This window comes from Pygocentrus nattereri, chromosome 19 (genome assembly GCF_015220715.1).
Source record: "Pygocentrus nattereri isolate fPygNat1 chromosome 19, fPygNat1.pri, whole genome shotgun sequence".
NCBI lineage: Eukaryota > Metazoa > Chordata > Actinopteri > Characiformes > Serrasalmidae > Pygocentrus > Pygocentrus nattereri.
In genome coordinates this window covers 17,412,104-17,467,867 of record NC_051229.1, presented here as the reverse complement: position 1 = coordinate 17,467,867, position 55,764 = coordinate 17,412,104, and the positions used below count along the sequence as shown (strand labels likewise).

General features: G+C 39.9%; 1 protein-coding gene across 3 annotated transcripts; it reads left to right on the top strand.

Annotated features, from left to right (window-relative positions):
• Positions 1-15,791: 15,791 nt before the first annotated feature.
• LOC108427111 (transmembrane protein 200C) lies at positions 15,792-47,887 on the top strand. Of its 3 annotated transcripts, none has more exons than XM_017697055.2 (2): positions 15,792-15,909; positions 45,331-47,887. In XM_017697055.2, exon 2 carries the CDS (start codon positions 45,364-45,366, stop codon positions 46,822-46,824), a length of 1,461 nt encoding a protein of 486 aa, XP_017552544.1. In that variant the 5' UTR covers positions 15,792-15,909; positions 45,331-45,363; the 3' UTR covers positions 46,825-47,887. The 3 variants fall into 3 exon arrangements, with proteins under 3 accessions (XP_017552544.1, XP_037386730.1, XP_017552543.1); XM_037530833.1 differs by lacking the exon at positions 15,792-15,909 and adding an exon at positions 16,936-17,099; XM_017697054.2 differs by lacking the exon at positions 15,792-15,909 and adding an exon at positions 29,321-29,446.
• The last annotated feature ends 7,877 nt before the right edge of the window (positions 47,888-55,764 follow it).

Sequence of the window (55,764 nt, the reverse complement as noted above, 5' to 3'; positions counted from 1 at the left end):
TAAAATATTTTCCATGTTTTCTCAAAAACTTGTAACAGACAATAACATACATTTTACCTTACAAATGACTGAAATTAATTAGCTACCACTCGTATGACATATCTCAAACTACCAGAAGGCCTAGGCTCAACTCCATTTCACCCCTTGCTCCTACAACTCGGCCCTTAGCCCTCAGTTTCTGACAATAAGTCCCAACTTTAATAGAGATGGAGGGATAGGGTAAAGTGTTAGGGTTACATGGCCCTCCAAACAGAGGTTTTCCAGAGGTACACTCTAAATGGAGTGTTATGAGAAATAAAGAAAAACTGGCAAGATGGCTGCACGAGCAACCAAAGACGCCTTTAAATATTACTTAAATAAATTTGAATGAAAGCCGGTGAGAACAGCTGACTTTAACTGAATTTAACTGAAGCCCAGCACCGAGGTTGCTGAACTTCACCCTCCTCTGGTGTCACTGCAGACTGGCAGGGTCTGCAACAGAGCACCTCTAGAAGCCTTTTAATGAAGTGATGTTCTTTGTATTTGAGGGTCCCATTTTAATAATAATAATTTTATTTATATAGCACTTTTCATGCCAGTGGCAGTTTAAAGTGCTTTACATAGTTATAGAAGAGATAATTAATATTTAATTAGAGTCAGAAGAAAATGAAGAAGATTAAATTACAAGATAAACACCATGAGACATTCAGTTTTAGTTAAATGCTAATTTAAGAGATCTTAAAAGTGAGCACTGAGCTTGACTGTATAATAAAAGGTGTAATTGAATTCTACAGTATAGAAGCATAATAACTGAAAGAGGCCTCTCCATGTTTTCTGTATTTTACAGAAGGTATTTGTAAAAGGCCACTATAGATTACGTGCCGGAACATAAACAGACAGACACTCTGTGATCTAATCTATCCTGAATGATACAGGCAGCCAGTGCAGTTCCTTCAAAATGGGAGTGATGTGATCTCTCTTTTATGTTTTTGTTAGGATGCGCACTGCTGCATTTTGTACAAGTTGTATAGTTTTCTCAGGAAGTCCAGTAAGAAGAGCATTACAGTAGTCAAGTCTGCTTGTAACAAATGGATGAACAAGTTTCTCTGTGTCGCTCTGAGATAGAAAAGGCCGAAGTTTAGCAATATTTCTTAAGTGACAAAAAGCTACTTTAGTGACCGTGTTTACATGCGAGGCAAAACAGAGGTCAGAGTCTAAGATCACACCCAGATTTCGTACTTCAGGTTTGGCATAAGAAGCTAAAGAACCAAGTTTCTCAAAAATAATTTTTCTCCGAGTTGCTGTACCAATAATCAATATTTCAGTTATTTAATGATTTAATTGTAGAACATTTTGTGTCATCCTGAGAAATATCTGACACACAGTCTGTCTCCAATCTTGATCTTCAGAAGGAATAGAAATGTTTAGCTGGGTGTCAAAATTGATGCTATGTTTCCTAATAACATTACCTAGAATGTACACAGAGAAAAGCAAAGACCCTAAGACTAAACCTTGGGGGACTCCACAAGAAACCTTTTGATGAATGATTTCCAAGTGAAACCATGCACTGCCTATTACTTAAGTATGATTTAAACCATTTTAAAACTGTGCCTGAGAGGCCAACCCAACATTCAAGATGCTGGAGTAAAATCTTGTGGTCAACGGTATCAAATGTTGCACTAAGATTTAAAATCTAAAGATCTAAAACCAAAATAGAAGGATTTTGTGCTTTAGCACTGAGCCTCATTCATAATGCAAATCAATGCTGTCTCTGTACTATGGTTGGAATGAAAACCTGACTGAAATTTCTCATATAATTTGTTTGATATTAGATACATATTTAGTCGTTCGAAAAGACTTTACTTAGAAAAGGTAGGATTGAAATTGGTCTAAAATGATCTAGTATGGAAGGATCCATGCATATCTTTTTCGGCAGAGGCTTCACTAGGGCAGTTTTAAAAGCATCTGGAAAAACATCTGTTGACAGAGAACAACTTACAATAGTTAAAACATCATTGTGCACACAATCAAAAACCATCTTAAGGAATGACGTAGGAACAGGGTCAAGATCACACGTGGATGAACTTAGTTTGTTTAAAATAGTTGTGAGCTCCTCATAGTTGATAACAGAGAAAGATGTCATTACTGATGTAGGTGGCTTATCAGGAACATTCTAGGATCTTGTTTGAGTCTGCTGAGCTACACCCTGTCATATCAGATCTCTTTTATTTTGGAAATGAATTGCGAACTCTTCACAGATTCTAGAAAATATATCATCATTGAACACACTAGCAGACAAGTTAGGGTTAATTAATTTTTCTTTGGTGGAAAAAAGGATTTTGGTATTATTTTTGTGTCTATTGATTGCACTGGAGAGAAATGACTGTCTGGATATTTTCATAGCACTATTATAGACAGATCTGCTCTTTGAGAATATCATAGAATATCATAGTGAACCTGCAGTTTAGTTTTCCTCCATAAGCACTCTGATTTATGACAATTTCTCTTAAGCTGGCGTATTTCCACATTTATCCATGGATTTTTAAGAGTGCGCAAGCTTTTCTTCCTTTTTATTGGGATGAGAAGGTCAAGGCTTTCCCATGATCTAGCACTTAGATTGGAGACATTACAGGATGGAGTCGTATCTGTATCCGCTGAACTATTATAAACAGTTTTAAACTTCTCAACTGTTTCTGAGTCAATGTAATTTTTTTTAAAGTAACTTTCAGGTACTTTCTTCTTTACTTCTAAACTGATTTGAAAAAACTACAGAAGTGATCTGATATGAAAACATCTGAGATTTGAAACACCTTTGTGTTTAAACCTTTAGTGATGACCAGATCCAGGATGTGACCTAGCTTGTGGGAAGAGCTGCCCACATACTGCTTCAAATCAAATGTCTCTAGAAGTCTATGAATTCTAATGAATTACTATCTGAAGGACTATTGATATGTAAGTTAAAGTCCCCAGATGGAAGAATCGTATCGTAGATTGTGGACGCTACTGATAATAATTCTGCAATTTCTGACATAAATTTACTATTTTGCTTTGGAGGTCTGTATATTACAATTATTAATACAGGTATATCATTAAAAAAATTTAATTGCAACCTACTCAAAAGACATGAATCTACCAATAGACATACTTTTGCTGATAAAGGTATTATTATAAATGCAGACCACTCCTCCTCTTTGTCTGCCCTGTCTTACTGTATGAGTAAATCTGTACGAGCAGCTTCAAGTAGAGTTGCTGTGCCATTATCACTAAGCCATGTTTCTGACAGAAACATCAGATCTAGCTTATACTCCATAATAAGAACTCTAATCAGTAGGGTTTTGTTATTTAGTGACCTTACATTGAGTAGAGCAAGGTTTAATTTTCTGTTAGTTATACTATGTGTTTGGGGGGACTGGTCTTTTTAAGGTCTGCACTAATTAAATTATCAGGGTTTTGACTGCACATGTTTTTCTTTTATTTTTTAATTACATGGGGTTTAATGACTCTAATGGAGTTTTGGAGCAAAGTCTCCCTACACAACTAGCTTTAGTGTTAAGAGAGCAGAAATAGAGAGGAAATGTAGCAATTAAGGGGACATTGTCTATATCATTAAAGGCACTTACCTGTCTGCTGATGCTACTGCTTAACCATCTGTTGTCTACTACAGTTAAGTCCAGTCAGGCCTGGTGTAGTACATTTGCGATATTCCCGGATAAGATAACAGATCTGCGACAGCTCATATGTAGTCCGCCCCTGCGGTAGAATGCCGGTCGCTCCCAGAAAACACTCCAGTTGCTTTGTAGGTAAGGATTTCAGCCACTAAGCCTTGTAACTCAGTTCAAAGGGGCAAGGTAACACTTGAAAGCAAGGGGTAGGGGTAAAACTAAAAAATAGGATTGGGCCCTAGAATGACCTTTTTTTCCAACCCATTATTAATCAAAAAGTGATTGGCTGATTCCCCTATTAGTTCCTAATTATGCTGGCAGTTAATCTGATGCATTAGACATTCAGTTCAGCTCCTAAAGTTCTATCCAATTGAGTGCATCTACCCAGATACTATTGAGAAAAAAAATAGTTTCCTTTGACTGTTTTAAGCATTTAACCCTTTGTTTTCAAGTTTCCAAACAAAATGTAAACACAACAACCATGCTGATTCTATTAAATAAAAATAAACTAATACACATTTCACAGAGATAATTACGCCTTCTTCGTCACACAAAAATACAAATTTTTGGGGTGTTATAAATATTTAAGATGTGTACAATCGTGAGGTTATACAATATGTGCAGTTATAGATGGGATTGTGTACATTTGTATTATCAGTGCTTTTTGCATGTGTGCACCTGATCAAGCACATATCCACGCGAACAGGAGCATGCCATAATAACTTATAATGCTTACTTAAGTATTGTAATAAGATATAAGGCAGAATATGGATTATAATGACATGCAGCAGAACAGAGCACAATATCATTATCACATGGAAACAAAGGCACTGTGTGCATTAACTACACTGGATGAGTATAGCAGCTCTGGCCTTTTTTCCTAGCCATGCTATTGTGGAATCAATGCTTTAGAGTTATCTTCAACGGCAGAAGGTACAACCCCAATTCCAATGAAGTTGGGACGTTGTGTAAAACATAAATAAAAACTTAATATGATGATTTGCAAATCCTTTTCAATGTGTATTCAATTGAATAAACTACAAAGACAAGATATTTAATGTTCAAATGGATAAACTTTATTGTTTTTTGCAAATATTCACTCATTTTGAAATTGATGCCTGCAACACGTTTACCACTGTGTTACATCACCTTTCCTTTTAACAACACTCAGTAAGCGTTTGGGAACCGAGGACACTAATTGTTGACGTTTTGTAGGTGGAATTCTTTCCCATTCTTGCTTGATGTACGACTTCAGTTGCTCAACAGTCGCATTTTGTGCTTCATAATGCACCACACATTTTCAATGGGAGACGGGTCTGGACTGCAGGCAGGCCAGTCTTTTACTACGAAGCCACGCTGTTTTAACACGTGCAGAATGTGGCTTGCCATTGTTTTGTTGAAATAAGCAGGGATGTCCCTAAAAAGACGTTGCTTGGATGGCAGCATATGTTACTCCACCTTTCAGCATTAATGCTGCCTTCACAGATGTGCATGTTACCCATGCCATGGGCACTAACACTTTTCTGAAGTGTTCCTGAGCCCATGTGGTATCCGTTACAGAATGATGTCGGTTTTTAATGCAGTGCCGCCTGAGGGATCAAAGGTCACGGGCATTCAGTGTTGGTTTTCTGCTTTGCTGCTTACTTGCAGAGATTTCTCCAGATTCTCTGAATCTTTTGATGATATTATCGACTGTAGATGATGAAATCCCTAAATTCCTTGTAATTGCACACTGAGAAACGTTCTTATACTGTTGGACTATTTGCTCACACAGTTGTTCACAAAGTCGTGAACCTCACCTCGTCCTTGCTTGTGAATGACTGAGCCTTTCAGGGATGCTCCCTTTATACCCAATCATGTCACTCACCTGTTTCCAATTAATCTGTTCACCTGTTCCAAACAGGTGTTTTTTGAGCATTCCTCAACTTTCCCAGTCTTTTGTTGCCCCTGTCCCAACTTCTTTGGAACATTTTGCAGGCATCAAATTCAAAATGAGTGAATATTTCCAAAAAACAATAAAGTTTATCCATTTGAACATTAAATATCTTGCTGTTGTAGTGTATTCAATTGAATATAGGTTGAAAAGGATTTGTAAATCATCATATTGTTTTTTTTATTTATGTTTTACACAATGTCCCAACTTCATTAGAATTGGGGTTGTACATAAGGAACTACATACAGTTTTTTAAGTTGCCATGCAAATACAGGCATATGATTGCTGTGGATAAAAGACATTGACCACAAGAAGAGAGGCCTGCTTTCTCTTGCTATTCACAATGTAACACTCCAAATGCATGGGAGGTGATACAGTGGCTTTGACAGCCTTTTCACAGTTACTGATTTGCTGAGAGATGGGATAACTGAGTGTTAGAACTCAGAAACGGGTGTAAACAAGCACTGAGCTGAATGATAAGTACAGCAGGCCCCACTCGGGACCACAGAAATAGAAAACGTTAAAAAATACAGTCTTATTCAAATTAGCACTATGGAATGGGTCAGTTGGCGGGCATTTTAAGTGAGACATGGAAAAAAATGATCTGAGTAAACATTGTTTAGGCTTGAGTAAACAATGTTGACAAAAAGCAGTTAAAGGGATTATTTAAGGCTTCTTTCCAGAAGTAATGTTTATCCAGTATTGTGCACAAGTCAGAGACCACCATGTCATTTATTGAGTCAAAACAGCCATTAAGTGCAAATTTTTCTTCATCAGAAAATTACACAAACCCTCAATAATTTAGTATTTACTGAGTCTCTTTTCAGGACACAGAGAAATCTGCAGGGATATTTTTCCACACCTCCAAAGTTGAGTCTTAGAAGTTGGTTGCACTTTATACTTCTTACAACCCAAGTAATCCAAGCTTGATTTTCTCCAAAAGATGAAAGATATAAGTGCTGTTCATCTGATGGTGGCAGTTTTGGTGGTCTACCAGGTCTTGCAATTTTCTGTTTTTTAATTTTTTTTAAACTCCAATTTTCGTGTTTTGCTATTATTTTTCTTTGACTTTCCTCTTCCTTATGCAAGCAGATTATCTTAATATCTAACCTCCTCAGAAATATCTCTTTTAGGCATTTTGGATGCACATGAGAAAGAAATGGCAGCTGAGTTTGGGTAGCTACTTGTGTAAACATTAGTTTTTCTTTCAAGCAGAACATAATATCAGTGAGAGCTTTGGTAACAGCTTTTGTTGGGAGGACACAGCTGGAACTAGTTGGTTTTATTTTTGGTAGAATAAAGTGTTAAAGTGGCTGTGAAGTGCACAAAAGTAAAGAGTGGACAGGTGAAATACTGATATTTGATAAGTAACAGAATGTTTGGAAGCTTTGGTGTACATTTCTGTTAAACATCTGTTTTTCTGACACTGATAAATGAATGACTTGATTTAATAGGCTTTTTGACTGGAAATGAAATAAATGAAAGGGCGGTGTCTGACTTTTGCCCAGTGCTGCATGTAGTACAGTAATGAAGAAATATCCGAATGCCTAAGTGACTCTTTGTAGTTCAGAAAATGATTAACACTTGCCATTCTAACTACGCTACAGATTCACTATTTATAATGGTCAGTGAACATAATGATGATCACCTAACATAAAAAAAGGTTGACCTTTTTGTCCAAACCATTTTGTTTAACTTAACCCGTTTTGAGTAAACTTAAATAATTCATCAACTGTAACTTTGTCAGCACTAAATTGTTGTGATACATGTTAACAGATGCTAAGTTTTGCATCACATGTATGCAAAAGTTTGAACACACCTGGTCAAATGGCATGTTTTGTTAAGTGATACTTTTTTGATCCCACAACCGGGGAAATTCCACCTCTGCATTTAACTCATCCGTGAAGTGAAACACCACATACACACTAGTGAACACACACACTAGGGTGCAGTGAGCACACTTGCCCGGAGCAGTGGGCAGCCCTATCCACGGCGCCCAGGGAGCAATCAGGGGTTAGGTGTCTTGCTCAAGGACACCTCAGTCATGGACTGTCGGCCCTGGGGATCGAACCGGCAACCTTCCGGTCACAGGGCCAGATCCCTAACCTCCAGCCCATGACTGCCCAACACAGTTAACACATTCTACACAGGAAACTTCTATTTGGCATTTATGCATACTGTATTATTTAACATATGTTAAATCCAGAAAATAAACAAATTCTGCATTAAAATGCTCAAAAAAGGCTGTTTTTTTAAGAGCATAAGCAATCAGTTCTATACACACAGATGTATGGTTGGCACATCAGCTGCATTATCTGTCACCATGGAAACATTCTGGTATCATAGCAATTAACCCTTAACATTCTGCAGAGGCCATCTCTGATGTAGCGTCCTGAACCACCTCTGTAAAATGGGTTGGAGCGCTTCTGTTCACTCTCATTCAATGTTCAAGGCCAGAAACAAGGTGAGAGCACATTGTGTGGATGATATGAGGACATAAAGAGCATGTTTATCTCTGCCTTTCTCCCTTGTGATTTTCCCTTTGTTAAGAGTATAGGGGAAAAACACTGAACTAGCAAAATCAGAGGCCAATCTAGAGCCAAACCAGTGGTTATTCGATTCCAATGAAGTGAAGACAGGGCCGTATACAACTCGGAGACACCAGCATGGCAGGAATCCAACACTGCTTGCACTGTGGAATGAAGCTCTGGCCGTCTGCAGAGGCCACATTAACTGTAAATTTCTCCAGACGCCAAAAAGCAGGTGAACTCAGTGAGCAAGCTACTAGCACTCTTAATGTCTCTCTAAGCGCATGTAAACACACACACAAACACACACATTTTCAAAGCCGCTTCTCCCTCAGGGTCGCAGGGGGGTGCTGGAGCCTACCTCAGCGGTCATTGGGCGAGAGGCAGGATACACCATGGACAGGTCACCAGCCCATCGCAGGGTGGACAGACAGACTTACACATTCACACACACACACATTCACACCTAGGGGCAATTTAGCATGTCCAATTAGCCTGACTGCATGTTTGGACTGTGGGAGGAAACCCTCGCAGACACGAGGAGAACATGCAAACTCCACACAGAAAGGACCCCGGTCCATGGAAACACCCATCTCGTAATTAGATAGTAGATCTAACAGCGCTGTGAGAGTGAAATCACTCACAAGTCTAAATATCCAGTTTGCTCATGACATTTGCATCATTTGCACTAGTATGAAAGCATGAAATTTAAGTACACTTTTATACCACTGTAGGCTATGTCATGCAAGGTTATAGTTGAATTCTGCCTTTTGTCTGTTTGTAATGCTAACAAAGCTAGGAAAGGTTGACTAGCAACAACTTGACTGTCCACAGAGGACACACAGTCAGAGATCACCATTTCCTTTAGTTCATTTCCACACTATACAAAATGATCCACTGTTTAAACTTATAAACGTAAGAAAAATTTGGGGTTCATTAAAGTTGAAATAATAAGTTAACAGAATGTAAAAGACAGAGTGCTGTTCTGTTAAATTACCATTAGAAGTTCAACGAACTTGGTAACTTGGCAAGTTAAATTGAGTCGATATCTAATATTTCTCATTTTGATATTGTTGGAACTCGTATTAATAGCCTTTTACATGTCTGTAATTCCCACTAATAATGATCTGCAAGTCCATTAACATTCCTGTCCCAAAGAAACCTCAGCCCTCCAATCACCCAGTAGCCCTGACCTCAGTTGTGATGAAATGCTTTGAAAGACTGGTCAGTCTGAAAGAGTTCATGACCTCTGCTTGACGTTCTAGACTGATAGCAGTTTGCGCATCACCTCAACCGCTCAAGAGATGATGACATCACACACCTGTTGCACATAGCTTTGACCCATCTGGACACTAAGAGGGGGGATTATATTAAAATGCTATACTCATTGTACATTTATGCCTGTGTGGACTACTTTCACTCTACCACCATTGTCATCACCAAGTTTGCTGATGACACTGTTGAGGTGGGCCTGATCTCTGAGAATGATGAGAAGGCCTACCTGGAGGAGATCATGCACCTGTAGAACTGGCGCAAGAAGAACGTCCACTTCCTGAATGCTAGCATGACAAAGGACCTAAAAGACCAATTTTTGTGTTTATTATTAGGATTATCTAACTTTTAAGAACACTTTTCCTGGGAGTCAGTAAAGTCTTTTTAAAGTCTATTTTAAAGTTATAAAGTGGTTATAAAGTCATCTGTGGTTTGGACACTGACTTCTAGGCACATAAGGTATCACAGACATTTTAAAGGGGTCAAAGAAAAAACATTTCTATCATATGTGTTTAAACAAAGAATTCAATGGATGTTTTTTCACCCCATATTTGCAGTGATACTCTCTTTTATGGATGAAGGAATCTTCATTTGTGATTACGTTAATAATATTTAGACTTTATTTCCATAACGACTTGCTTATCTAAGACTGAAGTGGATTATCTGTGAACACACACAAAAAAATCTGTGGATTAAGGTATACTTTTATTAAACCAGTTAAATAAGAACAGCGCAGCTCGGAGAACCCAGCCTGTCCTCAAATAAGTGAAGGTTAATTTGTTTAGCAAGTGCCTTGCTGATAAGGCAAATGAGTTTGGGAGTTCAGTGGCCTGGTTCATTTCCACACACTGATTAACACATTTGCATGTGAATAGTGTAATCATTTTGAGGACATTTTAGATGAGACTGGTCCAGAAATGGATGATGCCCATGACAAAGGCGACTGAGGCTGTACTGAGATGTCATTCTGTGATGGAGCACAACTATTCGGAAAGTCATTTAGGTGGCGCAAGAACACAAATAATCTCCATAAACACTTGAAAATGGAAAATATTCTATTTATTTACTCCAAAAAGGAATATGTACATATGTGTGCCCTGTATTGTATTAAAACTACAATATTTCTCTTATGCTATTGAGCCACAGTAATTTGCAGTAATTTTAACAGAGTAATTTGCCTTTGCGTTGTTAGAACACCATAACCCATTTATACCTGCATGTATTTAACTATTTTCCTTTTTTAACTACACTAGACTTGCAATGCCTCTAGAAAAACGACACAGCTCACCCAGACTGTGCCAGTTGTGTCTCATAGTGTAGTAGATGAATTAATCAGAACATACTGACCTTATTGAACAACCGTGGAGAGAAACCACAGGTGCTTGTTACTTGTTGTTCATGTGTGTCTAGACTGCTTTAGATAAACTAGCCTCTTGGAGGCTCCTAGATTCAAGACATGGTTTGAAGTGGATAAAAATATCTGTTATTCTTAGAAATCCACGTTCAGACCACTAGTGAGTGAGCTGAGGGTAACACTGGCAGGAAAACTCCCTAACAGGATGATGAAAAAACACTGACAGGAACCAATATTTAAAATGAAAAACTTCCTAAAAGCAAGGGGGAGAAACACTAAGTGGAACCAAGACTCAAAAGGGAAAAAACTCTCTAAGAGCATGATAAAGAACCAATCAGAGGAGCCAGGACTCAAAATGCAAACTTCTCTAAGGGTATGAGGAACAAACAATGAGAGGAAACAAGACTCAGAAAGGGCAAACTCTGTAAGAGCTTGAGGGAGAGCCATGGAGGAACCAAGACTCAACAGGAAAAACTCTCTAAGAACATGAAGAAGAACCACAAAGGAACCAAAGCTCAAAAGGAAAAGCTTTCTAAGAGCATGAGGAAGAACCACAGAGGAACCAATACTCAAAAGGAAAAAGCTATAAAAGCATAAAGAAGAACCACAGAAGAACCAAGACTCAAAAAGAAAAAAAGAAAAAAAGCATGAAGAAGAACCACAGAGGAACCAAGAATCAAAAGAAAAAGTTCTCTAAGAAAATGAAGAAGAACCACAGAGGAACCAATACTCAAAAGAAGAAGTTCTCTAAGAACATGAAGAAGAACCACAGAGGAACCAATACTCAAAAGAAAAAGTTCTCTAAGAACATGAAGAAGAACAACAGAGGAACCAATACTCAAAAGGAAAAGCTCTGTAAGAGCCTGAGGAAGAACCACAGAGGACCCAATAAAAAGGAAAAACCTATAAAAGCATAAAGACGGACCACAGAGGAAAAAAGCTTGAGGAAGAACCACAGAAGAACCAAGATTCAAAAGGAAAAGATCTCAAAGAGCGTGAAGAAGAACCACAGAGGAACCAAGACTCAAAAAGGAACCCACCCCCTCCGAGCTGCACTGGATAGTCTGATGAGGACAAGTTTACAAGCTAATTTTGCACTCAGATCATATACAGAAGAAAGATTAATGAAATAAACCAGCAATATTAAAACTGTCACAACCAATTTTGTCAGACATTATGTATCTAACTATGTAATTAATTAACTAATGTAATAACTCTAGTGTCCAAGGAATAACATGAATAATGAGGTTTAAAGACAAGCTTTTGCTTTTGAATTTCTCTGCTTACAGTCTTATGGTATGTATGTGCTATTGATTTTAATATAACAGCTCACTGATCTTTACTGAGAGTATGAGCTATGTCACTGCAGCACACAAGTTCAGATTGAGCCAAGAGCTAATTAGCAATTATTAAGTCTACCTGTACCAAAAAAAGCAGCACAAGACATCAGGGAGTGGGCAACACAATCATGTACCAACAAGCCTGCCACTGCATCTATTCTAGCTGATCCCTGATGCTGTGCAGTAATTCAGTGTAAAGTAATGCATGCCAAATTGCGAATAGGGTGGCTCCCATTCCTCCTAACCACATTTTCGCATCCATCTCAAACGCCTGTCAGGATTTTAATAGCCTCATGACTGCCAAAGCCCGCAGTAATTCTTAAATAGTTTCTTGAAGTTGTAATCCTGTCTTGCGTTTAAGCATCTAACTTATCAATTTCCATTTCATTTCACTGGAGGCTTAAAGTATCTCAGAAGCTCTAATTTTTTCATAAACATTTATGAATTTGTCTCATATTGTCCTTTCAGAGGACAGTATGAATGTCCACCGCTGTGTAACAGCTGTGTTCTTCATGCCGGAAGCCCCCTGCAGGACTCTGAGGTCACTGCAGCTGCTGCTTTACATGCATGGCTTACTTGCACAGGTAATGCCACCTGACTGCAGCTGCAGAGACCCCGGCTGCCTGTCAGGCACAAGGAGGAAGCCTCGCCTGGCAGATTTTCATGCACCGTGGTAAGCACTGTCAGGGCCTGGAGGGCTGCCTGACATCCATATTATACCTTGTTCCCTGGTCTCAGGGTACTTCTTCCTGCACACCATCCGCCACATTCTTACAAGCATGAGTGCTTGTCTTATATCAGGTCTGTTCATTAGCACTAGAATCAGAATCTGAAGCTTGTATTATATATGTATGTATATGTACAGTACCTCACAAAGGTGAGGACAGCCCTCACATTTCTGCAAATATTTTACTATATCTTTCCATGGGACATGAAATGAAACTTGGATATAGCTTAAAGTAGTCAGTGTACAGCTTGTATAGCAATTTAGATTTACTGTCCTCTGAAAATAACTCAACACACAACCATTAATGTCTAAATAGCTGGCAACACAAGTGAGTACACCTCACAGTGAACATGTCCAAATTATGCTCAAAGTGTCAATATTTTGTGGAAAACCACTGTATGACCTTGGCCACCGTGCTGTAGCTCAGTTTCAGGGTGTTAGCAGTCTTCTTATAGCCTAGGCCATCTTTGTGGAGAGCAACAATTCTATTTCTCACATCCTCAGAGAGTTCTTTGCCATGAGGTGCCATGTTGAATATCCAGTGGCCAATATGAGAGAATTGTACCCAAACCACCAAATTTAACAGCCCTGCTCCCCATTCACACCTGAACCCTTGTTACTCTGATGAGTCACATGACATGAGGGATTACATCTCCAAGTTGGCCTGGGAGTGGCTTGGGGTCCCCAGGAATGAGCTGGAGGAAGTTGCTGGGGACAGGGTCGTCTGGGATTCACTGCTCTCCCACCTGCTACTGCGTCCCTATCTGGACTAAGCGGTTAACAATGATGATGATGATCTTAGATCAGCAGTCTGGTCTGAGTCCAGTTGGCCCACAGGACCACCATGATGGAGAGAAAGAACACGTATTGAAGACAGGTGTGGAGTTGAGTAACGTATAGGATGTTAATGGGAATCAATCCAAGTTCAGACTCTCACTGGCATGGTTGTGAGCACTTTGTGTTCTTTGTGTAGAAAGATCATATCCTTAAAAACATCTGAGAGCTAAGTGTTTGCATAAAATCTGGTCAGATTTAGTAACTACCATGAATAGGAGAGTATATGGCAAATAAAACTGATTCTGATAATATGATCATCTGATTTTAGATCAGCTTCTTTAAAGCCGTGTTGTTGCGCAAATTCACATTGTTGACAAAGTGCTTTGTCTGTGTTGACCTTCGTATAGAAGTACTACCCTGGCAGTGTCTACGCACTTCATTTTTGTTCCCAAACTGATAAATAAAATTAGCCTTAAAAATTGGCTACTTGGCTTGTTAGCTAGCTTGCTAGCAACCAACTAGGACAGTTTTTTCATCAGTCAGTGGCAAATTGCTAACCAGACCAAACAGCAAACTGGCCAGGTTTCCAGTTTTGCTTATTTCACAACAAGACATGAATTATCATTGTGTAGTGTGACTGCGGATTAAAACTTTTTTGGATTCCAGGTGACGTCTAGTTGGCTGTGTCCTTACTTTTGCAATATGGTGTGGTGTTTGGGGCTACCATGATGGAGATGATGAGCAAGTATGGAAGACAGATGTGGAAGCAGTTGTGTGAGCTGAGTAAGCTATAGGATGTTGATGTCAGAGAGGAATCAGGCCAAGTTGTGACACCCACTGGCATGGTGAGCATATAGTCTTATTAGTGTGGAGGAATGTCTTCTGAAAAATACCAGATCTGGTAACTACTACAGATAGCAGGGTATATGGCGCATAAAACAGATTGTGATCATCTGGTCATCTGATTTTAGATCAGCTTCTTTAATGTCCAGTTTCAAAAGCAATTTAATAATTTTGGTGGAAATCCCTGTGATCAAGAGTTTTGCAATGAATATACATATTTTGTGCTTTTACCAAGTTCAAATTGGTGTGCAAATTGTTGAAAAAGGCCTTCATTGACCTTCGTATAACAGCACTGAAGATCTAAAATAGAGAAAGAGGTAATCTCAGTTGTGTCTATCATTCTATTTCATTGTCCCTTTTCGCAAACTGACAAATTGAGCTAAAGCATTAAAGAGAGGCAGCATGTGAGCTGGATTAGAGGGTATAGCTATCTTAACTTTGTGCTTTTGCTTTGAGTTTATGGTTGGCAAGTTAACTTATTAGAAAACTTAGGCAGTTTCCTTGATTCCTGAAGCAAGTGTTAAATTACTAAATGCACCAAAATGGACATGGACAGTTTTCTGTTTCTGTTTCACAACATAACATGAATTATGAAGGTGTAGTATGAACCCAAAAGTATTTTTTTTTTTGGAGTTCAGGTTGGCTGCATCCTTGGTTTTGACCCAGTAGAGATATGGTGTGGTCCACGATGGAGAGGATGAACGTGTATTGAAGACAAATTTTAAAGCAATAGCTTGAGTTAAGTAAGATGTAGTACGTTGATGTTAGATGGGAATCAATCCAAGTTCTGACTCCCACTGGCATGGTTTATAATCTCATAAGCACTTTGTGTTATTTCATTCCTTTTCATGTCCTTCATGGCAAATTAATGCGGTTTGATTTCATTCCGCTGGAGAGGGCCTGGCTCCATGAATTAATTACACATTGCAAGTGATAATAAGCAATGAATGCTTTTGGAACAGGCGTTATTGCAGAGGAAAACAGCTTCTCTCTCTCTCTCTCTCTCTCTCTCTTTTTTTTTTCTTGCATGTGTGCCTATTTTTGATTGGCACAAACCAAACACTGACAGCACTTCTAGCTTTTATGACCGCTAGGAGCGCTTGAAATTAAACAGCCGCATTCGCCTGTGCTTATGGCTTCAAATGTTTGTATTGGTATTGATTTGAGGGTGGCCTACATTATTGAAAATGTGGATTCTATCCAGCTGGGATGGAAAGGAAGCTGTCAGTGAATCAGAGTTTTCATTTTGATATTATCATCTCTCTCTCGCTTGGTCTCTCTCGCTCTGTCTCAAAAAAAAAAAAAAAGAAAAAAGAAAAAAGGGAGATGCGCCTGATGAAAACCTGCATGAAGGTGTTTCAGGATGCATTATGAAACCGTTGCCATGGCTACAACCTCGTCGGAGCAGGCGGCATGCATTCTGAACCAAATCTGAAACGACAGGGCTCGATCTCTCTCTCTCCTCAGAACCCTCCAGCTCCTCTGACCTGACATGTAAGTTTTCATTTGACTTTTACGCAGATCTAATCCACTCTCAGAATGGCTCATGGCTGTCTTTACTCTGGAATGGTAAGAGCAGAGTATGGAACACAGTTTGGATTCTCATTTCTTGGCTTCACTGATGCCAAATCGTGCTGGTTCTTCTCCTCCTTGCTGGCTATACCTAAAATGATCAAGCTTGTCTGATAAAAGTGATGTGTCTTCAAACATTAATATTATAATCTCAGAGTTCTGAAATCAGTCAGAGAGAGAGAGAGAGAGAGAGCATGGGAAGAGAAAGAAAGAGGGAGAGAAACAGAAAGCAATGAAAGAGAGAGAAGAGAAATAGAAGAGTGAGAGAAAGAAACTGGGAGAAGGGTGAGGGACAGGGAGAGTGCTATAGTAAGGGAAGAGAGAAAAAGAGATAATTGAGAGAGCAGAAGAAGAGAACACAAGAACTGGGAGAGAGAAAAAGAAAGCAGATGAAGAAAGAAAAGAGAAAGAAAGAATGAGAGGAGGGAGAGAAAGAGAGCAGGGAGAGAGAAGGAAAGAAAGAGATAAAGAGAGAGAGAAAAGAGAAAAGGGGGGAGGAAAAAGACAACCAGAGCAGTAGGAGAGAGAAAGAGAGAAAAGAGACAGAGAGAGAAAACAGAGGAAAAGAGAAGAGAGAGACAGAAAGGAAGAGAGGAAGGAGAGAGAAGGACCAAAGAGAAAGGCAAGAGGAGAGAGGAAGGGAGAGAAAGAGAAAGAGAAAACATATGGAAAGAGAAAACGAGAGAGACAGAGAGAGAGGGGGAGAGGGAGAGACAGAAAAAGAGAGGAAGGAAAAAGAAAAAGATAAGGGTGAGATAAAGAAGAGAATAAGAGGGAGAAGAGAGAGCATGATAAAAGATTGAGAGGGGAGGGAGAAAGAGAGAGAGGAAGAAGAGAGGAAAAGAGAGAGATAAAGATTGACAGGAGAGAGACAGAGAGAGAGAGAGAGAGAGAGAGAGAGAGAGACTGAATTTTAACAAGCCTTTATTGCTCACTCATGCAAAAAGCTTGATTGACAGGACAAGAACAGAAAAAACGCATCAGTGAGGGTGGGGAAGAGAGAAGAGAGGGAGACGTAAAGAGAGAGAGAGAGACAAGGAGAGAGAAGAAGACTGAAAGAAAGTTCACGTGTGGCACTCGCCCAGGAGCTCGAGTGTGGATTAAAGTTAAAGGTAAATATAAAGATCTTACAGTGGGACTGAAAACACTCCACTGTGTCAAACTAAAGGCTTCTGTGACCTACAGACTGAAAGACAAATTATTTGAGATCTGCGTTCTGCCATATCTGAGCGGCTGGATGGAGCTACAGTAAGGACACAATGATTTATACATTGTCCATACATAATGCAGTCTGTTCAACTGACTTCAAAGCTTGAAGCTTGGGTCTGTAAGCCTTCAGATCACAATGGTGCTCTTGTCCAAGTGACTACAAACACAAGCATGTTTTCATGCCTTATTTAGACTTCAACAAGAGGAGCACGGATGAAACACCACCTGTATTCCATCTATGAAGGACGCAGCCGTGTGCTAGTACATCAGCAGTACTACAACTTTTAAGCAAAAGAGGTTTACAGATATCAAGATACCTCAGCTCATCAGTAACTGTTCTTTTAAACTGAACTGTTATTTGACTTTCTAGGTTTTTTTTTTTTATTTTAAACTTAATTTAGTAATTACTTGAGCAACATTGCCATTGGACAGCTTGGCGGAGAATGCTAACTACTGGAGGCCCACGTTGGCTAACATCCTAGTAAGGGTTGAGGGGAGAAGAATGGCCATCCTGCCCACCCAGAGAAGAGTGTGGCAAATGATGCTCTCGTGGACTCCATGTGGCATTGCCAGAATCAAATTTGTGATTAGCTTGCTAGTTAATGGAATGCCTGCAAGCAACACAGAAGCTAGCACAGACACATTAGCCTTTTTTTACTGTTGTTGTTTAGCTGAGATAGTGAGAGTATGGGAGCAGTTTTTTTTTTAATTCTAGGCATTTACAGTCTGTCCACTTCCGATTAGCTACAAAAACATAGTCGCCTCAGTAGCACAGTATTTTAAACAGGAAACTCAACATTATGTAGCAACTTTAAGCAAAAGTAGTAGTCCAAGTTTCCATTGTGCACTACATGTTCCCTTATAGGTGAACAGGATTTTGACCAGGGGTCTGTAAAGCAAAGCCAGCCTTGTAAATGTTGCTACAAATTAATACAATTGTGGACGGACCATGAATAGACACATCAAACTCCAGCTGTCCAGCTTTTTAAAAGCCTTCTAGACTGAGATCTGAGAAGAAGCATGGAAATTAAAGGAGAGAAAAGTTATGAGATGTAAGCATTGGCTTTCACTCCCCTGTGATGTTACAGCCATCTGTGCCTGGGACCTGCGGAATCCGCCACAGTATTTTGCGGCGCGGGACTAATTTTTAGTGTTGCGTGCAAGAAACCATCCCACTGCAGGCGGGAGCAGGCTGAAGCACACAGGAAGAACTTTACATTACAGAACATTACAGAGCTTGCAGAGACTGCAGAGCCTTCAGTCTGATGGCCACAGCTGTCGAGCCCAGCAAAACACCAAAAATAACCATTATGTGGTTTAACTCCTGCTTTGTGTTTACTTGGACAAATGGTATTTGGTGCAGTTACTTCACAGTGAGCCTGACTACCGTGGATGGCATGTTATTTTAGCAGAGGATATTGTATTTGTGAAGAGGCTCTTTCATCTGTTGTATTCAGTTTTGGACGGAACTGCGTGGGTGGAACAGAATGTTTCAGTTGCAGGTGGGAGCGGGACAAATTATCCTGATTTTTTTTGTGGGAGCGGGTGGGAGCGGGACAAATTATCCTGATTTTCTGTGGGAGTGGGATGAAATCTTGCAGGAGCAGGCTGGAGCAGGACTGAAAAAACAGTTCCACGTAGACCCCTACAAGAGAGCATCCCTCAGTAAATAGCCAAATGCCATGTATTCACAGAATTTTTTCATCACTATGTTTATATGTGCTATGCTAGCTATTCTGTTGCTAGCATTCTGTTAACTAGCCAGTCTAAGAGAGCATAATTGTCCTTGCTCACTTCGTGTTAGTAAGATGGCCATTACTGGCCATAACTCTGCTAGCCAACACTGGCATCCGTTAGCAGAATTGGCAGCAAGCATTATCCTCCAAGTGTATTGAGCTGTTCAATAATGTTGGATTGCCAGCAACTGAAAGACATAGTAGTGCTTTATGTGTCTTGGAGGAAGCACACTCTAGCTTTCACGCACCCAGCTTGGTAGCATGAAAGGGGGAGACCTAACTAAGGGGTGGAACAGGACATGGGTACAAAATGGGTAACCCCCCCAAAAGTGTGTCTTCAGGCTAGCCCTCAGTTCCTCAGTTCTCATTAACAATTTGACTAATGCTAGCATGTCATGAGAGATGCATGATGGCTTAACGGCCCTTTAACAAGGTCATGGTGCTGAGCTTAAACCCTTCACCTTCAGCACAAGTGTGTTCCTACAGGTTCTCACCAAGAGCAACAGAGAGAGGAAAAAAAAGATAGGGACATGACTGAGAACACCTGCTGTGTTGGCCCAGCTGGAACCCCACTTCACCTTCCCCTTATGTTTGTCTCGCTCTCTTCTCTCTCTCTCTCTCTCTCTCTCTCTCCTTCTTTCTCTATCTTGCTCTCTCTCTCAGTACATTCTTCTGTCTCATCCTTCTCCGCTGCTCCAGTTCCTCTGCTCTGCATGCTGTCAGAGATGTATTGAAGGCATGAGACGAGTTTCAGAGGGCGATTGGGTTGCTCATACATCTCCACTGACCTACAGCCCTCACCACTTTGTCATGCATCTCATTAATGTATCCCCCACCTCCTCCAAATCTTACTCCTCAGCCACCTTTATCACATCAAAAGCATGGGTTGTTGCTGCTGTATCACAAAAGATGTTTTTGTAGGTGCTGGCTTGCACAGGCTTGTTTGTGCAAATGATTTTCATCATACTTTTGGACTTTTGGAAAAGAAATATCTTGACGGGTAATTGCTTGTGTCTGATTGGATATAATGATATATCAAATAATGAAGTACAGTAGTTTTTGTCATTATGCTCTTTAAAGCTGCTGCACTCAAAAATGGATACGTTTTGTTAAGAATGGGCATATTTTTGCCAGAAGACCCATTTATGTCATGTTCACATGTGTATGTGTGTGTGTGTGTGTGTGTGTGTGTGTGTGTGTGTGTGTGTGTGTGTGTGTGTGTGTGTGTGTGTGTGTGTGTGTGTGTCTGGTCTCTCTCATAGACTGGCACTTTGGTGTCCTAGAAACTTGGAAAGAGGAAGGTGTACAGAAAGCAGGAGATGGTAATAGAACCCAAGTGTAAGATCACGTGTGTTCATGTGTGTGTCTTTAGTATAAGCCACTTGGGTTTGAGGTCAAGATGAGTCTCAAATCACTGGGCTTCAAGTCTGAGTTGAGTCTCAAGAATCTTATTATTAGCTGCATTTACATGAATTGAACATTGAAAGTGAACTACCAATAACTTATGCAGTGAAAATGAAAATGGTATAAACTAAACACCACAGTGTAAACTAAATTTCATTCACAATTTAAAATACTCTGCAAACAAGGAGATTTTACACACTGGTAAAACAGCAGCTATCATTAAATAACAATAAATTTAATCAATTCATTGGTGATGCTTTACAGCTTTCAAGTTATAAACCCATTTCGAAAAAATTTGGGATGCTGTGCAGAATGTAAATAAAAATAGAATGCAATGATATGCAAATCATGTAAACCATATTTTAAAGGAAAATACTACAAAGACAACATATCAAATATTGAAACTGAGAAATTTATTTATTTATTTTTAAATATATGCCCTTTTTTTTCAGTGGTGACAGGCCTGGACTGCAGGCAGGCCAGCTTAGCACCTGTACTGGATGGCAGCATATATTGCCAAAAACATGTATATATTGTTTAGCATTAATGGTGCCTTCAGAGATGTGCATGTCACCCATGTCATGTGAACTAATGCACCCCTATACCATCATGAATACTAGCTTTTGAACTGTTCACTGATAACAAGCTTGTCTTCAGGCCAGAGGATGCAGGGTTCATGATTTCCAAAAAGAATTTCAAATGTTGATTTGTTGGACTACAGGACAATTTTCCACTTCCCCTTAGCCCATTTTAAATGAGTTCAGGCCCAGAGAAGGTGGCGGCATTTCTGGATCTTGACTATTTGTCGTTTCTTCTTTGGGTTTTAGAGTTTTAACTTGTATTTGTAAATGCAGTGACAAACTGTTTTCACAGACAGTGGTTTTCAGAAGTGTTTCAGACCCCATGCAGTGATTTCCACTACAGAATCGTGTCTGTTTTAATTGCCATATTAAGTTTTTTTTAGGTTGAACTGACAAATTTGGATTTATATAATTCAAAACAGTGATTATAAACTTTTGAACAGTAATGTATGTGTGTGTGTCTGTGTGTGCGTGTATGTTCTCTCTCATAAAGCTGCGCTTTGTGTCCTAGAAACTCTAGATGAGGGAGGTGTTGAGACTGCAGAGAGGTAAATAATTAAAACAGTGAAAATCCAATTTAAAAGTTTCTAAACTGCTGTTTTCCTACATTTAATGGTCCAGCAGCACAGCTATACTCCAAAAAAAGGCTGTTTAAAGTCATTCCGCTTAGCAACCACACAATAAAAGAAGGATTTTCACTGTCAATGTTCTGTAAAACATCAATCAAATCCAAAGTATGAAATTTCAGTATTTGAAAATATTTGAAAAAAAGTTGCTTGTAATGCTTGTAAATGAACTATACATACACTGTATGTTAACACTGCTGTCGTTAATCTACAGAACTAGAATGTAAATTCACAATGACACAAATACAAATGATCACCATTATTTCACAGACATTTGCATTTATTTATATGATTGTTGCTGTTATTATTATGGTAAAATACTGTACATCTGAATAACTAGTTCTACTAGTGAAACTGTTTAATTACAGTGAAAGGCAGTATTTATAAGAAATTAATTGACTAATTATACATATTTTTACTGTAAAATGCCAGACTTTTTACTATTTTTTACAGTGTACTTTTGGTTGATTGGGGAACTGTGAATGGATGTTTCTTTACATGAAACTTGCTGTAAATGAATCGGGAGAGTGTGACAAACCTTTTTTAAATGGCCATAGTGGTCTAAAACCGGCATTTAATATGTTATTGGCCATGCTATGTAGCATTCTGTAGCACAGCATTACGCCCTTTTCAGCCTTATCGGCTTGATAGATTTCACGATTTTCAGAAGGGCTTTTTCTAGTCTTGAATCTAGAAAATCTTCCAGCACTCATTAAAAATCTTCAGCTGTCAAAGTTTTCTCTTCTCTCTGCCTTGCCCCCTGCTCTCTTAGCCCCTAAGTAATTCTGGCTGGTAAGCAGATGCTTAGAGACTTGACTCAAGACTGAGCCCGACTCCACCTCATTTCTGAAAACCCATATTTATCCCATCCACCCACTGCAGAGACTGCAGGTGAGCCGTCAGATAAAGACGATTACCCGCAGGCAAAATGATGGGCCTGGAAAGCCTTGATACAGTATCATGATGGAAATGCTTTGATAGGAGGCTCAGAGCAACCTTGTAGGAGCTCTCTGACTAAATGAGAGATCAATCAGAGTTTAGGTCATACTATGGATGAGGTGGCTTACTATGCAGTTTAGTCCACACTCAGCACAATCTAAAATCAGTGTGTTACAGCACAGTCACACTCTGCAACCAATCAAAAGCCAATTTGGACAATGCTTCAAACTAAAAAGTCTGGCGCCATCTGGGTTAAAAACCCTGAGTGAGAGTCTATTACCTTTCCTGAAGTTTGAAAACATCACAGATAATGGTGTAGGGTAAGTTAGAGTTTGTTGGTTGCTCCAAAGCTTTGCACTTAAAGCCAAAAAACAAATGGAGTTCTTTGCCCTCAGATGAATCTAAGCATCTTGGAGCTTCAGATGAACCACACCTTGGCCTACACTAAGACCAGTGATGTTTTCAAGCTTCAGAGACCCACATCCAGGGTTTTTATTGACTTTCTTAGTCTTTACCTTGTTCATGATACTGAAACTGGCCTTTATCTTTGGTTGAGATAAGATTAGAGACATAGACAGAACTATCCCCCAAAGGAAACCACTGCTAAACCCCTTTATCTGTGGATCTCAAAAGGCAGAAAGCTGCTCTAATAGATCAGGGGTGGTCACAATAAGTGGGGGATGTTCATATGGATACAGCACATGATGAATAGCTGTGTAGTTCCCTGAAGGTGGAGATGATCATATCTGACCTAGAACAGTGCAACTGGACACACTTAAAGGTTATGGTTCTTCAAGGGTTCTTTAGTAAAGAAATGGTTCTGTATAGACCCATGAACACTCAAAGAACTATTTGCATGATTAAAGGGTTCTTTGCCTGGTGAAATGGTTCTACAGATTTGGTGGAGAATGTGATATAGGTGGTTCTATATAAAACCTTTTTGAAATGGGTTCTGTGTAGCACCAAAAAGAGTTCTTCTATTGAGATGAAGAGATGAAATTAGCCTCAAAGTGTCAGAAATCTGCAGTTATTATTGGCAGTAAAAAGTTTCAAAGTTTCTCTGGGTGACCTGCTTACATAAGAAAGTGCAAATTTTTACAACTGTGTTTGTGTTTGCTTGTTTGGGGTTTTATGCTAATGTGATGTAAAGAGGACTTCAGTGGCTATGGGATTTTGCTCTTAGTTGCGTTCCCCTCTATAAATAACTGCTGCAGGAATTAAAACTTACTTGCCTGCTGAAGAGGATCTTCCATGAGGGATATGAGCCATAACCACAATAACTATGTGCATACCAATAGGTCCATGCTGGTCTAGCTAGGATATGATCATAAAAACAGCATGGACTGACTGTCATAGTCTGACCAAAGTCTCAGCTGATCAGGAGAGGACAAAGAAGAGGGGACTTTTCAATCAAACTCACTCACCCTTGGCAAGGCTAGTCCCACTGTGCTATGCAGAAAGCCACGCAAACTTTGCATTGCAACTGCATTTGTGTACAATTACTTTGTCTCCCAAGGCTATAAACGTTGGTGTAAAAGTGTGGTGCATTTTCTATCTTTTTGTTGATGTTAGCCATGTAGTCTTTAGCATGCTGAATACCAAAGTAGACAGAGTTGTATCAGCAGTCACGTATAAGAGATGCGAAACATTTGTGACCTAAAACTAAGAAAGTAAATCAAATGTTGTGGTTTTGAAATATTAAGCATTCTGAAGTAGTTCACTGCTAAAGTCCTCTACACATCTTTGTTCAAATTTTTTTTAGGTATGAAAAGCTAAATGTGGCAGGTCACAATGATTTAAGGGTACATTTTGCTGCTGAAGTTTACTCGATCCCTTGGCCATCTGAAAACTCAATCTTTAATGTCAGGCTATACTGCTGTGCATGTAAACAGTTCTAGACACAGTTCAAAAATAAATGTCTTGGTTAGGTAAGAAAGTTAGGCTGTTGTATGCATGTATGTTTGGGTCCTGGTAGCCTATCTGCTCACAGTAATAAGGATTAAATATCTTGGTCCTGATTATAACATTCCTGCCTATCTGTGTCTCTGCAGCTTTGGAGATGGATATATGCTTCAAAGTGTTCTGCAAACCTCTATATTTCCCAGTTCAGACTAAAGAGCATGAGTACTTCTAAGCTCTTTGGCTGATGTCTCACTTTATGTGAGAAGAACTCTCTGCATGTTGATGGTTAAAGCAGTTCCAGTAGCCTACTTTTCTTGATCGTAAATGATTGCGACTAAAGGTCTCGAAGCCTTTTTTTCCAGCACACTCAGCCAGCACTTACTAATAGGACACAAGATTACCAGATGATTCCTCCATCGCCCCAGATAGGGAAGAATAATGAGTTCTAACTTTTCTTCCTGCTCTCATATGTACACGTAATGAGGAGGAACAGGTGTGCTTTGGTCTTAAGCCACTGAGCGCATTTGCAAAAAGTCAGCTCCAGGATGAGGAAGAGGGAGTGCGGGGTGGGGGGGTGTCCCACAGCTCATTTACAGAAGCATAGAGGGAGAGGCTAGACTTTTGTTTGAGTTGGGGAATAAGCCAAAGCCCATAGCTTAACGGCAGGCAATTAAAAAAGCACACAGCTTTGAGGCGAGCTTGCCGTGTGATCAGTATGCAAAGGAATGAGAGACAATGAGGGAGAAGGAGAGAGAGAGAGAGAGAGAGAGAGAGAGAGAGAGAGTCTCTTTTAAATTCGCGATGGACAGAGTGATATCAAAACCTTTCAATTGTTCTATACTCTGGCAAAGCAATAAGGTGTTATCAAAAGCAATTCTCCTTGTTTAACTTTCTCTTGTCCTTTTTTCTTCCTTACATTCTGTCTCCAAACCTCTCTGTCCAGTCCAGTTTTCGTCCTTCTTCTTCTTGTTGCAAAGCACGGACCTGCCTTGTGGCTCACTCACTCATTCTCTCATGTTCAGCAGGCTGAAGATTCTCCACAAAGTGAAGCTATTCAAACTCTAGAGAAGAACTGAAAAGAGAGGAATATTAAAAGAGAGGAAACTGGCATGAGCCCACACCAGCAGGATCTCATGAATGCACATATGTTGGCAGCCCCAAATTACATGTTTAACTGGCCCATAACCATAAAATACCACCAGTTAATGCTGTGGCTACTGCAGTAAAGCAACAGCAGCAAATAATATTATTGATTATTGATTACTTACATTGATAAAATGTTCACTTGATCAGGGTAATACATCATGGAGAGGTTGTACAATGAAAGAGTGGTGCGTCAGAATGATCATTTACATATAAGGTACAGTAACAAAAACACTTGTTTAATTTTTAGTCCACAAACTCATACAAATGTCATAAGTAGACTTCATGGTAAAAAAGTAAAATACAAGATAAAATTTAGTATATAGCTCCTATAAACACTTTTAGTAATGAGATATCAAGGATAAATCTACAATGTGAATAGTGTTTCAGCCTAGTAGAAATAATCATGATAAAAGTGATTGGCCATCTGTAATAGCCTGGATGAGTTCAGTCAGAAATAGAAGGCCAATCCACATCACAGTAATGCAGCAGCACAAACAAAATCTGCTAATAGACAGGGTTGTGTGCCACGTTGTTGTTTTCATTGATCGTTACTCTTATTATTACTTTCAATCCAAGCTACAGTGAAATTGCACAGTTACTTTATCCCAACATGAATCAGCCAGGCTAAGCCCTTACAAATTACAATAGAAAACCTCCTCTGATAAAACTAATCCAGTTCAAATAGGGCTTAATTTGGTTCTTTGGCATTTTACAGCATCACTAACTACTCTGGCATGAGATGTCTCTTCTAATGTCTCTTTCAGTAGACCGTAGGAAGGGTGTAGTAGGTCTCCTGTGCAAAGTGACTTCCCTCCCTTCTGTGTCTGTGTCTCTGAGCTGTCACATTACATCCATGCACCTGTACAGATCTATTTCCTGAGCGCACCTGTGATTTAGGTCACTGTCTAGTTACTCCGTCCATCCACCTTGGGAGATCTTCCTGACAGCAACATGGATCATGTCGAGAGGAACCACTGCTCTTTTCTGAGCGGCCTTTAAATCAGTTTTATATAAAAGAAAGAACAACAGGCTCTTGCATTTAAGTTATTTGAGCTTCAGCAGGGATGTCTGCACTATGTCACTGTCACTGACTACAGATAGTCAAAGTGTGTGCTCTCTAATAGCTACCAAACTCAACGTATGCATATGTCATGTTGATACTTCGTCCATCTGATCAGTCACAAATCCACACAGCAATGGGTTACAAATGCAACACTAAACCCACAGAACCTGGTTTGTTTAGGAGGCTTTTCCTGTTCTGTGCATTAGCAGGTCACTATCCAAACATCACACTAAGGCCTGGATTCCATCAGCCTCAGCAAGAGTAAGCAAAAGATTTGGGAAACTTGGGGAACAGCCAGTGCTGGAAATGGCATACACAGTGCAAAATGATTTGCTATTTGAACCTCAAAAAGTCACTGAAGCTCCAATAGTAAGTTAACAACAGCACAAAAGTCTGTTTATTTGAATAATATTTTTACTTTTAAACCATTATATCTAAATTATTAATCTAAGTTTCCTAATGAATCCATTTCAAAGATAGAATGGGTGTCATATTCCTCCATCCAACATTTTGTTTCCATTGTTTCAGACAAACTCACACTTACTTACAGTTGCCAGAATGTTACCAGAGTTGCACTATGTAAGAAGCTACATTCATTCAGTTGTGCACCATGGCTTGTGCTAAAACACTGTTTCTTTTAATAGCGTCAGCATTACAATGTGTTTACTTAAAAGGGAATTTCTCAAATTTCTGCATAATTAAATGACTAAGATGTAAAGAGTCATTCAGAGTGGTTTGGTGTGAAAAGCTTTGTTCTACAAAAAAAAGGCTGAATTGTTCACTGTGGTACTGATAGGAACCAGACAAGTGAAATGGCTATATCACAAATATGCCACCTGATGCCAGAGACATTGTAGTACAATTGTTTTGCAATACACTGTTGCATATTTTCTAAAAATACATTCACAATGGAGAGGCACATGCAAGGCATTCCATAGGAAAATATTTAATACAGATTAATGATAATTTAATCATAATTTTTAAAAAGATTTATCACTATTTTAAGATTGTCAAGATCATCAAAATTATATATAAAAAACTCATCAAAAAGATGTTGATTTACTGCTGGTTTTGAACAGTGAATAAAATTGCTATATTTGTGTTGCTGACATTGTGACTCCTGGTCCTATCATCTTATCTTATCTTATCTTATCTTATCTTATCTTATCTTATCTAGTCTTTTATTTTAGACTAAATAAATCCCAAAAAGAGAAGACCAGAGCCTAGCAAATGTCACTTGCTATGCTAACAGATGTTGGATCTAGGGGCTCAGTACTAAATGAGTTATGGACTTGGTACTTTATTACTCCATGTCTGTGCTGTTACATTGGTATTTTAGTGCATAAGATTAGACAGTAAAAACAATATTAATTAGTAAAATGATACTGCTTATTTACTGTGGTGTTGTGCAATTATGTATAGGACTATATTTGGCATGTAACATCTTAACTTGTGGTAGACTGTTGTCGGGGGCTACTCCCTGAACTGACTCTGTCTTTCTAATATACAACACTGTTAATGTGTTGTTGTCTTGTAGCATCTAATTAATCTATTACTCATGCTTGGTAATTCCACTTTAACAATCTGATTGGTCAGTTAAATATTTTTTTCCTGTGGCCTGATTGGCTAGTAAGAGTTTTCCTACTGTGCTTCGCTTGACTAGGTGAATTTTCCCTAGTCCACACTGAATGGTTTCCTGAATTTTCCCTCCTGTCCTCTGATTGGCTAGTTGAAGCATGCTACTGTGCCCTGATTGGCTGATAGAAGTTTTCCTCTTGCAGTCCAAATGGTCACGAAAATTCAAGGGTTCCAATCGGAGTGCCAGGGGGAAAATTCAAAGAGCCAGTTAGAATGCAGTAGTCAATCACAGGCATGAGGGAAATTTTAACTAACCAATCAGAGCGGGAATCAAATCCGTCAAATCAGCAAAAATCAAAGAGATGCTCACAGGTGCCCTCATCCAGCATTAACACCTGGCAGTGCTCATCAGCTCCAAATACTGTTCAGTTTCTTAGCATGCTTCAGCACACCACTAAGCATTTTGCTGTTACTATATGAAATTAAAGTCACAGCGAGATCTCAGTACCACAGAAACCACAGTAGATGTCATATGGCTTGCAATTTACACAGAGAAAGAGGGGAGGGGCACGCCATCTCACTTCTGACACCAGTGTGGCATCAACAAAGAATACGAGGTGGGAAACACTGTGCTTTAACGGTTAGAGGAGATCTGCCACCCACTGCTCACAAAATAGCCAAAATAGCAGGCAGGTCACTTCCAGCCATACCCCTGAACCCAGCACCGAATAATAAAACCTGTGACACGTGTGCTAATCATTAAGCTAACAGCATCAATTTAGTGCTAAACGCTGAGTCAATATTTGTTTATCACAATATCAGGAAGCCCCAAGAACAAGAGCTCTGCTGTCATTTTGTTTATTATCCTGGCAGTTAGTTCATACACAGTGGTAAATGTTGTAGGCTAGCTAACAGCTAATTGTTAACTCTTTTTGAACCATGTACGATTTCACAAGGCATAAATACCTTTAAAGACAGGAGAGGTGAATGATAGCCTATATGTAATGTCGATGGTGTGATTGTTAAGGGCTTCTCTTTGACTTATTGCTTCATTTATCATCAATTTAACAGCACTTTTACCTCAGTATGGCTTTCAGCCGCTCCTCCCGCCTTTCCGCGTCACCCAGTCGTGCGCGTGCCTGTGCGCGCGCTCTCCCCGCCCCCTCGTGCTCTTGGCAGGCTGAGCGGAGAGCAGCGCGAGGAAGCGCTGAAGGCGGCGGGAGCGCGAGCTACGGAGCGCGTGAGATCGAGACAGAGATGACCACACGGCACTCGGTAAGTCTGCACGTCCCCGCGCGCGTCTGTGTGTGGCAGCAGTAACTTTGCTGTGTCAGAGCAGACAGAAGTCGTTCCCCCGACCATTAGGCGTGTCGGTGAATCACCACCACAGAACTTTTATCGATGGAGGAGAGATCACGAGTCAGTCCGTTATTCGACGCGGTGAACACGGTTTCTCCCCCTGCTCTTTATTTCATTCTAGCACGCTTCTGTCGTTCAACGCAGTGGAGTGAGGCAGCATGGGTTTGTGGCTTAAACACTGGACATCACTTTCAGACACCAGCGCACAGCAGAATCACTTAAACCCAAAGCAGAGAAAGTGGACTTTCTATAGGTCCTGATTCAACTCTATAGGTCTTCATACTACAGGTCATAATTTAACACTATAGGTCTTAATTTAACAATTTAAGTCTTAATTTAGCGCTATGGTTATTCATACTATAGGTCTTAATTTAACTCTATGGGTCTGAAGTCAACACTACAGGTCTTAATTTCATGCTATAGGTCTTCGTATTGTAGGCCTTTTTAAAACCCTATAAATCGTAATTCACCACTGTAGGTCTTAACAGGTTTTAATAGTGCAGGCCTTAATTCAACACTATATACTTTAATTCAGCAAGACAGGTGTTACAGATCTTAATTCAGCAATGTGGATCTTAATTCATCTCTGTAGACCTTAATTCAACGCTACAGGTCTTAATTCGAGGTCTATATATATATATATTTTTTTTTTTTTTTTTCTTTTTTTTTTTTAATGCTTTAGGTGCTTATTTGTTTAATGCTTTTTGGTTCAACACCAAACACTACAGATCTTAATTCAGCATTATATGCCTTAATATTATAGGTCATAATTGAACACTACAGGTCTTAATTGAATCCTGTATATCTTAATTTAATACTGTAGATCTCAATTCAATAATATAGGGCTTAACTCAGCATTAAATGTCTTCATGCAACACTACAGGTCTTAATACTATAGGTGTTAATTCAACACTACAGGTCATTCTTCAACACTACAGGTCTTAATACTATAGGTGTTAATTCAACACTACAGGTCATTCTTCAACACTACAGGTCATTCTTCAACACTACAGGTCTTAGTTCTACATTATATATCTTAATACTATAGGTCATAATTCAACACTATAGGTCTTAATTCAACAGTACAGGTCTTAATACTATAGGTGTTAATTCAACACTACAGGTCTTAATACTATAGGTCTTAATTCAACAGTACAGGTCATACCTCAACACTATAAGTCTTAGTTCAACGTTATATATCTTAATACTGTAGGTCCTAATTCAACAGTATAGGTCTTATAGGTCTTAGTTCAATGCTATATATATTAACTTATACTATAATAATTAGGCTATAATCCAATGCTATATATATTAATTCCATATGCAGATCTAAAAAAATATGGCTTAACTCGGCACTGTAGCTCTTAATCCAACCCTGTCTTAATACTATATGTCTCACTTCAACACTCTGTGTATTTGTTCTACATTGTGGATCTTCACCATTGTGATCTGAGTTTATTAACACGCATAATTACAGCGCGTATGTCTAAATTCAGCGCCAGTTCTTTGTCTAACAGTGACGCTACAGTTGGTCTGTTGGTGTTTATCCAGCTCTGAGCGCGTTGCTTGCCTGGCTCATTTGCGTCTACAGAGAATACGTTTTATAACAGGTTAGCCTGTAGGGCGCGATTAAAATGCGCTCTTAATGTGAGTTATCGTTAATAAACACAGATGTTATTGTGTCATGTGAGACGTCTAAATCTGTGAGTAACAGCGAGTGGACGCGAGTTCAGGAAGAGATGGTAGGATGTGGGGGGACTGTGGGGCTGCTTGCCTGGTGGGGAAACTCGTGGCAACTGCCGGGAAAACAAAGGCATGTGTGGGGTAGAGGAGGGAACAGTGCTCAAGATATTAAGGGATTATCTTCGAATATTCCGTTGTTTTCTTTTTCTCTTTTCTGAAAGTAAATGCATGGTTATCCTCGCCGTGGTATGAAAGGGGTCAGACGAATCCTTTCACATGCTTAACCTGAGCCATACATTGTGGTGTTGGGTAATCTCCAACTGCACTAACTGCTGAGTCCAGCTAACGGTGGGATCTAAAGCCCCGCAGAGTAATCTGATGGAGAGCTATTGTTTAGCTCCAGCGTTTAATCCCCGGAATTCAGATAGCAGAAGATCATGAGGGCACGGAATGAAGTACATCGACAAAACGACAATCGCATTATGTCTGACTGTGATATATACTCAACGCTGTGGCTCAGCCTAATGCGAGCTCTCCACTCTGATAGCAGCCTGTCATGTGGATCCCATTAATCTCAATGTGCGCGTTAGAAGACTTCAGGACCACGGACAGGGTCCTCTCTGGCGGATTAACCAGAGAACTTGCAGAGAGAATTGCTGTTCTGTCATGTGTTCCAGGTTCCTCAAACGCTAGAGGGCGCTCCAGAGCGAGTCTAAAAATGAATGGGTTAAGATGGAACATTTGAGCAAAATCATCGTTTATAAATGCTTAAACAGTTTTTGGTGTAACAGAATACATTCATTACCTAAACGCAGAGCAGCATAAAACATTTTAATGGTTATATGCTTAAACGCCTTTAAACTCGAGTTACAGGAGTTTAAAGAGGCGCTTCATGACGTCAGCAAGTGCGAACAGCCAATGAGCTGCTCCGCTGGCCAAACAATCAGGACTCAGTAGCAGCAATGCCAGCGTCCTGCTGCCATTAACCCTTTTGCTATACAAAAAAGAAAACAGGTAAGTTTTCTTTGCTTTTTTAGGTGAATTTAGTGAATTAAAAATAAAGTTCTGGGCAAGTGATTTTAACTTTTCATTTCTGTCTATTTAGCTTCGTCTATCCTCATTCATTGAATATCTCGCTCGCCGGCGCCCTCTTTCGCAGTTATGTTTTTGATATAAGGAGGGAAATAGGAAGAGGCCAGGCTCCTCATAAACCATCTCTGGTTTAACCTTTAAGACTTATTACTCAGTAATGAATCTTAACATATATTGCTCGGCAATCATCATGACTTCATGCTCTGCTCACAAAATCAACTGTTTCTAGAAGCTTTACGGAAAAAACACCCATTCACTCTAATAGGTGAAAAGTACATATTTGTTTCTTGTCATAATCTGATATTTTAAAACAGAACAATAGAATAAAAAGCCTGGAAATGAGACGAGGAGTCAATACAAAATATCATTTCAAAGGATTATGGTAGAATTATGTTCACTGACTAAAGGTACTAAGATGTACCATTGAGGGTACCATCCCAGTGATAGTGATAGTTTCATACCTTTTTCCTGCACAATAAAAAAAGGTAAAAACAATGTGCCCCTCTTGTCACTGGGATGGTACCCTCAAGGGTACCATCTCAGTCCCTTTACTCAGTTTATTGTTCTGTTTTATTGCTCTGTATTATTTGCAAAACTTGGATGTAAATCATTTGCAGTCAATGATTGTCTGAAGTCTAAAACACATAGACATCATCAAATACTGAGTTTCCTCCATTCTGATACTTTGCCAGGCCTTTGCTGCAGATGCTGCTTGTTTGTGGTACTTTTGAGCCCGAGTCAGCTTTTAGTTTTGTCTTTAGTAAATGAAAATCATGCTCAGTTGGGTTGAGGTCAGATGACCGACTCGGCCATTCTTTTCCTTAACCCCTTAAAATCCCAGGCTTATTACGGTGTGCAGTATGTGTGCAATAACACTTTAGGCCTGGCAGACCTTTGCCATCTAAAATAACACTTTAGGCCAGTAATACTTTAGGCCTGGCAGGCCTTGGCCATTTTAAGGGGTCTTGGTCATTATCCATCACTGCTGTGAAACACCATCCTATCGTTTTTTCAGCACGTGTCTCGATCTGAGCAGAAAGGACAGCTGTATACACTTCAGAATTCATCCTGCTACTTCTACTGGCAGTAACATCATCAGTAAACACCAGTGACCCAGTTCTGTTGGCAGCCATACATGCCCATGCCATAACACTGCTTCCACTGCTTTTCTTTCCTTCTCTGTACTCTTCTCTTCCTTCTCTTCATTCTGGTACAAGTTAATTTTGGTTTTATTTGTCCAAACAATCTTGTTCCAGAATGGGGCAGGCCTGTTTATGTGTTTTCTAGCAAAGTCTGTTCTTGAGTGTTACCAGAGATTTGCATCTTGAGATAAACCCTCTGTGTTTATATTCATGAAGGCATATATTGATGGTAGACTTTGACACAGATACGCCAACCTCCTCTAGAGTGGTTGTCTAGAAATAATTGTGGCCATCTGCTTTAGTTGTCTTTGGTGGTCTTCTAGGCCTTTTGGCATTGAGTTCGCCAGTGCATTCATTATTTTAAGAATGCACCAAATTGTTGATCTGGCTGCTCTTAGTTTCTGCTCTCTCTCTGTGATAGGTTTATTTTGTTTTTTTCAGTCTAGTCTGATCTAAAAGCCCCCTTCACTTGCATCGATGCCTCTTTGAACTGCACACTGAGAGTTCCAATGAACAGCTACAAAATGCATATTCAACATAATCAACTCAAGACCTTTTATCTCCTTAATCTGTCATGAAATAGTGAGGGGACAGGCCACACCTGGCTACGAAACAGCTTATCAGTCAACTGTCCAATTAATTTTGAGCCTGTAAAAATGGAGGCACTATGTAAAAAGTGGCTGTAATTCCAAAATGGCTAATGCAATATTGTTTTTAAACTGGCATTGGCCTACAATTTCTATGTTGGTGCATCCCTAGTATATGTAGCCGTGTACACTTATGTATTTTTAAAACTGAGTTTATTGTGATATTTGAAAAGAAATATATTACAATGTCAAAGCTGATGGTTTACTTCCAATTTTTTATATTGATTTTATTTGTATTTATTTTATTTACTGTGTATTTATTTTGTCAATTTATTAGTTTAAAAGTTTGATTTTATGTACAGGTATGTTAAAAATATTTTTTTGAAAATAGCATGATTGATTGGGTGAGTGGGACACCAAGGAAGATGTTGTTTAGGGCCTCCATATGTTTAGAAATGGCTCTGCTTAAACATTTAGGTTGGAGTTTAGATTTGCTATGTAGCTACGTAACAGTTAAGCCTGCGCTGTTGAGCTCAACTGTGTTATTATATCTAACTGAAACTGAGCAGCTTAGGAAAACAGGACAGTGTAAACATGATTACATGACAAAAGTACATCCAGTCTGTCCTTAGAGTGATCTTTCACTCTTTCACTCAACTTCATAGACTCCTATTAACCACTCACTCACTTTGTACCGATGTTGTAAGCCAGTATTTTTGAATCCATTGTTCTTTGTATTCTGTTTAATGCTGTGCTGAGGCAAAAATCAGCAATATCTGCCTTTTAATCTGCCCTTCTCCTTTACTAGCATGATTTCTCAAAGCTGTTGTCACATTTACTTTCAATATGATTACAAAGCCAAACATTTTTTAGTATTTAGTATGTTCATCTTTGTCTTCATTACAGCTTCCATTCTTTTAGAGAGCTTGCTTTCAGTTTTTCAAAGAAACCTACAGGGATTTTTTTCCACACCTCCAAAGTCTTAGAAGTTGGTCTCATGAGCCAAGTAATTCCAAGCATTTTTCAATGATGTTGAGGTCTTGGCTCTGCGGTGGTCAGTCCGTTGTTCTTAGTTTTGTTTGATTTGCAAATTTTCTTCTTTTTGTCTGTTTCCTTTTCTCAGACTCATAGTGTTGAGTTGTCTTTTCACAGTGGAAGGATGGACAGAAACACCTGTGGATTTTTTTTAGATCTGAAGTATGAGTGGAGCTTGATTTTCTCCCCTCTCTCAAAGATGGAAGCTTTGTGCGCCATTTATCTGATGGGCACAGTTTTGAGGGTCTACCAGGTTGTGCACAGTTGTTATGTATTTCAGGTACATTCAGTGAGGAACTGAAGCGTTGGCCTATATGTGGGTCCTTGCAGTTCAAAGGTTTAGGTAGTGCAAAGTAAAAGGCCAGCGCTTTAGTTCAGCATGACACAGACGCAGTGGGCTGACGCCGCTTCAGCTAATAACAGTAAGCCTAAACAGAACAGCTGCCCATTTCTGCATGTGAAAGCAACAAAGCGTCTAACCACCTGCCCAACCCTTTCATTTCACACCTTTTCCTTCCTCCCTCTGTGTTCACACATTAGCCTCTCTGCAAGCTGACAGTGCTGATCCAGACACACTGAAACTCCACCTTCCTGCAATTCAGCTATGCTGACAGCTGTCAGAGAAAATGTGAGAAAAGTAGGGAGCAGTTTACGTGAAAAACGCTAGAGGCTTTATTTTTGCTGTGTCTCAATGTTCTTTGGTGCTGAGTGAAGCGGCATTTTGGACTCACTGGCATATTGAAGTTCTGTCTTGATTAGCATTTGTGTGCTGCATTCAATGACAGGTTGATGATATAAATGCTCTTTACACAAGATACAGAAATACATTAACACTGGATAAAATAATTTCTGCTATTGTCTTGTGGATGATTATTACCCTCACAAAAAACGTTTGCATCACTTCAACTCTCCATAGAAAGGTATGCCACTACATCTTTATCACAGTTGCCAAGACTGAAATTCGGGACACGTAGAACACTAAACATACAAAAATGGGTGTTTATTCAATGCACATACATGCACTTGGGTAATCAGTTATCGGGGAAATTCTAGGAAATTGCAGGCAATTTTCAGATTTCTGCTCTGCAACCAGCTGTTAAGCTCACAGAAGAGCATGTAAAAGTAAACGTAACATAAAACTCAAGCTTCATGCCACAGCTTTTTTTTAAAAAACAATGAGTCACTACAGTGAAAATTTGAATATACATGATCCAGGTGATGACGAATATTAAAATCCTTCATTTTATCAAGCAACAGGCCTGCTTCGCACATGTGCAGACTGAGAGACATCAGAGTAAGAGTTTACATGCACGGAAAAGCCTGATTACTCAGCTCAAATCCAGCTCTCTTTATAAGATTTCTTCATTAGATGTCTAGGCCTTAATCAGATCTAAGAAATTGGAACATGCTGTTTACAAGAGCACTTCAATAATCAGCTAACTGCCAAAATCTGATATTGACTGGATTATTAAGTGCATATAAGTTCACTTAGTGTGGGAGTCCAAGTTGAACAAAGGATATACATCCCTCATGCAAATGTCCTTCACAGCTATCACAGTACAACAACATCAGCTAAAGTCTACAGAGTGATAAAAAAAATCACTGTAACCAAAAATAACTATAACCAACAAACTAGATTAGCCTTGTTAGCTGGAGATGTTGAAACAGCTTGCTAGCAATAAATTAGTTGGCAAAAAGGTAAACATGTACATTCTGGCAGGGGGGCATGTTGCATTCTCTTGGTCTGTAGCGCCACTGCAGACATTTTCTCCAGTGAATGGACATCTACTTCCTGCTAAGCACTTGTTGTCCCAAATAATTATAGCTTTTTAGGGCAAATTAAAACTGTCCCACTGAAAGTGGCTTCAGCACCAACCAGGAAATGCTAACAGTCTGTCTGACAAAGTTTATTCCTTCAACCCTCCTAATAGAACAAACCTATTTTTCCTCAGCTCATCGTCAGCTGAGAAGGCATTGAAACTAAAGTACAAACATTCAGGTTAGCTGTACAAGCTCTACTTGGCTACCATTGTTATTATTGTTGTTTTAGCAGAAGGAGCATAACCCTGCAATGTGCACTCCCATCAACATGGAAATGTGAAAAGGGGCTTTTGGAAAAACTGATAAAACTGATAAATTTCTGATTAAACTATTATCATGTTGACCTATTTTATGTTCTATTGGACCATGATACATGATATTCTAACAGATACACTATATTACTAAAAGTATTCGCTCGTCTGCCTTCACACGTATATGAAATTGAGTCAGATCCCACTCTTAACCCATAGGGTTTATTATGATGTCAGCCCACCCGTTGCACCTATAACAGCTTAAACTCTTCTAGGAAGGCTTTCCACAAGGTTTAGGAATGTGTTTATGGGAATTTTTGACCATTCTTCCAGATGCGCATTTGTGAGGTGAGACACTGATGTTGGATGAGAAGGCCTGGCTCTCAGTCTCCGCTCTAATTCATCCCAAAGGTGTTCTATTGGGTTGAGGTCAGGGCTGTGCAGGCCAGTCAAGTTTTTCCACACCAAACTCGCTCATCCATGTCTTTATGGACCATGCTTGGTGCGCAGTCATGTTGAAGCAGGAAGGGGCCGTCCCCAAACTGTTCCCACAAAGTTGGGAGCATGAAATTGTCCAAAATCTCTTGGTCTGCTGAAGCATTAAGAGTTCCTTTCACTGGAACTAAGAGGCCAAGCCCAGCTCCTGAAAAACAACACCACACCATAATCCCCCCTCCACCAAACTTTACTCTTGGCACAATGCAGTCAGACAAGTCCTGGCAACCACCAAACCCAGAGTTATCTATCAGATGGAGAAGCGTGATTCATCACTCCAGAGAACATGTCTCCACTGCTCTAGAGTCCAGTGGCAGCACTTTACACCACGGCATTTGACGTTTTGTGATGTAAGGCTTGAATGCAGCTGCTCGGCTATGGAAACCCATTCCATGAAGCTCTCTACACTGTTCTTGAGCTAATCTGAAGGCCACATGAAGTTTGGAGGTCTGTAGCGATTGACTACAGAAAGTGGGTGACCTCTATGCACTATGCATCTCAGCATCCGCTGACCCCGCTCTGTCATTTTACATGGCCTACCACTTTGTGGCTGAGTTGCTGTCATTCCCAATCGCTTTCACCTTATGTAGTACCACTGACAGTTGACTGTGGAATATTTAGTAGCGAGGAAATTTCACGACTGGACTTGTTGTACAGGTGGCATCATATTACAGTAGCACATTCTTTCATAAATGTTTGTAGAAACAGTCTGCATGCCTAGGTGCTTGTTTTTATACACCTGTGGCCATGGAAGTGATTGGAACAGCCGAACTGAATTATTTGAATGGGTGAGTGAATACTTTTGGCAATATAGTATATATAACATAAATCATATTACATTATAATATATTTTGAAAACTATAACATTAAATTATACATAGACTAAAAATGTTAATTATTATTATGCTGCAGTCTTAGTATAACTTTGCATTGTACCCTTTGGAAGTAAATGAGGCTGAAGTTATTCCCTGTTCAGAATCACCACTGAAAGTCAAATAAACTTAATGTAAATTAAGTGATTTAAATGTGTAGCCAAAAGATTTTTTATTCTATTTAAAAGGTCTTTTTTTATTTAATAATGATTAAATAATTTTCCAGCAACCTCAGATGGAGGCCTTGAATAATTTCCCAGTTCACCTTACCTCGAGACTGAGACAAGACAGAGTCAAAACAATGTTGAAGATGAGAAAAGGTCAAGACTGTTAATTTCACAGACAGGACTAAGTACTATAACACTATTTGTAGCAACTGTTGCAAGGCTAGAGAACTTTTACAGAACATTTAGTCCTATTTAGTCTAATGAAAAATTGTACTGCAATGCATGTTATTCAAATTTTCACTGCATAACGCTGAGTTTCCAGCTTCAAATGCTACACTACCAAATTGGACTATGTTGTTGGAGATTGCTGATTGACACTTGGCAGGTTGGAATTGACAATCACACTTTTGCTTCCATGCTAATACTTGCTCTCATGCTAATATGAGCTTGATTACATGACAAGAACTGACCTTTTTTCACTCTCAAATGATCACTACACTTCAGTACAACTGTTCTTTAAGTTAAATGGGACGTTGTCCTTGGAAGTTTGTTTAACTCAGCAACAGATGGTGTGTACATGGTTAGATAGTTAGAGGTGGATAGTATGACAGTATGTACTGTCATCATGATGTCATGTTACATCACTGTATTTTTCTGTGCGTATCATGGATATCAGTACGTAAGGAACACTGACTAAGTGCACATTTCATCACAAAGAGGGCATAATCAGATCTGGTTAATTGAAGCGTGCAGTACAGAATGTGAAAAGATGAATAAAAGTTATAGTACTTGTAGTTTTTGATTGTACTTTTTTGACAAACAGTGGCATTATTGGTTCCTTTTGTTTATTCCAACTTAACACACCCCTTTTCAATGTCTAGTATTGTAATGTTGCATTTTTGCTATGTCGCCCACCCATATGGACGGGTCAGTTGTACAACTGATGATTAATCCTTTGGCTTTGTACTTCAGTGTCTACCACAGCTGTTCTGTTCTGGTTATGGGCTCATTCTAAGTCATACTGTCATGGGCTAAAAACCTTCTACACATCTGCAGAACAAGACTGGCTTTTCTACTGGAAGTGCAGTAAGAGCAAACTGAAAGTTCATTTAGACCTCAGACTGTCGATCTGTACCCCAGAGTCCAGCTTCCTCATTAAGGAAACTCAAAAAGTGAGCAGACTGATTTACAGAACAAAAATGTGGTTTGCGCTTGCTGTCGTTTTTAAATATGCAGCATTTGGCCGACAGCACAGACTGTTCTATAGTGAAATTACCATGAACAATGAGCATGGGTAACTAAAATTGGGTCGGAAGGCCCGGCAGTACTGCACCCACACAGGCGCTTATTAAATTTTTCATTCCAAGACCTGCTTGTCTCTACACGTGCACTCCACAAGAAAACAGCACCATCCTGCGCTGCCAAAAGATCCCAGATCAATAGAGCTAGACAGACAGAAACTTCCTTACTTTATGAATTAATGATTAGTGAGTACTTCATCAATCCCAGAGGACGTTACTAGAGAGAATAGACTCAAATGATCAATAAAACAGGAAATAATAAATATAATAAAATAGAATGACATGCATTAAACATCAGTCAAAATAGATGTAGAAAATGTAGAATTGTTGGGCATATTCAGCATGATATAAAGTCGTAGCAGAAGGGGCTGCGTCGAGGCTGGATTATTCTGGAAATGAAGGGGCTCTGATGTTTAACTACAGTGTCGGAGAGGTGGTGTGAGATATTGTTCATAATGCGCAGTTTCAGCATCCTCATCTCGTCCACTAAGTCTTGGTTCAGGATATAGCCGTTTTCATTGAGTCTGTTGGCATCCCTCCTACCTTTACACCATTATGTGGGCCCACATTTCAACTCCTCCCTGTCATCACAACAGAATTTGCAGATTAGATTCATGGTTATGAATGGAGGCCCAAAAAAAAATAATGTAAATATGTACTGGAGAGTAATTGAGTGTTAAGTCTTCAGTTTCAGATTTATGGGGCAGTTCCAGCAGTTAACATGTAAACATAGTCATTCAGGGTGGTTTGGTGTGAGATGCTCTGTTCTAAAGAAACTTAACAAGTCAGAATTGTTCTCAGTGGTGGTTATAGGAACCAGACATGTGAAGCATTTAATGCCTCTTAAGGCTCCTTCAAAGCTGTTACATGAAAAGTTTACAGATACACTGCTTAATACCTAAGATAGTGTTTTATGATAGTTTTGTGATAAGGTTTTAGACTGGAACATTGTAAGGCAAAGAAAACACATTGTGGAATTACCACTATTTTACCATTGTCAACATTATATATAAAAACACTTGTAAGTTCATTGCTTCTTTTGGACAGCAAGCAAATAAGGCTATATTTGTTAAGTTGACATTGCCACACCTGGTTCATATCACCATTATTATAAAGAAATCTGAGAGGATACATTTCTCTACAATGTAGCATTTCACATCAAACCACTCTGAATGACCATGTTTACATCTCAGTAACAGATTTTTGTAGTGATTTTTAATAATGAGTGGAATATCTCTTTAACCTTGTCATACCCAACTTCGCCATTCTTTTATCTTTGTCCACTGTAACTCATTAAAATCTGCCCCAGAGTAGTCATGCTGCATGCATGTCCACAGTGGACATAGTAAAATGGATCATTTGCTATTGTGTTTTCTTTCACTGTATAAAAAAACATGCTGCCTTTATTGTTGGATGCACTAAGGGTTTAGTATTGATTTGTGTTACTCAGAGTAATAAAAGATGATTGAAGTATGCTATATTTCTATTCATGTTTGCTTGCTTAAATGGTAGACATGAAAATCTACAACATTTCAGACAGATTGGATTCATTATTCTGACAACAACAAAGAGAAGTAAGAGAAATTATTTTTTTATTTATTTATTTATTTTTACCAGACATAAGTCAATTAAAAAGAAAATATAGACACTTTCCTGCCTCAGCACTTCTTCTACTGAGTCCTCTATCTGACCATTTCTTTAAGGGGGGCCCAGGTGAGGACTATGATAGAGAAGAAAGCCATGTAAGGCTGATAAAGAGCTGGGAACTGTGCTTATGGATTCAGAGGTTTATGTGAACAGCCTTGGCTATATGTGTACCACGCGTGGGAGTGTATTCGTATTGTTTTTTGGCCTCCATGCTTTCACACACATTAGGCCTGAGGAGAGGCATGTCCTTTTGAGAGAGGCGAGAGGCTGCTCTTCACAGATGGAGGTGTGCGGTCCACCGAAATATCACCCAGCAATGCAGCCAACTCATAAACTCTCTTAAGATGAGGACTGTGAGGTTCAGGGTGCTCATACAGGCTCTTTGAAGAAGGCATGGACTTGCTATGTGTGTTTGTGTCTGTGTGGAATAGACTGTGCATGGGGGAGTGTGTGTGTGCTATGCATTGTTCTTCTGCCTTTGCTCTGAAAGAGAGAGTGAGAGAGAGAGAGAGAGAGAGAGAGAGAGAGAGAGAGAGAGAAGCAGTTTGGTCTCACAGACAGACATTTATAAAATAAGGATGTTAAACAAATTCTTATGAATCTTTTGCTGTATGCCTAATATAATGAGTATATGACATCTGAACATCACCCATGTCCCAGTACCTGCAAGGTTACATGCATAAACTAAACTGAAGATGCTTTCGAGATGTCAACTGAGTGTAAATTGATGAATGTCAACCTACTCAATCTATATATAACAATAAAACGACATCATCAATCATAGCATTGTTTCTACAGTTGGGTAGTATAACAGTAATATCCCATGATATTTGAAAATCATGATTACATTTCAAAATTACTAATCAAGAATTTTTATAGCTGGTTGAAATTCAAATTTCTTTACAGTCAAATTCACTGCCAGACATTTTTTGCATTTTTTAAATTCAAAACTCACACTTCATGGGCTAAATTAACATATAAATTATAGACCACTAGAACATTTCCACTTCATTTTATTAGCCAAACCTCCAATATTGCCAATATGTCTTTTTAATGGGCCAAACTGGCACTTTAAATCCTTAAATGAAAAATCAGTTGCCTATTTTAACGACATCAATCCAATAAAGTTTTGCATCAAAAATAAGAGCCAACTGTCTATTTAGCATAACATGCATAAGACATGCATAACAGTGCTACAGTATTTTGGTACAGATGTAGCAGCAGTACTTCCAATAGTGTTAGTGTTAGTGCATCTACCTCACAATTAAGTCCTAAAACTGCAGCACAGATCTGCAAATATGAAAACAATAAATTGCCCAATTGCTGATTTGATATTTTGAGCAAAAAGCTAGTGCAAAATCATCCATCTAACAACAGTTGGTAAATAAACTGTGTTAACTGACACAACTGGGTGGTAACTGTGACTCTAACACCAATCACTCAATGTTGCTCCCTCAGACTTGAATCTTTATCCTCTAAACTTGTGCCAGTGGAATGAAACCTGTCCTGTGGTGTGTGGAGCTGTTAACCTGCTAGATAAGCTAGCTTTAGCACAGAGGTGTTTGACCTTGGTCTCTTACCACCTTGGGGAGCTGACATCCAACACACCTGACTGTAATATTCAGATTCCCTTAAAGGCCTTCATTACCTGAATATTTGATCAGTATTGCAGCCAAACTCTGCAGGGCAGATCTCCAGAACCAGGACTGGGTACCTTTGCTTGAACACCACGTGCTAACAAGGACAGTAACGTAGACCTGGTTGTGCTAGCTTGGCTAGCAAGCTCATCAGTGCACAGACTACAATACTGTACTAGTTAGCACTAAGGCTAGTGCTACGTTAACTAGAAGGCAGCTCAGTCCAACCTATCCTGTGATAATATCTGGAAATGGCATTATAAGAACTGAAAAACATAGCTACCTTTGCAAATTTGAAATTTACTTTGCCATGTTTGAAATTAGAACTTGTACAGTTTATTCTGCCTGGAATGCCTTGTAAATGCAATGCAAAACATCCTGCAAAACATTTTCCCACCTCAGGCAAGAGAGGGACGAGTCTTAGAAGGGAGCAGACTCCATTGAGACGCAGCAAAGGAAACTACAAAGTGACCACCTGCATCTTTGTTCATCTGTGAAAGCAGCTTTAAAGCAAAAAGCTCAAACAACCTGAAGAGCTCAGAAAGCTATCGTTACGCATTTGTGCTAATATGCTCACAAACGTACTCCATAGTCCTACATGTTAATATATAGTGCGGTGTAGTCTATTGTGAATATGATTAAGCTGTTTTGCCATTTGGTACTGGTGTTGAAAAGACTCTTTTTGAAGGCTCCTAACCCCTGGGCCTGTTATGGCACTCCAGTAGGGGTTTAAGCCAGTACAATCAAACTCACACTCCCAACAGACTGTCATTCTAAGGCCCTGACATTTCCAAAAACCAGTGTGCCACGGCAGCTGTGCCCAAAGACATTTACAAGATGAATTATTCATGGAACCCTCACTCTAAGCCACACATAATTATGAATGATTAGGCAAATGGATCACCTACTGGCAAAGTCAGGGGTGAATTGTACATTATTCAGCGCAATTAAGCAATGGCGTCTTTGCGAAGTAGTTGGTTTATTGATTGGAGTGTGTATGCGATGAGGCAGTTTGGGGATATGTCAGTGTGCTACTGCCTGTCATAAAACATAGCAAATAGAGACTTTTAGAGGAAGAAAAAGGGAGGGCAGCTCAATGAATTGTGTGAGAACATAAATTGTGTTTTTTGCAAATGGTTAATTAGATAATGTTCATTATACACACTTATTAGCACTAATTCATAATCAAGCTAAAGCTCACTGCTTGTAATTGTACAGACACGGGCAAAAAAGTCAAACAATATACTAATGTACAGATTACTGTTAATTTCATTTAATAACCCTAATCACAGTAGTACTGGGAAGCATTTATTTTATTATTTTGTTATGATTATGCAATCTTAGGGGGATGCACTTGTACTGTGAAGCTATTAAGCTATTAATCTGTACATTCAGTGAGCTCTTGGGTGGGGGAGGGTAGTTTGTTCAAATGAAATGGCAAATGAGCATCATCAGGGTCATCGCTGTCATAACACATAAATGGGATTTCAAATGCTAAGCATTCCTTATACGTATAAATTTCAGTCTCTGTCTGTTTAAATTTCAATCATGTGACATGACAGCAGTGGTGACATTTCAAGTACTGCAAGTGACTGGAACAGAATGTGCAATTCTGCAATTGCCCCCATAAAGTTTTCTATTAAAGGTGACAGGCCCTTTGGTTTTAAGCAGAAGGCCAAGGAATTGTCCTTCACTTACCGTAAACATTCTGAATATGTGTACTTCTTTATATATACTTGCTGAAAGGTTTATCTTGTTCTCTTTGCACTAGTTCTTTTTATTTCACACATTTTTTCCCCAAGTGAGTCTTCAAAACATCGACCAATTCACCTTATTCTCATGGCAACTATTTTGCTTATTACATCAAGCTGAGGGTGGGAAGAGGGTAATTAGTCACTCAGTACTTGTGGGAAAGTATCTTTCCAGGCCCATTTGTCCAATTTCAATACTTTCAAAACTGGGGGACGTCTAAATTTTTTCCAGTTTCTGACTGACTACCCAGGTCCCTTGAGAATAAGGTGAATAATTAATTCCCTTTTAACATATCAACATATTTCTGTTCTCCTGCAGGGTGATTAAAAGCTCAGTCGTCCAGCAGGCACGATGATAGCCACAGGCGGCCTCCTGAGGATCTCTCGACGCCAGGATTCGCTGCGTGCCAAGAACCGGGCAGAGAACAAGAGAAGGAGGAAAGCCAGGAAAAAGAGGAAGAATGACGTGGTAGTGGTAAAGGGCAAGTTGAACCTGTGCTCTGTCTCAGGATTAGCAGCAGCGATCGGCGTGATGGTCTTGATGGTGGGCATAGCCATGGCTGTCCTGGGCTACTGGCCTAAAGAGAGCCCGGGCAATCTGAAACAGCCAGGCAACTCTCAACAGGGTTCCAACTTTACAAGCAATAATAAGCTGCGGACACAGCTGAATAGTAGTGATGCTGCAGGTAACTCGACCAAGCCCATTTCTCCTGTTTCCAAACCCGTTGGGTTCTGGAGAAGCTGGGTCTCCAAATACCTGTGCTCGGAAAACCTAAAAGTGTTTGGGCCGCTGGTCATGGGCATCGGCATCTTCCTCTTCATCTGCGCCAATGCCGTACTCCACGAGAACCGTGATAAGAAGACCAAGATCATCAATTTAAGGGACATCTACTCCACGGTCATAGACATCCACAGCCTGCGGTCCAAAGACTGTTCTCCATTCAATGGGCTGCTCAGCTGCAGGGCTGGAGACAAATCGGCCACATATGGTACTTCTATGCCTTCCAGAGGCTCCTGGCCTTCCACTATGTCCTGCAAAGGCCTGGATTTCAGGAGACCATCATGTGCTAGGAAATGCAGTTGGTCAAGGGAGAGGCAGTCATTCACTGATACAATATACAGCATTTACAGGGACCAGGCCAGGTTTGAGGAACCAGCGCCTACACCCAAGGAGTGGGAAACCCGCTCCATAGTCGCTTCCTCGGTCAATGCATTTACTTTACCCGTGATCAAGCTCAACAACCGTGAAATGGAGGCCAGAGAGAGAGATTCTGCTGGCGATGCCCCCTGCAGTCTAGAAAAGGAACTGCAGCCATCATCATGCCAGAGCTCAGGAGAGCTTATTGGCACATCCGTGCAAACAAAAGCAGAAGTGTCAAGGGCAGCCTTGTCAGTGTCCCAGGACTCCAAACTCTCGGGTGAAGTTCAAGTGGAATCCAGAGAACATCAGCAGCAGCAGCTGCTGCAGCCTGGCCCTGGGGTCAGGATCCTGGGGTCCCACCTGTCCCTGAACGCCCTTTCTGACCTCGGCGCCGGACGTCACGAAGAAAGGTCGCGGAGGTTCAGCTGTCCCAGGCTAGACCGCTCGGGCAGTAAGGGCTACATTAAACTAGCTGAGCTGGGAGGAGATTCGTTTGAGGCCCCAGATGGGGCACCGGAAACAGGACCTGGAGAGGCAGTGATGCACAAGGAGGGGCGTGTCATGAGTGCGCAAACCCTCCCCTGTAACTCTCTCACACAACTTCAGATAGATGTTGTGCCGTCAAACTCTTGTGCAAGCGATGCAGACATGGAGCCAAAGGCAAATCTCTAAAAGGCAGGAGGAGCCATGAAAGCAAGATGTAGTCTTTAACTGTTCAGGCTTAGAAACCATTAGCCATTTTCATGCATTACCAGGGTGGACACTATTGTCAGTCAGCCTGTAGCATATTCAAGCGAAAAATTTTGATAATGTTTGTATAGAACTCAACACTCCTAAGTACATATAAGTATATTTGAAGAAGATGTATAAGACACTGGAGCCTCAATCCAGAGGAGACTGTCACATTTTTGTGCGAGGTTGCAGTCAGTAGATTACTCCAAGAGTAGAAACAAGTTGTTCTTGTGCCTTTCTATGATCTGTTATATGCTCTTTTGTCTTACACGGAAGTAGTGTTGCCTGTTGAGTAATTTTAAATGTAATAATTAACACACAATTAATAATCCATGAACAGTTTAACCTAACAGAGTTTATTGATGTATTTTCCTGGACGTTTCATGTACTTTTGTTGCACAGAAGACACTCTTGGGGTTTGAATGGAATATCTCTTTACAGTAGATAGTCAAAAACTGTGGGTTACTATCTCATGTTCTCCTTTTGATGTACAGACTATAATTATGCAACCTCATGCGTTTTTCGTTTCACATGTAGTACCTGGATATTGTTGTATAATCAAACAGCAATAAGTGCTAGAGCTGAATTCTCAGGTGTCACCGGGCTTGCAAACAATGAAGGCCATAAACGAAAACATTTAGCTTTTTTGTTCTTAGAGAAAACTTTTTGTTTTGCTTTGGGATTTTAAGTGTACATCCTAACAATGTCATACACAGTTGTCACTGATCAAGAGTTGATAGTTAAAACAATAAAAAGAATAGGATTCATATTTATTTCTGTTTATTTCATTTCAGTATTGTTGCCTTTAATGTTCTAACTGTGCATTGCCTTATTCACTTGCTTTAGTCTATACTGACAGCTTGTGGTGATGAGCGGTAGTACAGTTTTACGCTAAGGGTGCATCTCTAATGGCCACCTACTGCATACGTAGTGCACTATGTAGGACATAAATAACTTCACATATATAGTGTATTATATGTCAAAATAAAGTCATTTATTTTCAGCCAAAGCTGCAGGACTCCCTATCTCACATTTAGCGCATGCGTTTCATGACCTATGCAGTGCACTTTAGAGGGAGTAGGGATCCATTTGAGTTTCAGTCTGAATTTCCTTCAGCTGAATTAATTGTGGAATGTAAAGAACTGAGCACATCTACTTTATTACTGCTCTTAATCATGTTTAATAATATAGTAATGACAGTTGTGCAATACATTTTCTGTAATAGTGCTACTTGCCAGCAGGACAGTAAATGTGTAAGTTTGGAGATTCTGTCAATATTTTGACTGAAATGAGTTATAGCAGAAGTGCAGCATTTCTGTAATCAAGTTGGAATTTAATTCCTTGGTTAAAGCAGATTTTACAGGCTTTGATGCATGACTGGATTCAAAATGAGGAGCTTTTATACTTTCACTTTTGTTGAATTCCAAGGGATTTTCCTTCTTATCAGAGCATTAGTAGGCCTGTCTCTGTCTGAGCTAGAGGACAGATTTTTGGTACTTTTGCCACTAATGGATGAATCAACATTTAGTCAGATTTTATCATGGTGTACTTTTATAATGTTGAACCATTATGAGGATGAAGATGGCTTTCCATTAACTACTTATTCAAATTTTTTGTAGAATTTTCTGGAAAATGCTTTCATTTTATTTTTCGAATAAGAAGCTGGTGAATGAGATCTCTGCTTTGTTGAACTATTCACAGTATTTACTATTATGCATTCACTGTCCATTAACTTTTGTAAAAAAAAAATATAGAGAGAGAGAAAAAAAAACTGAAAAAAGAGACAGAAGCCATATTCCAAGCCTGTTTCTAAAAATGTTGAGATGCTGTGCAAAATGTAAATAAAAACAGATGATGATGTGCAAATCATTTAAACTCTAAGTAAACCCAAATCTCTTAAACCCTAAAAGTACTAAGACACATATTGAATGTTAAAGCTGAGACAGTTTATTGTTTTTTGAAAAATACACTATATTGCCAAAAGTATTCGCTCGCTATAACAGCTTAATAACTTTCTTTTATAACTCTTCTGGGAAGGCTTTCCACAAGGGTTGTGAATGTGTTTATGGGAATTTTTGACTATTTTTCCAGAAGCGCATTTGTGAGGTCATGCAATGATGTTGGATGAGAAGGCCTGGCTTGCAGTCCCTGCTCTAATTCATCCCAAAGATGTTCTATCAGGTTGAGGTCAGGACTCAGTCAAATTCTTTCATGCCAAACTTGCTCATCCATGTCTTTATGGACCTTGCTTTGTGCACTGGTGCGAAGTCATGTTGGAACAGGAAGGGGACATTCCCTAACTGTTCCCACAAAGTTGGGAGCATAAAATTATCCAAAATCTCTTGATGCTGAAGCATTAAGAGTTCCTTGCACTGGAACTAAGGGGCTGAGCCCAACTCCTGAAAAACAACCCCACACCAAAATCCCCCTCCATCAAACTTTACATTTGGCACAATGTAGTCAGACAAGTACCGTTCTCCTGGCAACCACCAAATCCAGACTCATCTATCAGATTGACAGTTGGAGAAGCATGATTCGTCACTCCAGAGAACCCGTCTCCACGGTTCTAGAGTAAAGTGGCGGTGCTTTACACCACTGCATTTGACGCTTTGCTTTGCACTTGGTTATGTAAGGCTTGGATGCAGCTGCTCGGCCATGGAAACCCATTTCTCCATCGCTCTGTCATTTTACGTAGTCTACTACTTCGTGGCTGTTTCCGTCATTCCCAATTGCTTCCACTTTATTATAATACCACTGACAGTTGACTGTGGAGTATTTATTAGCGAGGAAATTTCACGACTGGACATGTTGCACAGGTATCTATCACACTATCACAGTACCATGCTGGAATTCACTGAGCTCCTGAGAAGCGACCCATTGTTTCACATTTGTTTGTAGAAGCAGTCTGTATGCCTAGGTGCTTGTTTTCTTCTACACCTGTGGCCATGGAAGTGACTGGAACACCTGAATTCAATGGAGTGAGTGAATACTTTTGGAAATATAGTGTATATACTCATTTTGATTTTGATGCTAGTAATGCATTTCAAAGAAGTTGGGACGAGGAAACAAAAGACTGATAAAGTTGTGTAATAATTTAAAAAACGCCTGGTGAAACATCTCACAGCTAATTCTGTTCATTGGCAGCAGTTCAGTAACATGATTTGGTATAAAAAAGCATCTCAGAGAGGCGGAGTCTTTCAGAAGTAAAGATGGGGATGGGGTCACCACTCTGTGAAAGACTGAGCAGGCAAGTAGTGCAAGAATTCAAGGACAATGTTTCTCAACGTAAAATAACAAAGAACTCATCATTAAATAATATCAATAAAAGATTCAGAGAATCCAGAGAAATCTCTGTGTGCAAGGGACAAGGCCGTAAACCAATATTGGCTGGCAGTGATCTTCAGGCTTTCAGCTGGAACTGCATTAAAAACAGATACAATTCTATGGAGGAAATCACTGCATGAGCTCAACACTTCCAGAAAACACTGTCTGTGAAGACAGTTCGCCTGTATCCACAAATGAATATAAATGTTTTTTTGGAAATTATGGACTCCGCATCCTCCAGGCTAAAGAGGGGAGGGACCATCCAGCTGGTTATCAGTGCACAGCTCAAAAGCCAGCATGCGTCATTGTATGGGGGTACATTAGTGCACGTGGCATGGTTGAGCACGGCTCATCTTCAATCTGCCAAAGTTCAGCCACGTCACCCCACTGCTGCGCTCCCTTCACTGGCTTCCTGTAGCTGCACGCATCAGATTTAAACCCTAATGCTTGCCTACAAAGCCAAAAATGGACCAGCCCCTACCTACTTGATGGCAATGGTGAAATCTCGAACTGTACCACGAGCCCTTTGAGCTTCGAGTACAGCTCGGCTTGACCCGCCATCCTTCAAGGCATGTGGAAGAATGTTCTCTGTACTGGCACCCAGGTGGTGGAATGAACTCCCTTTGGCCATTCATACAGCAGAGTCTCTTACTGTCTTCAAACGCAGACTGAAGACACATCTCTTTACACAGCACTTAAATGAGCACTGAATTATAAGCTGCACTTATATTTTATTGTATTGCACTGTGTATTTGTAGTTTACTGTATTGTATTTTATTGTATTGCATTGTATTGAATGGCACAGAGTTCTGTGTTCAACTCTGCTCCTTTTTCTCTGGGTATCTACAGTGTCTTCGTTTCTAGCAGTATCTGAGCTCAGGACTGTCTTTTCTCTAAGCTATTGGTAACTAGCAAAGATTCTTTCTCCAGATAGACAAAGCACTTCTTGTAAGTCGCTCTGGATAAGAGCATCTGCTAAATGCTGTAAATTGTAAATGTAAATATGCTTGTTTTGGCAACATGTGCTGCCACCCAGATGACATCTTTTTCAAGGAAGGTCTCACTTTATTTTAGCAAGATAATGCCAAACCACATTCTGCATGTATTACAACAGCATTGCTCTGTATTAAAAGAGTCCAGGTGCTAAACTGGCCTGCCTGCAGTCCAGACCTGTCACCACTGCAAACATTTGGAGAGAAAAATATGACAAACGAGCCCCCAAACTGATGAGCAGCTGAAATACTATGTCAAGCAAGAATGGGAAAACATTTCACTTTCAAAATTACAGCACTTAGTCTCCTCGGTTCCTAAGTGCTTACAGAGTGTTGTTAAAATATGAGGTGAAGCAACACAGTGGTAAACATGCCCCAACCTTTTTGAAATGTGTTGCTGGCATCAAATTCAAAATGGGGCATATATTAAAAAAAAAAAAACAGAATTTGTAATTGAATATAGGGTGTAAATGATTTGCACACAATTGTGTTCTATTTTATTTACATTTTGCATAGCGTATTTAAAATGTCTGTATTCACACCGTTTCAACAAAATCACATCTTGTTGATGTGTTGTCGGTTTCCTTCTGTTCGTGGCCAATAGGTGGCGAAACGTTTTAGGCTGCGTCCCAATATGCTCGCTCCCCTTCTAGAACACTTAGGTAGTGCGCTGAACCGTGGCCGCCGGCTGCTTTATAAATGTGATCTCGTGGTCTAGAACGGCCTACAGGGGAAGGCCACATTTCTACTCACTAGCCAAGGGCTCTAGAACACATGCGCTGCAGTATGCGAGTGCGCTTTACAACACACCAAGTGCTCCTATTGTGCGCTCCATCTTGTGGGCGAGATTAAGGCTTAAGGCGGTTCAAAAACACGTTGCGTCTCTCCGGCAGCCAATGGCGTTGAAGGGAGAGGAGAAGTGGGCGTGGTTTTAAAGTTCCGCCCGAGAAGGAAGCCCGCGCCTGAGTATCAAAGCCGGACTTTGCTCAGGTAACGAGACGAGGAGAAAGTGCCAGAAGCGCTCGATGGTGGGTGCAGTTTCTGGTTTTCAGCGCTTACATTTGTGAGCGGGACCCTCTGCGAGCTCTCAACGTCGAAGCGAAGCCAGGTGATATTATTATTACGAACTAATGGGCGTATTTATAACGACCTTTTAACTTTGCTAAGTTCCGTGTGGAAGTGTAAACAGCACAGTAAAGAGAACGAAGGTGAGGCTGAAGTCAGCTGCTTAATCTCAGCTAGTGTCCGAGTTTTCCCTTTCCACCTTAAATGCTGCAGCAGTTACAACTGCAGCATTTTAAGGCGGAATGGGGGAAATAGAAGATACGGCTGGCGAATAGGAAACTGACTTCAGCCTCGTGTGAGGAAAACAGTTATTTCTGTAGGAGAGAGACAGAGTCTAAATCACATAAATCAGTGTTGAGGTAGACGTGTTGTTACTGCAGTGAGAGGACCACTGAAGTAGAAGTAAATGTATCTACCAAACCCGTAAAATTATCAAATTATCATGTTCAAAGCTGCAGTGGAGCTTCATAGCACGCCCAGCATCTGCCAGCAAAGGAGCTGAAGTCTGTTAGCCGCTTCTTCCCTGGGTTTTTTTGGGAACTGAACTATAATATAAAAGCCACAGAGTGCAAGGTTTAAAGGGGAGCTCCACCAGTTTTTCAGAAATTCGGAGTAAGTAATCAGAGGAGATGTAATAAAGTCATTCAGAGTGGTTTGGTGTGGAAAAGCTCTTTTCTAGAGAAACCTGCCGAGTCAGACTTGTTCACAGTGGTGCTGATAGGAACCAGAAGTCAGATGTGTTAAATGCCTCTAACAGAACTCCCTCACAGAAAGTTATTACATGAAATGGTGTGGAATACTCAGCCTGAGATCTGAGACAGTGATGAAGTTCACTCTGAATCACTCCGTATGACTCTGTTTCCAAACCGAGGACTGAATTATTCAGAAATCATGTCCTTTTATGTCCTTTTATGCTAGTTTGTAAAAATGTCGAGATCAGATTCTTTCAGCTAAGTCTGTCTTATGCATGATATTTGTACTGAACATGTTGCTTGTTTCCTTCCACTGTCTCTACCTTGGGGCCACGCTGCTGTTTTGGATCACAAACTTGTGGATCCTGTCGTCTCATCTGGTGGGGTAAGTTCACTTCTCCAAGAAGTCCAGGCTACGCTTAGTGCCAGTGTGCAGATTTGCCAATGAGAACCATCAATACAGTTCATTGCCTAGGAAGTTTGCCACATATGTGACTCAAGGGCTTGAACGCTCCCTCAGCATGTGCTTTGTGGTCAGGGATGGTCTTGAATTCCAGACAAAACCATCCCTTCTGATGTTAGACTATTTTGGAATAGGAAACCCCCACTGCTTACCCAAACAATTCTCAAACTAGTAATTATCAGTCGTATTCCTCGGCTATTTCTGATCTGCTGTGCGTTTTGAGATTGCAGTTCTTAATAGCATCTCAAGATGTTTGATTCATCGGCATCATCTGGCACTTAATGAGAGTGTGTTTTAACAGCTGCTGTGAGTGTTCGTGTTTTTCAGTCAAGTGATCTCTGTCTGATGTGTCAGAAGGGCTGGCAGTCAGTAGGAAAAGGGAAGCGATCCCCCTTTGTCTCAGGCTTTCATTTCCCGTCTGAAGTTATCTCATTGTGCTGATGCTGTACCAGCTTTTTTAGCTTTAATCTTTACAGAGAATTCACAAAAGCTGGGAATGAGCACGGCTTCAGTGTAAGACAGATGGAGAGGGTTGCAATGCTGCTGGGTTATTTTAATGTTCAGTTATCTATGGCATTACATAGTCTAATTGAAATGTTTGGGTGAGGGAGCTGCATGTAATATCAGAGAGAGATTGGTTTTAATGTCATGTTCGCAATAACACAGGGAATTTTGAGCCTTTGGTCACTCTGTTTGGTCCATATGCTATTGCTATTTGAAACTTGACATGTTTAAGAATTAAGAGTACCTGCCCAGCTAGGCATTTTCTAAGGCTTGTTCAGGAATAACTAAATGAGTCAGATTAATATATAGCTGATTACGATCTTTCAGTTATAAGTGGGTTGTAACTGTAGAGTAAATGGAAGTCTTTCGTTTGGAATCATGCTCTGTTTTTCAAAAGTTTCCAGCTTCAGTTTTGTCAGTGTTTCATTGAAACATTTATCTTTTTATACAGTTTGAAAGTGTCAGCAGTAATTTGCTGTACCCTGTACCTTGTGCAAACGTTTGGGCCAATGATCCAAAATGACTTGGAATAAAATCTTATTACATAATAGGGGAATTCTGAACACAGTGTTTTCAAAGAATTCTTCACAGTTCAGTGGTTGAGATAGTTGAGTCATTCCGAGTGATTTAATGTGAAATAGTGCATTGTAGGGAAACCTATCAACTTTATTTCCTGTCCAAATTGGAAAACAAACTGGAAAACAAAAGTTTCCTTTGGCGACTATTTTGCTGTAGAACACGCTGCATGTATCTCTCTGCCATGAATATGAATATGTTTAAAGAATATGTTTTGGGCCAAAATTGTTGTAAAACAATGTCTCAGGCATCAGGCAGCTTATTCACAACCATTTCATGCAATACATTTCTGTGATGTAGCTTTTAGAGGCATTAAACACTGTGGATGTCTGGTTCCTATCACCACCACTGTGAGCAATGCTGACTCACCAAGATTCTTTGCAAGTGATGATTTCACATCAAACCACTCTGAACTACTTTGATTACATCGTAATGATTTAATTATGAGACATTTTGTAAAATTTATGGAATTCCCTGTTTTCTTCTACTGTTATGTTTGACCCTCTCTACTATGACTTACTACAGCAACATATGAATGAGCAAAGATGTTTTTGCACTTTTCTTATGTCAGAAAGGAAGGTGTGAGGTAATATGCGTCCCTCTGTGTCCTTGAGATCATTGCCCTGAGGATGAAAGGTCATGTGAACGAAGCATCATTACATTTTTTGTACTCTTATCAGGTCTGCAGGTGATAAGGTGCAGCTCAAAGGTTGAAGGTGTCCATAGTCCACGTTCTTCTGTTCTTCAGATGATGCATGAGATCAAGAGGGACGGGAAGCCCTCAGTGCTGACTCTTCTGGCCTTCAGCTGAGTTGGCAGTGCCTAGTTTCACTGGACACTAGACTTTGCCCAATTGAGCAGGTCTTGGTGCTAAGTGAGCACTTTTTCTTCCACCACAGCTCACTAAGACCAGTGTAGAGGGACACGTGAATGCTGTGGAGATAATAAAAAAAGAAAAACACAGCCACGGGTGTATCTAGCCACAGTAATGATAAGGAAGCTCAGATTGACCCATCTCACCTCTGTGGATGAGCTAGACTCAATGGCATGAAGCTCTTTTTGCCCATAAAAAGAAATGCCGCCCGGGAGGCAAAAAGCCCTTATCACTGCGTATTAATAGCAGAGAGAGATAGACTGGTCTGAACTGGCATGTCTTGAAAAGCCTTATGAGTGTGCTGATGTGTTTGTACTGATGAAGGTGATACATTGGTGCCAAGAATGATGACGTTTTCCACACTGGAGTGACTTTCCAGGCATTGCTTAT

What these genes read in the sequence shown, in the direction of transcription:
- LOC108427111 (XM_017697055.2), top strand. Translation starts at nt 45,364, where the DNA reads ATGATAGCCACAGGCGGCCTCCTGAGGATCTCTCGACGCCAGGATTCG.